The following is a 69,589-nucleotide window of genomic DNA, read 5'->3' on the forward strand; positions in this document are numbered from 1 at the left end:
GAAACGACTAGATTTGGCTGTTTTACAGCCAAAGATGCTGCCGTGAAATGGCTTTGCCGACTCACAACCAGTTATGCACCATTCCATCGACTGCCGATGGTGGTGGCTGGCTGCCAGCAGTGGCTTGGGGTGGGGGTGATTTTGCTACAAATTAAAGTTTTATATGGCTGGGGTGTTTTAGCAAAATTTCAAAAATAGGGGGTTAAAAGAAATAATTCAAAAAATAATATTATATTAATATTTAAAAAAGAGGGCAATTTAGTAATCTATATAACATATTCACCCATTTGTCCTTCCAACCAAACATATCATTCACCAATTTATTTAAACCAACTAAATACATTTTCTAAATATTCTCAGTAATCTTCAAGGTGATCTCTATCTTTCCGTTAATATAACATCTCCTATATTAAAAAATAATATATGATCCAAACGTGAAAGATTAAAAGAATCTTATATTAATTGAAAACTAAACGTAAAAATCAAGTAATATAAAATTAAATTATCTCAATAATATCATATAACTCACAACCAAACGCAACTAAGAGCCTATACTAAATATTTTTAATCAGGTTGATGTATTCTGCTTCTAGAAACTTCACTTGTATGCAATATTATAATAATAAAAGTTTCAATTTTTCAATTATTAAGAGTAAGAAATATTCATTTATTTCATAATACTGTAAATATTTACAATCTTTAAACCATACTCTCCAGGGGATAATATTATTTCCAATACTCTTTAAACTCACCCACTGTGGACTTCAAAGAAAATTGGTTTACATTTTAAGTGGGCCAACTCATTGGAAACACAACTTTATAATACAAATCCATGACCATTGATTTATGGTAATCCAATGACTTCAGCCTTCAAATATAACCAACTCTAACTTCCCACTTCATTTCTCTTCTCTTACATAAGCTATTTTTAACTAGATTTGAAGTTTAAACTATGTTTGAACCGAAATTAATTATAATTGTAGGTGGACAGGGTGCTAGATTTACTTAAGTAATCGGGCCACAAAGTGAGTTTGACCCGAAGGGATTTTAGTGCAAGTCCCTACGTTAAGGGAAGTAATTTTAGCTCCTATATAATTGATGAATATCCTCCGTTGATGAATACACATTTACTATATTTAAAAAAAGAAAAAATCTCTTTAAACCTTACTTAATACCGAAAGTAACCTTCTAAACTTGATTTAGTTTTTTGGTTTACCCCTTCCCATAATTTCAAACTTGATTAGGTTTTTTGTTTATACATTTTCTTCTCAATTTTAAATTTGAAACATACTTATCTTCTTTAAATTTAGATTCATTCCATTGTGTGAGTGCTTTTAATAACATATTTTCATCAAAACAAGAGGATTTCAAATTTCAATAATTATGAAAATTTAGATAGTTAAATGTCAGATTTAAAAGTTAAAAACTAACATGAATTTTATAATATTATTTCTAGTCAGCTTTTTAAGACTTAACTTGTTAAAAAAAATATATAATTAAAAGTGATTTCCCCATGTAAAATGTATTTTCGACTCATTCAAGATTGTTGATGCATGAATACACATTTTTTCATGATCTCTTGACAAATATACAATTAGTTATGTTGTGCATGATTTTCTTACAACCAAATTTGTGTCATCTATCTACAAACTATACCAAGATCTAATGGTCAGTATCGTCCCACATGTCATTTCCATAAGAAATGACTTCACAAACAAGCTAATCAGAGCTAAGTATAGGTGTTCAGACTTAAGCATGGGCGGGGTTGGCTCATATCCAAATTACGGGGGATTATGCGTGTAATTCATCCCGTAACACCAATCCCCAACCACTATTAGACAGTGTGTATAAAAGGGAGGCCTCATCTCCATGTTGCGGGATCGTCCAATTATTATTTATACAAGCATAGGAAAACACTAAGAGAAAGTCTTAGCTCGTTGTTAGATGTTTTCCCCCTTGTAATCACTCTGTGTATAAGCAAACATAAGCAATAATATAGTAGTGCCCGCTGAACCACTTTAAAAGTCTCTTTTGTTCTTGCATTGTGGATTCACCAATCCATTCCTAGCTAATTATTTATAATCAAACACACATCCTACTTAGTCCCGCCGTGGTCGATTGGGTATTTCTAGTTATTGCGAGTTTTCATAACAACAAATTACTAAGTTGAAGATTTTATGTTCTTCCATTGACGTGGATTTGTTATAAATAGGTAAAAAAAGAATTTGATTTAAAACGCAGAGTGAAATGTAAATCTTTATGGTGTGAGAAATTGAAAAATGGTTGATTTGGTAAAATATGTTATACTGGACAGAAAAACATCAATGCTTAAATCAAAATATTCCTTTTCTATTAAAAATAAAAAAAAAATAACTTTTTTATCAATTTCAGTAATACTAAATATTAAAGGAACAAAATATTTAAATCAACTCTTAGATGAATTTTAAATGTTTTTTAATACAACTAAATAAGATAATATTCATTTTTGGTGGAGTTAGAAATGAGTCATGTTGAAATGTATGCTCAATTTATGTCGTATCAAATTGGCCGAACGACTTACACATACCCAAGGTTTTTTGTAATAACAAATTGATACCCAAAAGGTTTGAAAACGATAAACAAGTACCTTCTAATGGTGAAAAGACTAAAATACCCTTGAAAATTTGATATTTTAGTTTTTTATAAAATTTTTTAAAAAACCTTCTAGGTTTGTTAGTTTAACTAAACACCCCAATATATAAAAATTTTGTAAAATGATAAAAACACCCCCACCACCCGCAGTGCCAGATTCCGGCCACCACCATCAGAATCTAGCCAAAAAATTACGTTACAACACAGACCCGTCGGATCTGTGTCGTAACGCGTCGATCTGGCCTTTTCCGACCAAATCTGGTCGTCGAGACCGCAAAACTCCAACGACGGCTAAAGATGTGGCCGTCGTTGTCTGTCAACGATGGCCAAGATTTGGCCGTCAAAGATGAAGTTTTGCAACCTCGACGGCCAGATCTGGCCTTTTAGGTACCAATAGTCAAACTTTCAAGGGTATTTTAGTCTTTTCACCATTAGAAGGTACCTGTTTGTCGTTTTCAAACCTTTTGGGTACTAATCATCATTACGACAAACCTTAGGTATGTGTAAGTCGTTCGGCCTATCAAATTTTTCCAGCCCCAACCAATCCTTTAACTTATTGGATTCCGTATGAAAATCCAAGCCTAAACTTTATTTAATCTGTTACATAAATCCAAACCATTAAAAGCTTAATTTTTTTTTTTTCTGATTAACCAATAATAACATGATTAAACTCTTATACATAAACAGATGAATGTTAAAATTCATAAAATATTTGTAATTATATAATAGCAAAATATAAATAAAGTAAATTAAAATTCAACTATCAAACTAATAATAATAAAAATAAAGAAAATCAATTTTAATTTAAAAAATTAAAAGTTTGAAGGCTCTAGTTTTTTTAATTTTAAAAAAGAAAAGAATATATTTCATCCTTTTTGTTCATCACAGTGTCATCATGCCGAAAGAAAAGTTACCTAATATTAGAAATTGAGAAAATGAGACTTTAAATTAAAAATAAATAAATAATAAAAATTATTATTACAAAATTAATAAAAATTAGTTTAGATAAAAATAAATGAGATTGACAAAGTGTATGAAAGAGAAGAGTACTCGTGTAACGTGATAGGTAACTGTCTATGCTTAACCATAAAGGGTTGTTGTCTAAACTGCCTTTCATCATTGTCCGGTTGCAGTGGTTTCTAGTTTATGGATAATTTGGTGGGGGCTAATAATAATTCTTTTAAATATTTATCTTATTTATAGTGTCGGTTGGAATCAAAGCTAGGTAATTCTTTCATCTTTTTTGTCTTCACTTGGATTACTTACAAATTAATGTGAAACACTCCCCACACAATATGGGCCGCCATGTGATAAATTGGGGCCCATCAACCTTTTACTTATTTTCATCAGGCCCACATCTCCATGATTGATTTGATTCTCTCTCTCTTTTATCATTTCTTCTACCTCCAATATGAAATTTTTATAAGAAATTAAAATTAAATAATGATTATTGTTTATTAAAATAAGTTTGAAGAAAAAATTAAGCCATGAATTTAGGTAAAATGATGAGTGATAGCCCGGTAATCAAGCAACGAATGAAGAAATTACATATTTAATTAAGTGGCTTGCGAAAATAGTTTAATTTAAATTTTAAACTACACTTTTAAGCAACGAAAGTCGGTAACCGATTCCATCATTGGAGATATCANCAACAGGCAATGACTATGATGGGTCTTTATGACTCTGCCTACTGGTTATCATGGCTATCATGGGAGGGAATTATTACGTTTTTTTCATCACTCTTCATAGTTCTTTTTGGAATGATGTTCCAATTTGATTTTTTCTTGAACAATAGTTTTGCAGTCTTGTTCTTTATGTTCTTCCTTTTTGAACTCAATATGGTAAGCACATTTCTGAACAATCCTTACAAACTGAGAAGACATATCCTTAACATTTTAAATTTTGATCTATTCTTTCGACCGTTGATGCTAGACTGGCTACGCCTTCATGTTTTCATCATTGATTAGCAAGTCGTCGTCGTCCACAACAGTGGGTTTCTCCCTATATATAGTTGGCTCTTTGACTCAGGCAAGGATCCCCTGCTTGATTTCTTGAATTGTAGTTTATATGTCCGTTGTGCTTACAGGTCTTCATTTGTCATTACAGGTGGTTACAATTTCCGGTTTCCCCTACTCTGAAAAATTTTCTAATTCATATAGAACCACATGGTCATTGTTCCCACCTAATCTTCTTGCCGAAGGCCTAAATCTGCTTGCTGATGCAACTTCCTCACCTGGAGATATTGGGATAAGTTGGAGTAGACGGGTAGAGTGTGCCCCAAATAATACAGAGTGTGTGATGACAATTGTATGTAAAGATTTTGAAGCTCAAAATCCTAAAATTCATGATAGTTCACTCTACATCTGCAAAGAAATCATCTCTTCTTTGATTGCTACTCCGTTAATCTTTTCAAACTTTTATCCTATATTTATTTTATCTCCTCACTTAAAAAGCTGATTAACTGACATTACATCTCAATAGTTGTGGCTTTTCATGTTCTTGACAGAATGATATCTACATGTGGCTTTTGGCAACATTTTTTGCATGGTTTTTATTGGCTATCTACTTCGATAATATAATTGCAAATTCAGCTGGTGTGAGGAAACCAATGTTTTACTTTTTAAACCCCTGGTATTGGACAGGGAAAGGTGGAAGCAAGCCTGCAGGTAACCAAGTTTAGAATTCAATCTATGCTTATCAGTTCTTGTTGGCTTGTGCTATTTATATTTAGGTCATAAAGTTGGCTAATATTATGAAATTGTTTTTGTTTTCCCTTCAAAGAGGGTGGCATTTGTAGTTGTATTGGTTCAGTCCCTCCACTGGAACATACTACTCCAGATGACGAAGATGTTCTTGAAGAGGAAAACATTGTTAAACAGCTAAGTAGGGAAGGTGTTGAGACGAATGTGGCAGTTCAAATACGTGGCCTTGTAAAGACATATCCTGGGACGAGGAAGATAGGTTGCTGTAAAAGCAAGAAGACTCCACCTTACCATGCTGTTAAGGTAAGAATGACCTTTTAAGTGATAATCTTAGCTTGAGAAGGTAGAAGAAAGACATTTATTGTAGTTGGACATACCGCTATATTGCTTCCGTGGAGCAGATTCTTCCTAATATAATCACAATATTTGTTAATGCACTTGGTTTTGTTCTTACATAAACTTCCTTCAAATTTATATTTCATTAATTGTTTTGGTGGAATTGGTTGTAAGCAGTATTCCTACAGAACAATTTGATTCATTTGGTTGTTGGCCAGTAAGGGTCCTGCTGAATCAATGGAATCCTTTAGGTGGATGGAAGGATACCTTTTTTTTTTTTCCTGATGACAGTATTTTGTTATTTTTAGATGTTATCACAATCAAATTTCCTATTTCTTAGGTCATGAGTTATCAAATGTCACTATAATGTGAAAGATGCCACTGGGGGTACAAATTTATGTTATTGGTGACTTCCATGAAATAAAAACCATTGCTTATTTTCTAATTATCCATCAGGGTTTATGTGTAAACATTGCAAAGGATCAATTATTTTGTCTTCTTGGACCCAATGGTGCTGGAAAAACTACAACAATCAGCTGTTTGACTGGCATAACACCAGCGACTGGCGGAGATGGTAAAAATCTTGTTTGTATGTTGTGTTTTTGTCAATGAACTGTACAATTACTTTTACTATGACTTCAAGTGGAAGTTAACAATAAAATCTGGTTTATTATCAGCACTAATTTATGGGAATTCCATTGGAAACTCTGTTGGTATGTCAAAGATTCGGAAAATAATAGGAGTTTGTCCCCAGGTGATTCTCTGTCTTTCTCAGTAACATGCTTGTTTTCAACAACAATTGGGCATGATTTTCACTATTTGTGACTTTCAAAATCAATGTGAAACTAACCTTCGTTTGAACTTTCTGTCTTCAAAGTTTGATATTCTTTGGAATGCATTATCTGGTGAAGAGCATCTCCAACTCTTTGCCAGTATCAAAGGCCTACCTTCTGATTCAATCAAATCGGTATGTGCTTTGCAAACCTGCAAGCTACTTTTCTGGTCATTATTAATGAAGACTCCAAACGTGCCTTGAGATCCCTAAGTAACTGTCTATCTACATTTACCCTTGAAGATGTTCATAGTATCAACTAATGATGCCCCTGCTTGATGAGCTCATTTATGTATAAATGACTCTTTGCTCTCTCATTTTTATCAAGACAAATGTTTCAACTCAAATATAGGTTACTGAGAATTCATTAGCAGAAGTGAGGCTCACTAAGGCAGCCAAAGTAAGAGCTGGGAGTTACAGTGGAGGAATGAAGCGTCGCCTGAGTGTTGCAATAGCTCTTGTTGGTGATCCGAAGTTAGTCATTCTGGATGAGCCGGTAAGCAGATTAGAATAACTTTTCATCATGAGTAATGCATCTATTTATGTGGAGGGCTTTCTTAATTTTCAATTATTTTGATCTGCAGACTTCTGGAATGGATCCAATAACAAGGAGGCATGTGTGGGACATAATACAAGATGCAAAGAAAGGTCGTGCCATTATCCTGACAACACACTCGATGGAAGAAGCTGATATTCTAAGTGACCGCATAGGAATCATGGCAAAGGGTAGGCTCCGCTGTATTGGAACCTCAATCAGATTAAAATCGCGGTTTGGTACTGGTTTTGTTGCTAATGTCAGTTTCACTGAAAGCAAAAGTGAACAAAGTCCTTCTAACAGGCCAGAAACAGTTGCAACACCTCATCATGATGCAGTGAAGCAGTTCTTCAAAAATGTAAGCAGAAGAAATAAAAAGATTTATAGTTTTCTTTAACACTGAAAGATTTGGCATCTGACTTGGGCAATATATTGACAGCATCTAGATGTAGTACCGAAAGAGGAGAACAAAGCATTCCTGACATATATCATCCCTCATGATAGAGAGGAGCTTTTGACGGTAAGCATTTCTCACAGTTTGAATCATTTCCTTTACATAGAATTGTCCTCCTTTCATTGTTGCAACTTTGGTTCCGATGCCAATTTTGGATTTGCATCATAGCCTAGAAATACAGTTCTTGAAACAATATGGTTACTATAATAAACTCTCTTTGAGAAGAGAAATAAGAAATTATGAAACCACTTATCTTGTCCAGCTTAATGCTTCTTGCAATGGAGTTTATCGACGCATAACAATTAAGGGATGTTCTGAAATTAAAATCTTAATTTTTTTTTTTTTTTTTCTCTTTTCCTCTCATTTTATAAACTTGAGCAGAATTTTTTTAAGGAGCTGCAAGGTAGAGAAAGAGAATTTGGTATAGCCGATATTCAATTAGGTCTTTCAACACTGGAGGAAGTTTTCTTAAATATCGCGAAACAAGCAGAACTAGACAATGCTGCAGCTGAGGGGAGGTTGGTCACTCTAAACTTGTCATCAGGGGCCTCAGTTGAGGTATGTGCTATTCTTTTCATATTGAAATTTTTGAATATCATAATGCAATGGAGTGTAGAAAAGATTCCAGTGATTATTTGATGCATATCCTTTTCATTTTCTTAAATGATAATGCAGATACCTCCGGGAGCAAGGTTTGTGGGGATCCCAGGAACAGAAACTGCAGAGAATCCTAGAGGCATAATGGTTGAAGTATACTGGCAGCAAGATGATTATGGTGCCCTCTGCATTTCTGGTCACTCTACCGAAACTCCTGTACCTCCTAATGTGCAGTCACTAGCTCTGTCAGTATCAACTTCCCAAAGAAGTTTCTTAGGGCAAAGAAGGCCAGTTCATGGAGTTGTGCTTGATCCCAGTCAGATTGATGCTATAACGTCTTCGTAATGTCAACTCAAATTTTTTTTTTTTTTTTTTTTCTGTATAATTAATTTATATATGTGTGCTTCATACAATAGGTAAAAGTTATTTACATAATTTTGTCACAATTTGTAGTTCTTTTTTTCAAATGTTACAAATAATAAGACAGTGAGATGGAAAATAATACAGCCACTGATGGTAGTACACCGAATGACGTGACAAAATCCTGACCGTTGATTAATTTTAATTTAATATTAATCAACGGTCAGGATTTTGTCACGTCATTCGGTGCATAAATTCGGTGTACTACCGTTGGTAGTTGTAGCATTATTCCAGTGAGATTTATGTTACAGTAGCAACATTGAGGAAATATATTGTGATTCTAAACTTCATGCTTTTCAATTCTAAACTTCATGCTTTTCAATTCATTCATTTTTTTTTCTCTCTCTCTCTAGGGATTGGGCATTGTTTTAGCCTTATGGTAAAATGCCATATAATTTCTTCAATAATGTATTTTGATCCAAACTTAGTTACTAAGAAACAATCACTAAAAATATCTGATGGTTCTCAGCCAGAGAATGCAAAAGAAAGATAAAAGAGAACTCAAAACATGTATGCAAAAAGTCTTAGTTGCAGACATTTACAAATTTAAATTTAAATCTTAACAACTAATACTTCATACATAAAACACACCATAGTACTAACTTAATTACACTTAAGCCATTCAACTACAATACACCAAAATGTTACAGCCATGCACGTTGGACCACTGCAGCAAACTAACTTCAACGGGTTCCAAAAAATAATTCAAACTGAAACTTGCAATGTTAATGCATTTCCAGCAAGGTATCGCTGCATCAACACTCCTCCTTGATACCTTTGCTGGAAACACCAAGTTTGAGTCTAAATTCCTCAAACTTGGCTTTAGGCAATGCTTTGGTCATAATGTCTGCAGTTTGGTCCTCACCCCGGCGGTGAATTAAAGTAACTTCTCCATTGTTTTCAGCCTCCCTTACAGCATGAAACTTTATCTTAATGTGCTTGGTCCTGTTGTGAAGAACTGGATTTTTGGCCATGGCAACAGCTAACTGGTTGTCACACAAAATTGGAGTTGGACTTCCCTAATTCTGCTTCAAATCTGCCAACACTTTCCTAAGCCAAACAGCTTGGTTTATGGCTACTGCAGTAGAAATATATTCTACCTTTATTGTGGACTGTGCCACAGTATCTTGCTTCTTTGACAGCTAGCTAATTGCACCAGAATTGATATAAAATACATAACCTGATGTGCTTTTCATGTCATCAAGTGATCCTCCCCAATCACTGTTAGTATAGCCCAACAACACCAGATTTTCAGCCCTCCTGAACCAAATGCCAAGACTGGAGGTCCCTTTCACATATCTTAACACCCTCTTGGCTGCCCTATAATGCAATTCACTTGGACAACTCATGAACCTGGAGAGATAACTCGCTGCAAACATAAGGTCTAGTCTTGTGGCTGTTAAATACAGCAAACATCCAACCAGACTTCTAAATAGTCCCTCGTCCACTCTTTTCTCACCATCATTCTTACTCAAGTTCAAATTGGAAACCAGTGGAGTGTCTGTAGGTTTGGAATTTTCCATGCCAAACTTTATAAGCACCTCATTTGCATACCTTTCTTGGCACACAAAGATTTCATTTCTAAACTGAACAATCTCCATAACGAGAAAGTATGCCATCTCCCCCAAATTTGTCATCTCAAATTCAGATTGCATGGACTTTTTAAACTGACTCAACTGGTCTGGATTGCTCCCTATAATCAACAGATCATCCACATACAATGATACCACAATCAAGTCACCTTTAGCTTCCTCGACATAAAGAGTATGTTCATTAGGACTTCTAACATATCTTATACTACTTAGGTGATCATTTATGTGGCTGTACCAGGCTCTAGGTGCTTGCTTTAGGCCATACAAAGCCTTCTCTAGCAAATACACTTTGCCTTCTTCACCCTTCACTTGATAACCTCTAGGTTGTTCTACAAAAATTTCCTCACTCAAGCAAGCATTTAGAAATGCTGACTTAACATCTAGTTGCAAGATTTTCCAACCAAATTGGGTTGCCATAGCAAGGATCAATCTAATATGTCATGTCTAGCCACCGGAGCAAATGTGTTAGAGTAATCCATCCCTTGCTGCTGTGCAAAGCCTTTAGCCGCCTTGTGTTTATGGACTGTACCATCAGGATTAACCTTCAGCTTGTAAATCCACTTTACCTAAATTATTTTTCTGTTTTCAAGTCTGTCAACAAGCTTCTAGGTATTGTTTTTCTCAATCATAGATATCTTCTCCTACATTGCATTCCTCCAAGCTTTTGATTCAGTAGCTTCAGCATAATTTCTTGGTTCAAGCACTACCACATTACACCTTGCATATATAGCAACCAAGGTTCTGGTCCTTCTAACTGGTGGTTCTTCATCCTTTTCAGTTTCAGCTTCTTCAAATAAGTTTCTGGTTGGCTGTTGCACTTTGTAGTCAACATCAATCTTCTTATTCTCCCAATTCCACGCTGTATTTTCATCCACCTTTACATCCCTTATTATCACAATTCTCTTTGACTTAGGGATTTATACTTTGTACCCTTTTGATTGACTGCTATAGCCAATGAATATACCAATCTTAGCTTTATCATCAAGCTTTGTTCTCTTCCCTACTGGAACCATAACATAACACACACTCCCAAACACTTTCAAGTAGCTCATTGCTAGTTTAATTCCATTATAAGCCTCAGTTGGAGTTTGCCCCTCAATTGGCTTAGTTGGCAGTTTGTTCAGGTGATAGACTCATGTATTGACAACCTCGGCCCAAAACCTCTTAGGGAGCTGCTTCTCTACCATCATACACCTAACCGTCTCCATGATGGTTTTATTTCTTCTTTCACTGACCCCATTCTGCTGTTGGGTCTAAGGAGTAGTAAATCAGTGCCTAATTCCAGCCTCTTGACAAATTGAACTGAATTCTCTTTATGTATATTCAGTTCCATTATCACTTCTTATGGATTTGATCTTTGTTCCAGCTTTATTCTCCACCAGTAGTTTGAAATTTATGAATACAGTAGGTATCTCAGTTTTCTGCTTCAAAAAATATACTCATGTCATCCTTGTGAAGTCATATATGAAGAGCACAAAGGACCTGCTCCCACTCATTGATTCAGTCTGCATAAGGCCACAAACATCAGTATGGATCAGCTGGAGTTTTGTTGTTGCTCTCCAGGCCTGATCTGAGGGAAATGGTGGCTTGCTTAGCTTACCAAGTTGGCAAGCACTGTAGAGGGTACTTTTCTCTTCAATCTCAGGTAAGTCCTAAACCATATTCTTATTCTTTAACTCTTTGAAGCCATTGTAGTAGAAGTGGCCAAGTCTTTTGTGCCAGATTTCAGACTCTTCCAGCCTAGATGATAAAGCTAAGTTGGTGGAATTTTTCCGCTCAACCGGGAAGCTTTTTCTTAACATTTTTACACACATTAATTCAGTCCCTTCAGGATCTAATATGGTGCAAGCTTGATTTTGGAAATGTAGAGAATAACCCTTCTCTAACATTTGCCCAACACTTAATAAGTTTTGGCTAATCTTAGGCACATACAATACATGAGAAATGATTTTGATACCCGACAAGGTTTGGACAGCAACATCTCCTATGCTTTTGACCTCCATGAAATCACCATTTCCTATTTTAACTTTGGAATAATATGAGTTGTCCAAGTTGATGAAACTTTGCAGGTCTGCAGCCATATGGTTGGTGCAGCCACTGTCAATTAGCCGAGCTTCATTACTGGTTTGTGTCATGTAACAGGTGGCCACAAAAAGTTGTTCAGCCTCTTGACATTGTTGTTGGTCTTCTCCAACCCGAGATTGCTGTGTTGGCTGGCTTCCTTTGCTCTTACAAACCTTTTCTATGTGCCCAAATTGTTTGCAACTTCTGCATTGTATCCTCGGTCTGAACCAGCACCTCCTCTCCGAATGTCCCTTCTTTTTACAATGAGTGCAAGTTGGATACTCCTTCACTCCACCTGACTTCTCCCACTGATTGCTACTCTTTTCTTTCCCTTTTTTATCCCCATCATACCTCTTATTTTGTCCTTGTGCAGGCTTGCCTTTTTGGTTTGCTACCATTACTCCCTTACTTATGTGTTCTTGCCTCAAAAGTCTTCTTTGCTCTTGAGCTTGGAGATCATGAACAAGCTCATTCAAAGTGATCTAAGTCATGTCTTTAGAGTCCTCAAGGGAATAAATTTCGGACTCAAATCTCTCTAACAAGCTCACCAAAACCTTTTCCACCACTCTTCTATCTGTCAACTCCACTCCCATCAGCTTATTTTGTTGATAACACTCATTAATCTGTCAACATAATCCTTGACTTTTTCTAATTCCTACATCCCTTGTATCTCAAATTCTCTCCTTAGATTAAGCACCTGCATGTTCCTTGTTGTGGTGCTGCTCATGTACTCTTCTCTTAGCTTGTTCCATGCTTCCTTTGGAGTCTCACATACCATGATCCTTGTGAATACAAGGTCAGTCACTATTGCATGAATGTGAGAGAGAACTCTCGGTGCTTTAGCTATTTCTTCCTCATGCAATCTCACTTGATTTAGAGTGGGATTATGTCCTAATGGAGGTGGCTACTTGTTTTCTTCCACGTACTGCCACAGTCCCTGACCCCGGAGGAAGGCCTTCATTTTAACAATCCATATGTGGTAGTGTTCCCCATTGAACACCAATGGTGCCATCAAAGCAGATTGGGTTGCCATGTCTCTGTTTTTGTGTCTATCGCAGAGAGGAAAAATGAGTAGAAGCAGACTGGTCTTTTTGCTGAAACTAGAGGGTGTTCTTGAGTTGTAATTGATGATTGGTTGCAATAGGTTTTAGATTTTTGTAAGTGGCTTTGATACCATTTGATGGTTCTTAGCTAGAGAATGCAAAAGAAAGATAAAAGAGAACTCAAAACATGTATGCAAAAAATCTTAGTTTTTCATTCAACTTGATCACTATATACATCAACTTAACAACTATCTATTGTTTTCAACAACTATAGCAGACATTTACAAATTTAAATTTAAATCTTAACAACTAATACTTTATACACAAAACACACCATAATACTGACTTAATTACACTTAAGCCATTCAACTACAATACACCAAAATGTTACATGCATGCATGTTGGACCACTATAGCAAACTAACTTCAACAAGTTCCAAAAACAATTCCAATTGAAACTTGCAATGTTATTTCCAACAAGGTATCACTATATCAACAATGCCATATGATTTCTTTCTTCACCATAAAAAACTTTAGCCATAAACATGCTTCAAACTTGAAACTAATACAATGGATTTCAACATGCAGATCTCTCAATCGTACTTCACAACAGGAAAAAACCGATGCCAATATTTTGCTGTAACGAAAATTTCAGGAGCCACTTCCCATGTAAAACAACACTACAACTATGTGTTTCTTTTGTTGAAGTAGATACAAATGGTCTAGTTTGAGATATCCTAATAATCGACTTGGTACGCCATCAACGTTTCGTATTATGTTTGTCATTGTACATGTATGGCGATGCCAAAACCTATGTATTCGATTTGCTCAAAGAAAAGAATTGAAGAAAAGTAAAGTTTCTTTATTTTGCATTCAACTCACTAAGCACAAAGAATCTTACACTTTTTCTATTGACTCTGTTAACCATGGTTTACTTAACCATAGTTCTATTAACTACATCTAACTAAACTAACAACTTGCTTTAACAAATTACAAAACTATCCAACTATTCAAGTAAGAAATCTTATACAACCTTAATAATCCAAGACCCAAGACCCACCCCCAACCCACCTGGCCTCCCTAAAGTTGGTAGGTGATGAATGTCAATCACACACAACTTGGACAATAAATGATGAAGTGGACTAGAAACAGCTTTGGTAAACGAATCCGCAGGCTACTCATGAGTAGGAACATAAGTGGGATGTATCAAACATTCTGACTTTCATCTTGACTAACTATAGAACATGCCGCTTCACCAAGGGTAGAGGAACCATTAATAAAATCTAATTCGTACTAAAGCATAAGAGTCATTGAGTCCAAATAAAAACTAAAACAGCTTCAGTTGATTTAAATGAGCCAAATAAGTCTCGGCTGAATCACTGTCTAGTGTCGGCAAACTTACCAATGAACTCAATTCATCCCACAGAGTCTTATTTTGTTGTAATATACCATAATCGAGTTGGCTTCTTGCACCAAATTCACAATCTCTCTGTGAATTTCAAAGACTCCTGTGTCATTTACCTTGTTAAACTATTCCTATAGATCCTACCACACTTGATGTACATTACTTGAATGAACAATATTATTGAATATGTCATTTAAAACCGTATTAAAAATCCATGCCAAAACCAAGGAATTACATCACTCCAATTGTGCATGCAAAAATTGACTAAATTTTGACTTCTCAAAGAAGCATCAACAAACCCTGGCTTGTTCTTTACTCTCAAAGACATTGTCATAGCTCGACTCCATATCTCGTAGTTCTCTGTTCCAGTGAGTTGTTCTGAAATCAAGATTGAACCGAGAGTATCTGAATGATGTATATAAAGAGTTGAGCTAGAATCTGTCGCCATTTCACTGATTCTGAATCACAAATTCTTACTTGATGCAAGTAGATCTAGCTTAACCGATCAACAAAATCAACAATGAAGTTCAATTGATGCTTGAACGAAAATTACAAGAACACACCTTTTAATGTCGATTGATTTCTTCAAAAGAAAAAATGATTTCACAACTTCAATTGATGCTCTGATACCATATTCGATTTGTTCAGAGAAGAGAATTGAAGAAAAGTAAAGTTTCTTTATTTCGTATTGAGCTTACTAAGCACAAAGAATCTTACAATTTTTATATAGAAAGAAAACATAGGCATATACTAAACATAGCTAGAGCCTTTAAATTTCAGTCTAGCATCCCAAATTACTTGCTGGGTTATGCAGTCAAGGCTACTATTTATATCATTAACAGGCTGCCTACTAGAGTTTTGATGGTCTTTCACCATATGAAAAGTTATTTGGAACAAAACCTAAGTTGGATAATTTGAAGGTCTTTGGCTGCTTCGCATATGTGTAAGAACCTAGAATTGGAATGGCAAGAGAAGGTTGTAAGGCTACCAAAGTATGCCAAGGAAAGGTTGGATAGGTAGGAGAAGCAACTTAGTTGTTGAGTAAGCCGAGAGAAAAGGACTTGAAAATAGAGAGAAAGAATACTTTTGTATTTGATATATATATTCTTGTACAATGTATCACAATTTATACAAGTATAGATGTAACATGTAAGGAAAGCAAATAATGTAAATAAATACAGGGTCATTATACAGAAGGTAAATAACACGATTTCAACTAACATGATTTCAGCTAACCATATTTGAATCATATCAATTATCTCCACTAATTGTGCATTCATTTAATACCGAATTACCAATACTCCCCCTCAAACTCATGGTTTATAAATGTCATAAACTCCGAACTTGCCTAATAAAAATGAATGTTGTCTTTGACATAGTGGTTTGGTGAAGATATCTAATGGCTGATCTGTGGTTCAGATGTGTTCTGTTTTAATTATACCCTCTTGTATCTTGTCTCTGACAAAGTGACAGTCAATCTCTATGTGCTTCGTTCTTTCATGAAAGACCAGATTGGTTGCGATGTCGTTTGCTGTCTTGTTGTCACAACATAATCTTGTTGGTGTTTTCACTTGTATGTTTAGATCTTTTAATAACCAAGGATCCATGTGATTTCACAAGTGGTTTTAGCCATGGCTTTGTATTATGCTTCTGTTAATGATAGTGACATTGTGGTTTGCTTCTTTGTCTTCTAGAAGATAAGAGATACTCCAAGCTTAATATAGAATCTAGTGAGGGATCTTCTCGTCATTAGACGCGAGCCCTAATTTGAGTTACAGTATGTCGTGATGCTTAAGTCTCATTTTCTTGCTAAGAGAAGTCTTAAACCTGGACAACCTATAGATATTTAAGCACCTAAACTGCTGCACCCATGTGGGATAGTTTTGTGACATGCATGAATTGGCTGAGAATTTGTACGACGTAGCTAATGTTTGGTTAAGTCATTGTCAAATATATGAGTCTTCCGACGAGTCATTGATAGCTAGAGTTGTCTTCTAATAAGGGATCTGTGTTAGAAGTTTGATTTTTTTCATTGTATTCTTGTGTGGTGAGCTTGATATTCTGTTCTATAAGAATGATGGTTTGCACACTGCAAACCTTAAATCTGATATGAGTTCAAGTACATATTTTAGCTGGCTAAGAGATATTTCTTCTGAAGAATGAGCAATTTCGATTCCCAAGAAAAACTTTTGTGCCCCTAGATCTTTGATGTGGAAAGTTTTGTGTAGATAACTCTTTCAATTCTTTGATTCCATTCTCATCATTCCTTGTAATGAGAATGTCATCAACATAAACAATAAAATTGAGGAAAGACTCACCCTGATGTCTGGAGAATCGGGTGTAATCATGTTTGAATTGACAAAATTCAATAACAGTGAGAGCTTCTGTGAACTTTGCATTCCACTGTCGAGATGTCTATTTCAACCAAATAAAGATTTTTGCAATTGACATACCAAATTCCCCCCCTAATTGTGAAGACTGGGTGAAAGATCTATATAAATCTCCTCATCAAGATCCCTATAGAGGAAGGCATTGTGGACGTCCATCTGATATAGCTGTTAATCATGATGAGAGGCAATGGATAGAAAAGCTCGAAAGGTAACATGTTTTGCCACTAAGGAGAAGGTTTCTTGATAATTGAAGCCTTCCCATTGGATGAAACCTTTAGCAACAAGGCAGGCTTTGTACCTTTCAATGGAGCCATCAACACGATGTTTGATATTGTAAACCCACTTACAACCAATTGGTTTTCGATGTGAAGGACGAGGAACCAGATCCCAAGTATTATTACTGACAAGAGCATTTAGTTCTGCTTCCATAGCCTGACGCCAACAGTGGTGTTGGATGGCATAAGGGAATGAGGAATGTTCTAGATCACTGGAAATGTTGCCCATACATGATCTATGGGCAGGAGATAATCGATCAAAATTGACATAATCAGAGATGGGATAGAGGATACCTTCCACATTAAAACATTTATAGTTAGTTGTTCATACAAGAGGCTGAGAAATGTGGGTGGACCAGCGTAGTGGAGCAATGTCTGATAATAGTATATAGAAGACAAGATCTAGAGAATCAACTTAAGGAGGAACTACAATGGATGGATCTGTGGTGATTGGAGACTATGGAGGATTATTGGACATTGTAGATTCAGTATGTTGAGTGTTTGAAGACTGTGGAGTGTCAGATTAGGTTTGATCAGGTGGAATGGGAATGAGTGTGATGGGAGTCTCTAGTGGTGACCAATGATCCGATGTTGCCAGTGGTGATGAAGTGGAGGAAGGCTCATTATCTAAAAAGGGAAAGTTGTATCTTCATGAAAACTACATCTCTACTAACAAAAAAACTTGTTATTTTGGGGATCATATAAACAGTACCCTAACAAAGGCAACCAAAAACTCATAAGTGTTATTAGGTTTCTTACCAAAAAATAATTCAAAAAGATTTTTACCTCCAATAACCCGTGTAGGCATGCGATTAATGAGATAGGTAACAGTAATCATACATTCGCCCCAAAAGGTGGTTGGTATTTGGGCTTGGAGTTTAAGAGCTTTAGCGACTTCTAAGAGGTGACAATGTTTGCATTCAACAATCCCATTTTGTTAAGGATATAAGTACAAGAACTTTCGTGGAGAATTCCATGGGAAAGGAACAAAGAGGAACACTGTTTGTTGAAAAAATCTAAAGCATTATCAGTTCAAACCCTTTGAACCCGTTTGTGGAATTATGTTTGGACCATGGAAAGGAAATTGAGGATGTGGGAAAAGGCTTGGGCTTAGTTTTGCATAAGAAAAATCCAAGTCCCACGAGAGAAGTCATCCACAATGGTCAAGAAGAAACGAGAGCCATCATCATTGGGAATAGAATATGGGCCCTAGATATCAAGAAGGATAAGGGCAAAAGGGGCATCTATCGATGAAGTGCTGGTGGGAAAGCGGATTCTGGTTTGTTTAGCAATTGGACAAATTGGACAATTTAAATGAGGAATTGAAGCACTATGATCCAATCGTTGATGATAAATAATAGAATTATTTTTGATATTGGCATTACAATAATTCAATTTATTCTTGTTAGAAAAAGAAAATGAAAAAGGCTCTCAATAGTTAAAAAAAACCCATGATGGGCTTTACCCAAGCCCATCTGTTTGCCAGTCGAAGGGTCCTAAAAGGTACACATATTAAGAAGAAATTTTAATGTGTAATTATTATTAGTGTAGAATTTTGACACATATATGAGGTTAAAAGTGAGATCAAGGACAAAAAGGACATTTCTAAGAGTTATGACATCATTGAGTTTGATTGTTCCTGTATGGGTTGCCGAGGTGATGTTACCATTAGACATCCTAACGGAAATGGAAGTAATAGGTTTTATGTGTGTCTGGAAATATTTAGGATCACAAATTATGTGATCATTAGCCCCTGAATCAATAATTCATAAATCATGGAAAATTAAATTGCTAAAACAAAAAGAAATACCTACATAACTGGCGAAAGCGGTGGTGGTTGGTAGTTGATTCAACATGTGGATGAGTTGGCTAATTTGTTTAGTTTGATCAGATTTTATTGAGCACCAGATCCTGTGGATATGGTCATAATCACACTATTTGTCATCGGATTACCATTTTTAGGATGGCCATGTAATTTCCAACAAGTTTCCCGATTATGATTTCTCCTCTTACAATAGTCACTATACATTTTCTTACCAGATCAGGATGATAGTAAGTCATTAGATCCTTAATGGAAATTCCCCATATATGGAACGTTGTATGGATTTCCATTTTGTTGACTGTTGACCATGTTGACTATCTGCTGGCCATTGGATTGCTTGGGTTGATCCTAGTCGTTGATCTTTTGATATAAAAGGGAATCTTTTTCATTAGAAAACCCTAGCAGTCAACTTTCCCCATTCTTAGTCTCTCATTTCTCAGCGACAAAGACCAATGAATCACCCTGTTGTGATGATTCTATGGAGGCTGAGCATTGGTTCTCATCTTGAATGGCGAGCTGGTACAGCCGATGAAGAGATGGAAGGGATGTCTTGGCGAGTATCTGAGTTCTAAAGGAGAGAAAGCTCTCGTTTAGGCCGAGAAGAAAGTGGATCAACCTCTCTTGGTCCTTGATCCTCTGAAACAAGTGAAGAGTTTTCGATGGGCCTTGCAGTGACTCTGTGATGGCATCAAGCTCGTTCTAGATGGCTGACAATCGATTGTAATACATGGTGATCGTGTTGTTGTTTTGTTTCCCTTCGGCAAGGCTTTACCGGAGAGTGACGATCTTCGCCAAATCCAATTGCCTATACATCTTTATAAATCACCACAGTTCTTCGGTGATTTCCATTGGTGGTAAGCCAACGGCAACCTCCTAGGTCAAGGAGTTACTGATCCAAGAATAGACCAACATATTGCATCTTGTCCAGTGTTTTTGAATATGTGCTTGGCCAATGGTGCTACTGTGCCATTGATGAAGTCATCTTTTTCTTTGGTGATCAATGCCCGACGGAAATTGCGAACCCAAGTCACGTAGTTTTCAGATTTGGTGAGGACTTGTTTGATTAGAACAAATTTGGCCCATCAGACAGTGAAGAAAACAGAGCATCGCTAGGCTTTGGTTGGCGATGTAGAGGTTGGACAAGCTATAATTGGAAGGGCTGCAGGTTTGGGCCAAAATCCGTATACCCAAATGGGAATTGGTTTGGGTCAGTTTGGTTGGATTGATGCGTTTGGGCTTATGGGCTGTTTTGACCATCTTGATGGTGTTGTGTGTTTGGGCCGAGTTGGATGTTGGGCTCGATTTAGTTATTAGGGCATGTTTGTGTGTTGGGGCCTAGTTGGGTGCATGGGTTCGTTTGTGTGTTTGGGCTGGATTGAGTGTTTGGTGGAATGTGGGTTGAGTTGAGGCCCATGTTTGGTGTGTTGGGTTCCATTTGTGTGTTTTGGCAAAAAAATCTAATCTTGGTATTCTGTTTTGCAAGGGAAGCAATACCAAGGAGTTGAGTTTGAGCGGCAAGGGAGGGAAGCAAGGGAAAGGTTTGCTAGAAGGCTTGCTCTGATACCATGTAAGAACCTGGAATTGGAGTGGCAAGATAGGGTAGTAAGGCTACTGAAGTATGCCAAGGAGCGGCTGGATACGTAGGAGAAGCAACATAGTTGCTGAGTATGCCGAGAGAAAGGGACAACAAGAAAATAGAGAGAAAGAATATTTTTGTATTTTATATATATTTTCATGTACAATGTGTCACAATTTATACAAGTATAGATGTAACATGTAAGGAAAGCAAATAATACAAATAAATACAGGTTCATTATATAGAAGGTAAATAAAACAATTTCAGCTAACCATATTTGGATCATATCAATTATCTCCACTAATTGTGCATTCGTTTAATACCAGATTGTTAACAATATGCTACCAATTTGGTTCTTCATGATAAGTTTACTCCAAGGTCCACTCCTTGTGTTTTTCTTGGCTACTCCTTTAGAAAGAAAGGTTATCTTTTGTATGATTTGCATACAAAATCAATATGTGTTAACCGAGATGTAGTCTTTCATGAACAAATTTTTCCCTTTACTTGGCATTCATCCAGCAAACCACTTTTCCTGGACACTTTCATGGAATAGGATTTAGATAATCCCACTCTTGAATTTCATTCCTACCTTGAGAATGCAAATGAATTGCAAGACACAGAACCAACAGATCTTAGGTCCTTACCTAATACCATTTTATCACCTTTCAACATTGAACCTGTCCATCACTCTACTACACAACTTAGAAGATCAAATAGAACCATCAAACCACCCATTTGGACTACAAATTTTGTATGTCCAACCTTGCCTAAATCCAACTTGTTGTCCACTGTTCAATACCGTATTCAGAATTACATATCTTATACACATCTTTCCCCTACCTATAAAAAATGTCTATCTAGTATCTCTGACCTTACTGAGGCTACCTCGTTCACCCAAGCATCCAAAGATCCTCATTGGGTTGTTGCTATGCAACAAAAAATTCAAGCTTTGGAAAGAAATAAGACTTGGTCTTTAGTTACCCTACCTCCTAGCAAAAATCCAATCAAGTGCAAATGGGTTTATAAGCTAAAATATAATGATTGAATGTACTTTTGCTAACCAATCACCCATAGCAAGCTATGTAGATCTCCCAAGTGGCACAAAAACCCTTACTAGACATGTTGGTTCTGTGAAATTACAAGAAAATTTGTGTCTTGATAAGGTCTTATATTTGCCAGACTTCAAATTGATGTCAGTGTCCAAATTAGGGATGGGCATAATACCCGCCCTGTTCCAACTCATCCCGAATGGGGCGGAGTTTCCCCGAATTATTTAGGGTTTGGGTCAAGCTTGAGTTGAAAATTGGCCCCCGAATTCAAGGATAAACCGGGGACGAGATTGGCATCACCCCGGCCCGTACAATATATATATATATATATAGTAAGGTTTAATTTTAACCATTTAATCCTATATTAATTTTAATTGTTGAAAATCAATCAATGAAGCCATAAATTATACAAGAACAAATTATAATTGTGTTAGTATTTTATGAAACCATATATAAATATGTAATAAATAAAACTAGATTAAATATAATAAATCATTATAAATATTTGTAATACATAATAAATATGATATATATGAATAATATATATATATATATATATGTGTGTGTGTCTCTCTCTGTGTGTATACACACACACACACACACACACACACACACACATATATATATGTATGTATGTACATTATACATAATATGTTAATGCTATGAAACAAAAGTTATACATTATATATGTTATATATGTATAATGTATCATTTGATATTTTGATTGATTATAATAAATAAATAAATCATTTTAATTTTTTTTTGTCCCTCATTGAATCATTATTTCAATTCCATAACCTAATTGCCCTTGTTATATTATGGTAGCTATTTATTTAGAATTTATTATAATATATATGTATAATGTATCATATGTAATACATTATGTATTATTTAAAATATTAATGAGAAATTATAATATATATGGTATAATTTATTTAGAATTTATTATAATATATTATACATTATACATTATACATAATATGCTACAAAACAAAAATTGTATATTATACATAATATGCTATTATCCGTAATCATAATATCATAATATCATATGTTAATACTTGTTACTTAATACAGTAATACATAATACTATACCATTAATATATAATATATTTACATATATGTATAGTACATCATGATTATAATTTTGATATTTTGATTCATTATAATTTTTTTTAATCATTATAAATTAAAAAGAATTATAATACAAAACCCCTAAACGGGGATGTTGGGGATTCCCTTAATTCCCTGTGCCCATCCCTAGTCCAAATTAACTTTGTTAGGTCATTGTTCCATTACATTTTACCCTGATTTTTGTGTTATCTAGGATCTTTAGAGTGGCAAACTAAGGGGGATTGGTAAGCAATGCCAATGGTTATATCATTTTGTGTCTAATTCACAAGTAAGTTTGCATTCTTCTAATTTAGGAACAAAAAGTGATATTTGTAAGACTCCAATTGTACCTAGTAATCCATTAATAAAGATTCATTGTTTGTCTTCAGCTTTGTCTACTAAATTGCATATTAAAGATGTTGCACTTTGGCACAAAAGATTAGGGCATGTACCAATTCCCATCCTTAGGAAAATACATCATAATTTACTTGAATAGCATGATTTTCACTGTGACATTTGCCCATTAGCTAAACAAACTAGACTACCCTTTGCATTAAGTGACACAAATTCCTCACATGCCTTTGATTTATTGCACTTAGATATTTGGGAGCCTTATAAGATACCCACCCAAGGGAATGTTAGATTTTTTTTCTCACCATAGTAGGTGATTTCACTAGGATAACCTAGCTATTTCTTGTGCAATATAAGTCTCATGTTTATCAAACATTGAAAGACTTTATTCATATGGTTCAAAATCACGTAAATGCATTAGAACCGACAATGGATTGGAGTTCTTTAATCACTAATGTAGTGATCTACTAGCTGGTTTAGGCATCATACATCAAAGTACATGTGTCTGCACTCCACAACAAAACGAAGTGATAGAAAGAAAACATAGGCATATACTAAACATGTCTAAAGACTTTAAATTTCAATCTAGCATCCCAAATTACTTGTGGGGTTATGCAGTCGAGGATGTTGTTTATATCGTTAACAGACTGCCTACGAGAGTTTTAGATGGTCATTCACCATATGAAAAGTTCTTTAGAACAAAACCTAAGTTGGATCATTTAAAGGTCTTTGGCTGCTTGGAATATGCTACCAATTTGGTTCTTCATGATAAGTTTACTCCAAGGTCCATTCCTTGTGTTTTTCTTGGCTACTCCCTTACAAGGAAAGGCATGTTTTGTATTATTTGCATACAAAATCAATGTGTATTAACCGAGATGTAGTCTTTCATGAACAAATTTTTCCCTTTACTTGGCATTCAGCTAGTAAACCACTTTTCCTGGACACTTTCATGGAATAGGATTTAGATAATCCCTCTCCTAAATTTCATTCCTACCTTGAGAATGCAAATCAATTGCATGACACAGAACCAACAAATCTTAAGTCCTCACCTAATACCATTTCATCACCTTTCAACATTGAACCTGTCCATCACTCAACTACACAACTTAGAAGATCAAATAGAACCATCAAACCACACATTTGGACTACATATTTTGTATGTCCAACCTTGCCTAAATTCAACTTTTTGTCTACTGTTTAGTACCCTATTTAGAATTACATATCTTATACACATCTTTCCCCTACCTATCAAAAATGCCTATCTAGTATCTCTAACCTTATTGAACCCACCTCATTCACCCAAGCATCAAAAGATCCCCACTAGGTTGTTGCTATGCAACAGGAAATTCAAGCTTTGGAAAGAAATGGGACTTTGTCTTTAGTTACCTTGCCTCCTGGCAAAAACCAATCGAGTGCAAATAGGTTTATAAGCTAAAATATAAGGCAGATGGCACTTTGGAAAGGTACAAGGCAAAGTTAGTTGTCAAGGAGTTTACCCAACAAGCTGGGATTGATTATGAGGAGACATTCTCTCGGGTAGTTAAGATAGTGATTGTAAGGCTTGTTTTGGCTATTGCTTCCATGAGAAATTGGTCACTTTATCATCTGGATGTAGATAATGCTTTTCTCCAAGGAGATCTCCAAGAGGAGATTTACATGCATTTACCCCAAGGTTTTCCTAATCAACATGACAAGTCCCTAATTTGTAAACTTCATAAGTCTTTGTATGGCTTGAAACAGGCTTCCATAGCTTAGAATACTAAATTTATTGCTGCATTATTGCTGGACGGCTTCCAATAGTCACCTTCACACCACTCATTTTTCTTTAAGAAGGATCAAGCTTATCCTACTCATCTATGAAGATGATTTAGTCATTACTGGGAATGATTCTACTCTTATTCAAGCTACTAAAGACTTGCTACATTCTCATTTTAAGTTAAAAGATTTGGGAGCTCTTAGGTATTTTTTAGGCTTTGAAGTTGCAAGGTCTTCCAAAGGGATTAGCTTGTGTCAAAGGAAGTATGTTTTGGAGTTGATAGCTGAATCAGGGCTGGCTACTGCCAAGCCAGCATTGGTCCCTTTTGATCCACATTTGAAGTTTACGACTGTGGAATATGATCAACATTTGTGTCGGTGTTTGAAACTAGAATACGATCCGACGTATGGCGCAACCACTTTAGGTGCACAAATATGTCACGACGCAATAGCCCTATCGTTTCTCACAAAATGACTCTGCAAGTTGCAAAGAGAGGCCACGACGTGGCAAACCCATCGTTTTTCAAAGAATGACACCAAATGTGGGGTTGTTTTCATCAGGCTATACAACTCTCTGTGAATGGTATATGCAACCCAATCTGGCATAGTTTCTCATATGTAGCACAGGTTCAACGTCGTTTGGGAGATGCGACAGAGACAAATTAGTATAAGCACAATTGATAGACTGGAAAATGAAGACTGCATTTTGTGAGGTTTATTATAAATCTCCTCTTTTCTTCTTCTAAGTAAAATTAAAAAATAAATAAATCTTTTTATGATTTGTGCAAAGCCAGTCGTCAACAACAAACAAGACCAAGTTCCCTAGTTGGAAAAACAAATAGGAGGTAAAAACTTGCCCTATTTATACAAGGGCAAAAAGAGTTATAATAGAAATTTTATTTACAATGATTAAATCATGTGATGAGTTGGTGCCATGTTAGCTTTGCAATCATGGAGAATTTATTTGGAAGGTAGGGAATTTCTTGACTGGTACAAAATTTTGGATCTGGTGGTATCAAATAAAAATATTTCAACCTAATAAAGAATTTCTCGATCATATAGAGAATTGCACAGTTGAGAAAAGATCAGGTTGAAGGATGCAATTCTTTTAGACATTGGCATTTTGAACCATAACCAAAGTGGATTGAGTTTAAGGCATTGTTTTAAAAATCGAACTGCTCGTTGACCCAGTCAAGGGACCGGTTTGTTGGTTGACCAGTCCAACCGATTGAACCAGTCGGTCTGACAGTATATAGGAATCACATCTTTAAACAATTCCATTAATTGTTATAAGTTTGAAAACCAGCAAATACATCCCTAAAATTTACTTTTAAACCCCTATAAGTTTAAAATAAAGCAAATGTACCCTACAGATTTTATTATTAATTATTTTTTTCTCTCTCCCCGTTACTTCCATCTTTTTCCTTTTTTTCTCTCTACCCATCTGGCCATCACTCCCCATCACTTTCTTCTTTCTCCTTTTTTCTCTCTCTCAATCACTCCCCATCACTTTCTTCTTTCTTTCTTCTAACACATTCACGTCTCTCTACTGTATTTTTTCTATCCTCTTCTCTTTCTTCTTTCTTCTTTCTTCTTCCTTCTCTTTCTCTTCATCTCCTCTTTTCTTTCTTCTAATCTTCTTCCTTACTCTTTCTCTTGTCTCCTCTTCTCTTTCTTCTTCTTTCCCCTCCCCTCCCCTTACTTCTTCTTCTTTACACTTCTCTTGTCTCATCTTCTCTTCCTTCTTCCTTCCCCTCCCCTTACTTCTTTTTTACACTAAATTTTAGAGTAAATGAAGAAGAATAGAATATGAAAATGAAAGATGCAATTTGGTTTTTTATTCAAATGAAATAGAGAATGAAACAGTGCTACAAATTGGTTTACGAATTAGGAAGATGAATTTTTTAAGATCAAATACCCAAAAATAGCAAACAATTTTAAGCCCCGGGCCAGTCGGACCAATGGTTTTGTACTGTTTCACCAGTCCATTGCTAGTCTAAAGTGGATTTAATGACATTCTCGATTTTTAAGTTAACTCGGACCAGAGTAAAGGCCAACTCCCGATCAAACCGGTTGGACCGAACAATCCGATCCAGTCCGGGTTTTAAAACAGAGGTTTAAGGTCGACTGAGTGTAAATATAAGGTGTTGAAACTATATACGTACTTGGATTTTCATCTTTATTACATAGAGGCATTTAAGGAATATCATTGTGTTGGTGCTAATATTTACAAGCTATCAATAAAATTAGGATAAACTAATATGAATAAATTCAGCTCTGCCAAAGGGGAAAACAAGAACAAATGTGAAATTGGAAGTGGAAGTAGTATACAATCACACTATGAACAACCAAATACCAAGTCAACCAACCACAGTTCATGAATTGATGTATAGTTGCAAGCAGGAAATAACTTCAAAACCTATGATGTACAAAAATCAAAAACACCCCAAATCACAATTTTTTTTAAGTCTCTCTCGGCCACCACACACACCTCCAGTTATAGACTCAATCTCACTTTTACAGTATAATCGTACACGACAGATAATTAATGAAAAACTGCAGGTCAATTGTAGCCCCTTACACTAAATCCTGGAAATCAGATTTTTCCAGAAACTCACCTTTTCCACTCCTGGCTTACTTTTGCTGCAAAACCCAACCACCAAGGAGTATGATTAGTAAAATCTTGAAAAAAAAAAAAAAAAAGGGAAAGAGAATAGTCTTGAGATTATAATGGAAACAAATATATGCAGGTTTCAAGCCAATCCTTGACCAAAAAACCACCAGTAATTCTACTGAACGCTAAAATTTCATACCATTTCCATCTTTCGATGATGAGTGATTTTTGTCGCCTTTATGACCACCTTTGCTGCCAGCATTAACAGGTCTCTGCGTCCTTGGTGACTGTGAGCTGATTTTGCTATTAGTTGAAGATGGCAGTGATTGCCGTCGAGTGGCACTAATTCTGTCAGCTCCATCTTGGCCAGACCTAGGGGAGCCTTGTAGTCTCAGCTTTGCCTTTGCAGATTCAGTTGCCGCCATATAGCTTGGCAGTGTTGGACTGTTTTGCAACCCATTCTCGGCACGTTCTTGCTTTGCCGGAGTAGAAGCTTTCCTGCTTGGTTTGTGATTCTCATTGTTTACCAAATCATCCTTTAAATTAAGCTCACCATTTGGTACAGGAATAATCTCATCTTTTCCACCATTGTCTATCAAAGGCTTTGACTCAACCACAATTTGATCACCAGAAGGTAAATCAGATGTCTCCTTCATTTCAACTGGTTCTGGAGTAGATTCTACATCAGGTAGTTTGGATGGTGTCAAAGGCGTCTCTTTCTTCATCTTCTCACCTGAAGAACCCATGCTCTGTTCTAAAATTTCATGACTTAAAGTACCTGATACCTTTTCCATACTTACCTTTGGCTTCTCAAATTCAAACTCTGACTGCACAGAAACAGAAGTCTCCACAACAGGGCTATGAACCTTTCTCAAGCTACGCTTAACCTTTTCAAGTTCATTTTGTGGATTTTCATGCACTGGATCTGCTTGATGACTTGTAACTTTCTTCAGACTACGTTTGGATTTCTCAAATTCAGGGGTTGACTGCAATGAGATATTCTCAGCGTTTGTAGCAGGAACCCTTCGGACACTTCGTTTTGGTCGGCCTGTTTCAGCATCAATGGTTTGAGAATTAACCTGCTTCTTCTGAGTTTTTGACCCTGATGCTTTCTTTGGTTGGGGAGCTGGTTTCCAGAACTGAGATGCTGACCAGCGTTTTAACCAGTTTGAGACTGAATTTGGCTCCTCAGGCTCATATTGGAGGCGCAAAGGCATCACGGTAGGTGATGGAGCGAGCAGCTAAATCAACAAATTCAGCAATCATTTTTCCAGTATAAAAAAATGAACGTGGGTGAAGATTAAATAAAAAATAGCAAATAAATCCCCTGAATAGCTAACACTGGAGTATTAGTGATCACCAATACAGTGGATGCGGAATTCAAACTAGAAGTTAGTTTTTCTTTATTTAGTTTAAAAAGACCTACTTGCACATCAATATGCTGGAGGCACCCATTTAGGTCGCCTTAAATGATACGGCACAAAGACATGGTAACCCAAACTATTGCTTATTCGAAATAAATAAATATTATAGCAACACAGAGAGGTATGACATGACTATAAGCATACCTTAGAGACAAAAGCATTTGTTGAAAGCTTTCTCATTCGTATAGACAAATTAACTCCAACAGACTTCACAGGCTTGCCTTCCTGATGGATAAAACATAAAAAAGAAAAAGACAATAAATAATTAGAGATAAACCAGGGCATGTAGAAATTCAGGAAGTTTAATAATGTCTTGAATCTGTATACGTGAGATGTCTTCCAAATGTACACTACCAATACTTTTTGAGATTGGAAATGGCATCATAATAGAGGAAATCTAGAAGTTAACTACCCTAAAAAGATCAGAAAATTACACCATATCTCAAAGTAGTATATGTACCCAAGGTCCCAAACTCATGGTATCTTAAAACATTATGTCCAGCATAGGGTGACTCTTGAAGAGAAGATTCACAACCAAATAATGAACAGGTTCAATCATAGACATTTGTGGGGCAGACATTAGGTACTGAGATGATACTGAAACACTGGACTTTGGGTGACGTTGATCAATGGTCTTATAAACCAATTACAATGATTGCAGCAAGTCTATTTGTATAAACCATCTAACTGTGGGCTCCCACTATCCTGAATGTGCTGCAACCCCAACCACATTGCAAAAGAATAATAATAAAAGAGCAATTACACAATACAAATCAATTAAACTCAGACAAATATGTATTTAATTGATTAAATGAATCTCTTCATCAAGTTAAATAAGAGAAGATGAACTATGATTAAAAGTTTCCAATTTACTGTGGACTTAAGAAATTACCAAAAGCTTCACTAGATTGCACTTTCTGTTCACTTCAAGTCCACTATCGGAATGCCTAACCTTTCTGCCACGAGCAAGTGCCTGTAACTTCACAATCCCTAGCATAGAGCACAAAGTAGCAACTGCTTGTCTCCTAACCAGGTGTCCCCGAATGAGAGCCTGCAACCTTATTATGCCTTTGAGAGCCCGAAATGCTCGGCGGGCCTTCATAGCATAAGCTTATGTTAGTATAGACATAATATCAAAAACATAATTATGTCCATAAAACAAAATCTAACATACTTAATAAGATCAAAGCTATACATTGTCAAGAGTCTATTCAGTGTACAAAGACAGAAAATCAAAGCCAGTTTGTGAGAGTGTACTAGCCCCTGAATACATTCACAAAGTAAGAAGATTACCAAATAACCCCTGAAAGCAGCCTGCGTCTTTGTTGCAGCTTGCTCTAGCCTGATTTTCTCAGGATCATATGGTTCATCTTGTGGTGTGAAATCTTGTGAATCTGCAGCTTGACTCCCAGGCAACGATATTGCCCCATCATGTGGCATATCTGCAGCTTCCTTGTTTTCCAAAACTAAATTCCTTTCATTTTGATGAGTGGTATATGTGGTTGGATGAGAAGCCAAAGGAAGATTCAAATTATCATCAGTGTCTGTTGCCTTGACAGAAACCAAAACCTCTTTTTCATTCGCAACTTTCTGTTAGAAATAAATAAATAAACCCATATTACCAAAGTTAATGATAATGATAACGATAACATATGTATCTAAAATATAAACTTGTCTAATTCAAGCAAGTGCTTCAAAGCAGATGACTAATACTGACCATATGATAAATGTGTTTGAGTTGGGCCTAACTCCTCACCCAATAGGCCTTATTGAATAGGAGGATTGTCCACTCTTATAAACCCATTGGCTTGAGTGTGTCTAATCGATATGGGATCTCCAACAAAATGAAAACGTACTAAATTTGCTAGTATGAGCACATGCAGCAATTTCCTAGTGATGAAGGTGTGGCCACAAAAATTAAGTGTGTTCTAAATTACCCAAAAGCAATTATGTAATTTAAGCTATAACTAATTCCTAGCATCCTAAAACCATAGGTAAATGAATCTTGTATAGCTGGTTTTAGGTACATCTAAGTAATGATTTTAGGACTCAGGCAACATCAACTTCATACCATCAAAGCATAATACAGTGATGTTAGGACCAATATAATAGCTGACCTTATTCAAGCTGCAATCTACTGTGAAAATTTAACTGTCTAGTTTTATTCCAAAAAAGTACCATACCAATAGTCTGGTGGAAGTTTAAAATTATGAAGACTAGAGCGAAAATACTCATGTCACAAGTAATAATCTTTAAATAGAAACTCGTTGTTGCATTAATAATTTAAAATGCTGTTTTAGAAAGTTTCAAGCATATTTGCAGCTTCATATTTACCTCCCTTCCTTTTGAAGTATGAGATTTAGAAGATCTCTTGCCAAAAAGTATAGTCTTGATCCATTTTCCAGGTGATTTTCCCATAGCTGGAAGACAAGAACTTTTAGTAGCTCAAACTTCAATCCCACTTCCTGCATCATTCAAGGTATGTTAGCTTGTCCATCCATCAATGTAATTCTAAGAAATCATGTACAACCAAAACGGTATCATGCAATACAGGAAACAGAAATCCATCAGAAGTATTTGAACCATGTATGAATACAACATTTACTCTTTTCAGTTGTTCTTCCTAAACTCAAAGGGGCATGTGGAAGTAATTTTGGTTCATGTTGTTTTTTTATCAAAGATCATCTCTCAGTATAAATGTCAGAAACTACTGGCTCCAATACTACATTTTCAGTAAAGTAATTCAAATTCAACATTACTAATGAGATAAATTTTGGGTAAGGAAGCCAAGTTCAATTACTACAAGTTGCAAACCTTCTTGCAATGCCAACAACACAAAAGTTTGATACTTATTTGGTCCATATACTTCTATGCGTATAATAATGCACTATTTCTGGTTATTACTAACAATCTAACAGTACAGTGCACTACTAATCATTACAATTAAATTTTAAAATATAAATGCAATACAGTGTATTTTATCTTAATTTTGACTAAAATTATTAATTATTACATGTTATAAACAGTTTAAGTAAAGTAAGTCAAAATCTCAATTCCAATATTTTACAGCTAATGCTTTGAAAAATTAATCTATGTTTTAAAGTGGCGGCAACATGATTGCAGTGAAGCAACGTTAGATTTGAAAAAGAAATTAAGTAAAACACAGTGATCTAGTTTATTCAAGACCATAATATTCAAAGATAACGAACAAGCAATCAAAGAGAAAGCAAAATCTGAGAATTCAAGCACAAATTACTTACTTTAGAAAGCTTAACTTCGTGATCTGCCACGGAGAAAGAACCACAAAATGCTACACGAGAACAAAAGCAAAATAATCACTAAATTAACACGTATAAGCTGGATTTGCACTAGATCTGAAAGTTACCAGACAAATGTGGCTCTTCCAACTTTCAAATCTACCATTCCTGTGCTAAAAAATAAAACCCCCAGAAAAGCATACTCAGATATTTTTCGAAAAGATAAATAAATAAATAAATTAGTTCAGGCGTGAGAAGAAGAGAATGAAAAAAGATTTATAGAAAAATAAAAGGAAATGTACCATGAGTGTGCGAATCACTGAGCTTGGGAATCAAGGAAATAAGAAATAAAGCTTCATCGATTTTTTTCTGCTTTGCTTTGCTTGCTCTGTGTTCTGTGCACTGATAGTGCAAAAAATGACTGAATTTGAAAAATTTAGATAAAATAAACAGTTGTGTTATGCTAGAAGTGATTCCATTATAAGAGACGCCACTTATAAGTTATAGCCGTGTGATAATTGGTCAATGAAGTTTTGACCTTTGGATTAAAAGGTTCTATCATGAGGTCGAGTGCATGGAATAATAGCTGTGTTTTAAAGAGGTGGTGTTGGGTGTCCCAATGGCAGTTACTTTGTGTACAAGTGTCCAGCTTCTTTATTTTAAGCAGAAGCATTGTTGAATTACTCTTGTGTCCTCTTACCAGAAACCAGAAGGAGAGTTGCGAGTGAGAGTGTGTGAGAAATTTAGCGGCTGATTTGTGGCGGTAGAGTCACGGACATGGGTATCAGGAGCGCGTGGAAATAAAGGATAGTATTGGAAAGTGGGAGACGTTGTCAGATGGTGCATGAGTGACACGCTGGAATTACTGGTGCCGTGACCGTGAGACAAAACAAGAGTAAAATTGTAAAAAGACTGCTGTCAAACTGCCACACGGCTACGAGTCTGTGAACCCAGTCATCATGACTCCTGTAGTATCAACGAATATCAAAGCTGCAACTGCAAAAGCTAATTAAGAGTAGGTATTAATTAGCCATATAACTCATTTATTATTATTATTCTTATTATTATTATTATTATTATTATATTTACTGATGGTGTTGGACAGCTTATTTACAGTACCAAAGTTACCGTAAGAATAAATTTATCTGATAATTTAATGGTATTTCTATTAACAATTCAAATTAATCGAATTTAAAACCTTTTGGATAATACATTCAAAAGTCTTAATTGATCGCTGAACCTTTAGTTATGCTTCCTCATTATTATTATTTCATTATAATTTAAACAAATATATTAAACCATAATGATAATATACAAACTTATTACAACCAATCCTTAAGTGATCCATTGTTCAATAAAGATTTTTCGTTGATCACTAAAGTTTTATCCAATTGATAATTTAAAAATTTCGATAGATTAGTTGAAGTTTACATTAGTTGGTCTATGTACCCAATCATACAAAAATTAAAAAAAAAAAAATCTTGAGGGGATTGGTTTGGCCGCTAACCGTTTTGGAATTACCATGATGGATGGGAAATCCCACCAAACATTTCATTGATGCTTTGGAGAGTGTTGAGATATAAGATAAATTCCAAGACATTGACACTTTATAAAGTTTAAGAATGAAGTTCTTCACACCTACCCATTACTTTATTTTCAAACAAACACATTTTGTGTATATGGAAACAAATATGTAAACATCACCATACCATGCCCTTTAATATGACATCAAACAGTCAACTGATAATTTCTTTCCTTTTCTATTATATATGTAATGCTTTTTATTTATTTACCAAATTATTCTGTTATCATTTATTTAAACATCTTAAACTTGACAACTGGAAATTTTTATTATTTATTTTAAATACCTCTAGGGTTAAGTTATTAACTCATCCTCATTAAAAGTAACCAAATGATGTCTTATATTCCACTCACTATTATACCTTCCAAATAATCACATCAAATCCATCAAGAAAAGACAATCCGGGACACTTTTTCTTTGCATTTCATTTTAATTAATCATGCTTTAAAGTTGTCCATTTGTACCAGAATAATTATGGGTTGTTTGTTTTATTATTTCAATCCATTTTTTAAAATACCTGTTTGTTTAATTATTTAAAAAATATTATTCTTTTTTTTAATTACTTTTAGACTCTTTAAGTTTATTAACTTAATTAACACCCTTAGAAAAAAAAGTTTAAAAATTAAAAACAACCTCACATACCCATAGTTTGCTAGATTCTGCGCACCATAGTCGATGGTGGCCGGAATCTGTCATAATGGCTTAAAAACGATCGAAACTGGTCGTTTATTCACCGATATAGCCGTCAGCGACGACTAAAGAAATGACCGTTGTTGACGTCAAGACGACCAGAGTTGGTTGTCGTTGACTGTTGCTAGATTCTGGCAACCATAGTCGATGGTGGCCAAAATCTGTCCATAATGGCTTAAAAACGATCGAAACTGGTCGTTTATTCACCGATATGGCCGTCAGCGACGACCAAAGAAATGACCGTTGTTGACGATCAGAGACGACCAAGAGTTGGTTGTTGTTGACTGTCAATGACGGCCATATCTTTGGCCATCTTTGATGGCCAAATCTGGTCTTTTGTGACCGTCGACGGCTAGATCTGACCGTCGAAAAAGGCCAGATCGACACACCACCAGCCACATGCGATCGACCTGTGTCATAACGGCAGATTTCGATCAGATTCCGATGGTGGTGGCCATAATCTAGCACTGTGGTGGATGGGGGTGTTTTTGTTATTTTACAAAATTTTTATATATTGGGATGTTTAGTTAAATTAACAAACCTAGACGGTTTTTTTGTTAAATTTTAAATTTTACCTTGTAATATTCACCCTATTCAACTACCCAATGTTATTCTCAAAATCCTATTCAAAATAACAAAACAAACGCACCAATGAGATTTATTCTTCACTATTTACATATTCTCGAAGAATTATTTTAGGATGGAGCCCAAACTGCTTGGCTGTATGGGCCTTAGAACCCATCACGTGGGGGCCCAAGGGCTAGTGAAGCACGTGTTTGGTCCACTCAAGCAAGTAGACAAAGACAATGTCCCATCTTAACCGTAAAGCAGTTTCAACGGCTCAAGATTTGAAATTCAAAATTTAAATCATCGAGCGTTTACAGGTCATGAAGTAGGTCCCATGCAGCGCCCAGCCGTTCAAAAGTTCGCCTCAATCATCATCCAGACCCGTTTGTTTATTCCACCCGTTTGGAGGACCAAGTCCGACATCTCAAAACCATAGAAAACAATTCACAAACCAATGAAATTATTACACGTCAACAGAAACCATGAACCTAACTTAGAGGAACACAAATATGAAACGTGTCAACTAAATGAAGCGAGTAAAACAATTCAGTACGGGAAGGGAAGTGGTGAGAATATGTTTTGAGTTTGACAAAGATGAGGTGGTTCCTAAATTTTCCCGCCCAATGGACAAACGGCAAAAGAACAGCTTCTCTCTCCTTTTATAAATTCCAGTCTGTTATCAGTTCTGCCATAGTCATCAAAACGGTCACAAGTTTCACGAGAAATTCTGAAATTAAAGTATATTGAAATCATGGCCGAAACCTTGAGAGAAGAACTTACCGTTGTTAGTGGTAAGAATCTTTATATATTAGATATAATTTTCTAGGTATTTATTTTAATTTTCTTCATGAAATTTTATGTTATTGAAATGTTACAGTGAATACAACGAAGTCGAAGCTGAGGTATCCGCTCCGATCGGCGGCCAAATCGAAGGAGGAGAAGGCGCCAGTGGTTGAATCTTCGAATTCTTCTGTCACCAGGAGGTTTATTTCATTTACTTCCTAGTTTCTTTTGGTTTGTTTAGATGCAGATATTATTATGGAGACGAAATATATAGTTGAGTATTGTTTTATAACGAATTTAACAAAGTTGGCTTAGAAAAATAGTTGGGCAGCTTGTATGTGATTTTTACATGTTTTCAGAGAAATTATAGTGTTATTTTCTGGGAATTTAATTATCCTCTGAAATTCTTTGTCAATAGTAAACTTTGGTGATCAAAATTGTAAGAAGATTGACCATTCTTTTGCTTCAACTGAAATGATAACCGAGTTTTGAATAAATCTTAGATTCTTATATCTGATTTAAAACCTAAAATTTGGTATCGTAATACTCTTCGGCCAGAATTTTACTATTCATTGCTAACTTTGAATCTGTATTGAACTTAATGTTTTTTCAGGGGAAGAACTGCATCAACCATAAGTAAAAGTGTGAGTGTTCTTGATCTGTCTGGCAAAGAAAAGTCTGCTAAGCCACCTAGAAGGCTTTCTATTCCTGCCAAGTCGACAGTGGGTTCAGTTCCAAAATCAGTTGGCAACATCACTCCAATTTCCGAAACTAGAACTAAGAGATCGGTTAATACTCAGGGGAGAAGCGAAACACCTCTATCTGATGTTTCCAGAGCATCAAGCAGAAAGAAGTTTAGTCTTCTGTCATCAGCGTCATATTGGCTTAGACAGATTAAGCAATCTGAATCTGAGGCTAGGCACTCAATTTCACTTGGGTTTTTCAAACTTGCCTTGGAAGCTGGATGTGAGGTATGCCAATTTAGATGTATAATTTGTTGTCTAAATCATGAGGTTTAGTTGGATTATTGCCGATATCTTTCTTGCACACAATAGTTTCAATTAGTTGCTTTTGCATGTTGTTAGTAAATGAAAAGTTAGGCTAACAAAGTTTTATGTAAGAGATGATTTTCACCATTTGTTTTTCATCCCTTCTAATAGCCTCTTCAGCGAATGCGGGATGAACTCAAATCATATGCTCGTCGTCATAACCTTGGTGAACTTGAAGAACTTGTTAAAGAATTATTTGAGAGCTATAATATAACAGGAACTTCAGAGCAATTGCAAGTCTCTGAAACCTTTTCTCAGGTGCCCGAAGAGGGAAGTCGGTCATCTGATGATGAGGTTCTCAGCTCTTCTTCTACAATCGGAAATAGGAAACTAAAACCGAAGTCCTTGAATAATGATACTGCTCAAGTTTCCTCGGTCACTGTATCAGCCAAGAAGGAGGCTACCACAAAGAACTATCCTTCAACCAGGACCAGGGCATCTTTGAGTAGGAATTCTGCTAATACAAGATCAGTTCCAGAGACAGGAAATGGTAAGATACAGAAGAAGCCGCAGAAGCCAACTAAACCAGAGACCAATAAAGGGAAGGACAGTATTAAACAAGGAAAGAAATCTACTGGGGAAGAAGGCAAGTATACAATGTTATTTCCTGTACAGTATTTGTAATTACTTTGAGGGTGACCTAACATTTTGAAGATATAATTTTTATTTACAGGTCCGGTTAGTCCTTCACTTTCAGGGGACAAAGTTGAAGAGAACAAAGAAAACATGGTAAGTACTAAGCTTCCACGAGTTAACTTGTTATGTTTTGATATTTACTTGCTAGATTTTGATAATTTTCGTCACTGTGTCTAGTGCAGGATTCGACGCCAGTGGAAGATATCCGTGTCTGAGTGAGTGATATCGGCAGACATTTTAATCCAGAAACGCCGGATCATATCATTGCATACAATTTTAGAGTTTCTTCAGTGTTTGGTTGTCGGTGTTTTCTATTGTATAGGGAGTGTTAAAGGTTGTGGTGTGAAGTAATTGAAAATTTTATTTATTTGTGTTTGGATGATTAAACTGACATTGTGTCTAGTATTATGGAGTAAAATTGTTTTTGAATTTTTAGACTTTGTTTGTATTGTGATGGATAAATTTTGATTTTGATATCTGATTTTAATTTGAATTTGTTGAATAGGCTATTCTTAAGAACATATATCTCTGCCAGACTTACCATGCACTCAAAATAAAGTATCTTAAAACTTGAATGAAATGTAGCTGAGAAGGCAATCTAGCTTTTAGACAACAATAATGTTACAGGACTGTTCACCAAATTATGTGTCCCATGACTCACATCAGTCACGTTTCACATTCATAAATATTTTGTTAGTAAACAATCATTCATCAATTATGGACAGCCGTTCACTTACGATGAACTTCCGTTCATATAATATGGATGAGAGTCTACATTTAGAAGACCCCTATTCATTAGTAAATAAAAAAAACCATATATAATAAACGTTTGGCCAAACTTTAAATAATAAAATTTATGGCTGAAATTAATGGACGGACGTTCATCTTCGGTTAATGTTTCACAGCATCTCGTCAAATACTCACAATCCACCTCAGTTTGCTTCAATTTAGTCCCGAACAAACCAATCATTTTATTAAAATCAACCCATCCAGTTTTAAACCATTTCTATTGCCTTCACAGCTTAATCAAAATTATTAATGAATGCCTTGCTCTTCTATTCTGAAACCAAACTTCTACTTGGCGTGGACGAAGATTAAGTTGCTTTGCAAGGGCAAGCTTTTGTTTCTGCATCGTCATCCAACAAATTAAATATATATCATCAAAACCTCATAAAAGATTATGAATAGTTGAAACTTTACTTACAGGATTAAAAGTATTGTGTTCTTTAAAGCTTTCTTCGAGAAAAGCAGATTGCTCTTTAGAAAGCCTGAGTTTCTTTCTAGTGCAACCATTCTCATCTTCATCACTAAATCTTGAAGAACCTCTCTCACCCTCCGTTTCATTACCATTACCAAAATCTTTCTTATGCCCTCCACTGTACATACAAAAATCCATCTGGAACGAAGATGCCGCGCTGTTGTTAGGTGAAGAAGATAAAGCACCACCGTCTTCTGCTTCTTCAACTAAAGGGAATTTGTTCACATCAAATCCTCTTGCCATTTGCCCTGAAGAACCCGCCTCAGAGCTTCCTAAAAGAAAAAAGAGAAAAGAAAAATTCCCAAAAGTGATTAAAAATAAAACACAAGAAGATTGGATATAGAGTGTTAGGTTGGTAGTTTTACCGTTATCAGATGACCAAGGAAAGGCAAGAAGAGAAGGCGTATTACTTGAAAAGCTGATGCCTTTTCCCAAACTAATGGAGAAGCGTCCACTGTCCATACTTGAAATAATATACCGCAAAGTAGGGACGGCGTTCCGGCATTTCGGTATTTTATTTCAAGTATGGACGGATGTCCATTGTATGTGGACGCCCGTCTATTATTTAGGGACGATGGTCCATAACATATGAACGATCGTCCATTATTTTTGTTAATATGTTTTTTTCATTTATTGATGAATGGGTGTCTATATTATGTGGACTCCTGTCTATAGTAAATGGACTCTTGTCCATATGATATGGACGAGAGTCCATCGTAAGTAAACAACCGTCTATAGTTGATGAACGGTCGTTCACTCGAAAATATTTGGTAAATTTATATGTGGTTGGTTTGAGTCATGAGACACGTAATTCGGTAAAAGAATTCGGTGTATAGTCCCGGTGCCCGTAGCATTGTGTTTGGATGATTAAACTGACATTGTGTCTAGTATTATGGAGTAAAATTGTTTTTGAATTTTTTAAACTTTGTTTGTATTATGATGGATAAATTTTGATTTTGATATCTGATTTTAATTTGAATTTGTTGAATAGGCCATTCTTAAGAGCATATGTCTCCGCCAGACTTACCATGCACTCAAAATAAAGTATCTTAAAACTTGGATGAACTGTAGCTGAGAAGGCATTCTAGCTTTTAGACAATTGTAGTTTGGTATAAAAAGGTGTATCGACCTAAGCCAAGCCGAGTTTTGGTGAGCTCGAGCTCGGCTCAACATGAATAGGAAGAGCTCAAGCTTGAGATCAATAGAAAAAGGAAAATAATATAGGGTCTGTTTATTTTATTATTTTAGATATGATTTTAGGAATAATATTGGGTAGTTGAATAGGGGAGTATTACAAGGTAAAATTTAAAAATTTATAAAAAAAACCCCTAGGTTTGCTAATTTAACTAAATACTCCAATAAATAAAAAAATTTGTAAAATAACAAAAACACCCCCACCACCCACAGTGCCAGATTCCAGCCACCACCGCCAGAATCTGGCCGAAAAATTGCGTAACGATACATACCGGTCGGATCTAGCTGGTATGGCGTCGATATGGCCTTTTCCAACCAGATCCACCACGGATCTAGCCAAAAAAGGCTAGATCTACGGCCAGATGTGGCCGTCAATGGCCGCAAAAGTCCATCTTTAGCCGTTAGTGATGGCCAAAGATATGGCCGTCGTTTCGGTCAACAATGGCCAAGATTTGGTCGTCGTTGACGGCCAGACTTACTGTGGATCTGGCCAGAAAAGGCCAGATCGATGAATTACCAGCCAGTTCCGGTTGTGGTGTAGGCAGTTGTGATAGATTCCGGCTACCACCAACGGTGGTTGCCAGAATCTGGCAAGTATGGGTCGGTGGGGGTGTTTTTGTTAATTTTTAAACTTTTTTGGGGGTATTTATGAAATTAATAAACTTAAGGGGTCTAAAAGTAATACAAAAATATAGTAATATTTCTCAAATAATGTACCAAACAATATTTGGGAAATAGGATTGGGAATATAGGTAGAAATATGAAACCAAACGCACCCACAGTTACCGAAGAATGCGCACCGAATTCATGTACCGAATGACGTGGCGTCATCTTGACTGTCAATTAATTATGAATTTCTTTTTTCAAGAAAACAGGATGGTGCCACGTCATTCGGTGCATGAATTCAGTGCGTATTCTTGGGTAACTGTAGTATTGTTCATATAAAAAACAGGGTTTGAGCTTGAGCTCGAGCTCGATCTTGATAAAATACTTGTGCCTCTAGGATCTTTCTCTGGTGATAGGTCTTTATTGGAGGAAAATGGAGAAGAAAAAGGAAAGGTGAAGAAGGAAAAAGAAGAAGAGAGGAGGAGTATGTAAGTCGACTTGAAGCGGGAGAGAAAGTGAAGAAGAAGAAAAGAGAAGTGAATTGGAGGATGAAGTTAGGGTTTCTGGAATTTTTTTAATTTTATATGCAAAATAGTAAATTACATAAACCTCTCTCATACTTTCAAAACATGCATATCCTTTCGAGCTCAAGGAGGTTCGTGAGTAGCTCAAGCTGAGTACTGGGTGGCTTGGGCTCGACTAGAGTCGACCCAAACTGCTTGAGCTTTAGCTCGACTCGAACTGAGCCCAACCTAAACTTCTTGTGAGCGGCTCAGTTCGGTTAACAACCCTAGGTAAAATAATCTCACCCAATAGCCCAAACGATGTTACTAATTAGATCTAATCCATGAATTTGAAATATTTGAAACGCCATAATGTGAAAATTAAGTTATAATGAGCTCCTGATCTTCGTACTCAATCCAAAAGATCACTCAAATAATAAGTTATACTGAGTTCATCAACTTCATACTCAATCCAGAGATCACTTAGACATAAGATAGATTTCAATACGAGAAAAGTTATTTATAACAGTAACCCACTTAATGTGGGACTTAAAAAACACTAGAACAATGAAATATTAACATATATGAATTAAGGTTGTCTTATCATATGCCCTTAGGACACGTAATAATATCACAGACAAAATATTTGATTATTTTAATGCACTTTATCAACACACATTAAGACAACCCCATGAATGATGGTAAGCCAAGAAAGCATTTTTTGTTGGATTCTCAAAATTCTATGAAAATTTTGTTAAACGTCTAAGATCTTACATAAACATAATAATCAAAATCTTAATATCCTTATCACTTGTTACAAGTGAGAGATTGATTCATAAAACAGCAATTCAAAAATTTTGAATCAACAATGAGGAACAAGTAAATGTCGAAGACTTCTTAAGAAACCCAGGTTAAGTTATGCTTGTAACCAAATAGCAGGAACCAGGTAAGAGCAGACATTTGAATTCCAGAACTCGTAGGATGATCACGGACAATCCGAATACAAGAATTTAGCATACCACAGTAAGTTCATGTCTCTGAATACAAAATGCAACTATGCTCTGATGATGAATAGCTTGTTGAACATCTTATTAATCTCTCCTTCAAGATGTGGCAATTCCTCTAATTCGCAATAAATCAGACCACTTGTATATGAATGCATGACATTTCATGAAAACTAAACGCAAATTGAAGCATAAAATACTATTTTACACAAGCACAGATACACACCACACACAACAGTCATAGTATAATACCGATCAAATAGTTCTAACATTCATATTATGAAAAGATGACATGAGAGATTCAGGAGAAGTTCAACAGCTCCAGACATTAGGTAACGAATTGGCAATGTTCACTAAAACATGCCTTTGAAAATTTCACATGGGGCTAGTCTGCTGTCCAGCTCTGCTCCACTATTTCCCTTACTCTCCGGTTGTACTCGCGCTTGTTCTCACTAAACATCCGAGCAGCTTCTGAATTTGCAGGAGAGTTTGGATTGGGATCACAGAGCAATGACTACAAAAAAAAAAAAAAAAAAAATCCTTGATTGGAAAATCATCAAATAGATATAACTTGAATGGAAACATATTCAAATACTATATACATATCAAGAAGCTTGCGACTAGTAAAAATATCTTTGACACCTTAAGTTGCTATGTTCATTTCACTAGTCTATCATTAGAAATGTTGCGTCTTAAGAGGAATTTTTAGGTATATCCTTCTTGAATACTACTGTGTAATAACCTAGTAGTAAAGGCTTCATGGAGCAATTAATGCCTAACAAAAGAATATTAAAGATTAATATTCTCTTTGATAAAGCATAATATTTGGAAGGGTACTAATCCAATATCTTTCCCTAAAACGAAAGGCAAAAACCGTTATATAATGCACCATAAAAGTGACATATATAGCATATGTGACTGCTCGGCTACTTATATACAGTAAACAAAAAGCATTATCAAACACATTGCAACAAATTATTCAACAGACCTGGATAGACGTGAGTATAGCAGCTACATCATATATAGGACTCCATTGGTTTTGTAAAATATCCAAACATATACTTCCATCAGCATAAACTGATCAAATGAACAGCTCAGTTAGAATTATTAAAGAAAATCTTATGGGAAGTAAAGAGTAATAATAACATAAATTTCACAGTGACTTACTATTTGGATGAAACATTCGAGAAACAAATCGCACTGTTGGGGGCTTGTTTGGATAATCCTCTGTAAACTGAAGAGTCAGCTTGAATGTGCCTGAAGAACTCAAAAAAACAAATCCATTTTATGTAGATGTAAACATCATTATTAGTATGCTATGATCAATTAACATACAATTTCATATTGAAAATTGAACAACAAAATTAAACACAATTTTTTGAAGCCAAATAAAGCAATAATGTGTTTTTTTTTTTTCCTTTTTTTTCCTTTTTTTTCTTATCCTATTAAAAGTCAAACTGATTCCAAATAGCTCATAAAAAGACATCACTTGCTAAGCAAAATAAGCTGGTATGAGCAGACAATCAATATTATATTTCAATCTGACAGTAGATTTCTGGATTAGCATTTCTCAAGAATCAATAAACTCCAAGGGGGCACTACCCAAGCAGCAATAACAAGAACAGAGGCAATATCAATCCTACTATCCTTAAATTATACCTGCTCCCAGCTAATGCCTTGCTTCATCAATCCTAGACGTAGAAAATGACAAGCAAGATTAAAATTTTCTCTAGTTTGCAGTTTTCATTCTTCTGAGGTGTGGAATGTTCTCTAGTTGGGGATAAAATAAAAAAACACTTCATGTCACATAGTTTATGTAGTAGCATATCCACAATACACATACTACCATCTAGTCAAGGACAATGCTTAAAGTAGCTGACTGATCCCAAAAATATGTTTCAGAAACCTATAACATCGACGATAATATATTAATTCATGCCTTTTAACAATGAAGATCACAGATAAGATGAAACAGTCACCTGAAAATACCAATTTCATAAAGAATGAACAGAAAGTAGAGTTATGCTCTCCTTTCAGTAATCAGTATCAAAAACAGTAAAAAAAGAAAGCGCAAAAGTGCAAATTATGTGGAATGCTGAAAATTTCAAAGATTATGCAACTTTTATAAGAAAAAAGCAACTAAGTGAATAATGTAAAAAGTGATTATGAAACTCAATGAAGATTAAGTTGTCCCTCTGTGTTTTAATTACAGGTTTTGTCATATAACAATAATTCACTAAATAGTAAATACCACTATAGAGTAACAGAAATGGAGCTATCATTGAGATCCTGAAATCATCCGAAATGAAATACTGTAATGGAATAGCCTTAATTACAAGCACAACATAACTGTTTAAAAAAATTATCAAGAATATGATACAAAGTCACCCTGGAATTTTCAAATCTTTCAATCCTCATGAGCAGATGCAGACACTACAAAGTAAAATGGAATAAACTATTCAACACTTTCCCTTCCAGTAAAAGCTTCAGTAGCAGGATTACTCACCTCCGTCCCATGGAGTATCATCAGGGCTGCAAACCAAATCAGGCAAGAAACCAGAAACTGCTTATCCAACCATACTCAAATATAATGATAAATGAACTGAATTAAAATGAAAAACTTAGAAAACACAAAACGAGATTGGTTTCACATATTGTTCTACACTCACCCAAATATGACAGCATTCCAGAGCATAATATTGTTGTCTTGGGGTGCCCCACTGATGCCAGCGGGTGGATCCTGCTGCAACCTCTTAAAATCTCTCATTAGCCTCTTCCTCGCAGGAGTAGACATCAGCACCACCTACAAACTTCATTACAGTCAACAATTAAAACAAATCCAATTCATCTTTTCACACAATTTTTTTCAGATAACTCTTAAGAGCATATTCAATTCATACAGCTTACCCAGAATCATGAAACAAAGACCAAAATTAACCAGTTATACATTAAGAGATCATATCATATAGCTCAATTAAGCAAAGTTTCCACTCTATTTGCAAGAGAAAACAAAATCCTTAGCCTTCTGTCCATTTCACAGTCTATATTTAGGATTTCAGCCAGCGATCAAACAAAATATATATATATATGCTTAATCTTTCCATAGCGTTAAATGGTGGCAAGTAATTCCCAGTGCATACAATCGAGATTTTATGCATCTAAGCAGTCCACAAAATCCATATTTTTTTTTTTTTTAAATTAGCTTAACAAGCAAAAATTAGATCTTTCCATTGTCTAATCCGATCTAACCGAACAAGCTAAAAGTTAAGAAGCAAAAAAATAAAATGAAATACACAGAGAAACTAACCTGTACGTAGATGATGACAGAAGTTGGGATAGCTGAAAGAGGAAGCTAGGTAAATTGAAGCAGAGGGAGAGACTGTGAGTGGAGAGAAAATAAAGAAAGAGAGAATCTAGAGAAAATAAAGAAAGAGAGAATCTATGGAGAAAGAGAAAGAAGAAGAAGAAGAAGAAGAATGAAGCTAATATTTTGTGGTTGGTTTTTTGTGTTTTGAGAGGCCGCCCCCACTCTCTCTGTGTGTTTAATCACACACGTAATAATAATTTGACATGCCAAGATTATGATATGTTAGATATTAAATAAAAAAAATAATTAAATTTATTTTGATCTAAAATGTAAAATCTAATACAAGATAGATATTGGAAAAGGGAAGATGATAGGTGGGATACGAGAATCTTTTACTACTGCAACAAAACATGGGTTTGAAAAGGAATAGGAATAAGGTGGTGTGTCGTGATATGAGTAATGGAATAATTCATCTTTTTAGAAGAAGCAGAATATCCCAATCCCTGAACCTAAAAAAAATCTACAGTTGAGAGATGATAGCATTACTGGTGTTAATAGGAATAGGAGGAGATTGTCTTTGTCTTTTATTCCTTCCTGCTTACTTTATTGAAAGAAATACTGGTGCGAGTGGAAGGAAGTGCAAGCCAGTTAATAACAGCAAGCAATTTTATATGTTGAGCAATTGACCTTACGCGTTTTGAATTGAAGTCACTGTCAACATTCCCATTTGACAAATGCATAGTGGATTAAAATATGCATTTAGGGTTCAAATAATCAAAGTTTATCTCACCAGTCTCCACCCCCATTCAAAAGGGTTTCAACTTTGATAGTTGCAGACAAGTTCTATCGTTTTAACTGTGGCCCTTGAAAATTAAAACAAATGAAACTTTGATTGCCGCCATTGCGCGCCACATACCTCTACCTGGCCTTGTATCGATTCGATTCACTATGTCTCTTACATTTTGGATGCTTTAATGAGTAGACAGTTTCAAGAGAAGAGTTCGGGAAAATTCGGTCTTCGTGTATATTGAGTAATCAATTCTGAGTTTTACAGTATTTTATACCTATACAGTAACTAACCCAACAGAATTAACTCTGGTTAACATCTAACCAAAGTTTAACTCAACTGTAAACTAACTTCCAACTAACTCTACTGCAGAATTACATTAAACATTACAAACATTATATTTATATAACTATCATTAACACCCCCCCTTAAGTTGGAGAGTGAAAGAGGTCAAGAACACACAACTTGCATAGTAACTTTGAATGAAGAGGACTTGCAAGAGCTTTAGTTAAAAGATCAGCGGGTTGTTCTAAGGATGGAACATAAGTAGTTTTGATCAGGCCTAGCTTGAGTTGTTCCCTCACAATGTGGCAATCAATGTAGATGTGTTTGGTCATTTCATGAAAGATGGGATTGGATGTAATGTAGTTGGCAGCTTGGTTATCACAATAAAGGGGAACCTGAGGTAGACTAGTGAATCCAAGTTCAGTAAAAAGTTGTATGAGCCAAAGAATTTCACACACAGTAGAGGCCATGACCCTATACTTAGCTTCAAAGGAGGATTTGGAAATAGTAGCCTACCTTTTAGATTTCCATGAAATTAAGGACTTACTAAGGAAAATGTAATAACCTGTAACCAATTACCTTGTCAGGAGACAAGATGCCCAATCAGAGTCACAAAAGGCATATAAATCTATATGATTATGAGCTGGGAAAAATAGACACAAACCTAAACCAAGAGCTGCCTTGATATATTTAACTACCTTAAGAGAGTTGCATACATGTGTGATTGCTTGGGGCTATGCATGAACTGACTTAATAGATTGATAGAAAAACTCAAATTTGGTCTTGTCATGCATAAGTATAACAACTTACCTACTAACCTTTGATAGATGTTGGGATCATCAAGTAATGGATCATTGTCAGTAGGAAAAAAGTTCATCATAAGTAGTAGATGTTAACTTCAAAGTGGACTCCATTGGAATTGTAGAAGGTTTAAAGCCAGATAACCCAGATTCGGATATGAACTCAAGAGCATATTTTCTTTGACACAAATTGATCCCTTTACATGATCTAGCCACCTCAAAACCCCAAAAATACTTTAGCATCCCAAAATCCTTCAGCTTAAAATTAGACTGCAGAAGCTTCTTGGTATGATGGATCGTATCAATGCCAGCCTTTTGAGTGTATCCCTTAACGACAAGCCGAGCTTTATATCTTTCCAAAGAACCATCAGCTCTATACTTGAGCTTATCAACCCACTTACAACCAATTGGGGTCTTAACAAGGGGTAAAGGGACTAAAGACGAGGTTTTATTGAGCTTTAAAGCCTGTATTTCTTTTTGCATTGTAACCACCCAATTAGGATCTTGAGATGCTAAAGAAAAGGTGGAAGGTTCTACCAAATGCTTATTTGTTAAGTAAGCTTTGTAAGCAGGGGAAATATGATCATATGACACATAATTGGAAATAGGATATGATGTAAAACTGGTAGTAGATGAAGGTTTGATAGAGGGACACACGAAATTTGTGGTCCAAATAGGGGTCTTGTAGGTCTACTAGATCTTCTAATAGGTGTCAAATGCTGGTAAGGAATAGGGGAATAATGCTGGTCATTTAAAGAGGCAGTATGAGGTGCTGTAGGGTTTGAATTTTGTTGATGAATAGGGGAATTATTCTAGTCTATAGGTTTTGAATTCTGGACAACAGGTAAAGAATCATAAGAAATGGGTATAACAGAAGCAGTGGACTCAGTATCAAAGAAATCTGTATCAATGGGAAAAAGTGGCTATGTAGATTTGGACCAAGTGAAAGGAAACATTGTTTCATAAAAAATAACATCTCTTGCAACTATAACACTATGAGATGAAAGGTTATAGAGCAAGTATCCTTTTTGAGTCAAGGAATGACCCAAAAACACACAAGGATTAGATATAGGTGATAACTTGTCTTTAGAGGTGAGGATAGTAGCATAAGCCAAACAACCAAATACTTTCATTGATCCAATGAAGGAGGTTTACCAAAAAATTTCTCAAAAGGAGATAACCCTTTTAGAATAGAAGAAGGAAACCTATTAATAAGATACACCGTTGTTTGCACACAATATCCCTAAAATTGACTTGGCATGTTAGATTGAAGCTTTAAAGCTCTAGCTACTTCAAGAATATGTCTATGTTTCCTCTCAACAATCCCATTTTGTTGAGGGGAATAGGCACATGAACTCTGGTGTATAATCCCTTTGCTAGCAAATAGATCATGACATGCTTTATAGAAGAATTCAAGACCATTATCACTCCTAATACATTTGGGAGTGAAATGGTATTGGGTATGCACCATTTGAAGAAAATGTTTGATGGTACTAAACACATCAGTTTGTACTGCATTAAAAATAACCACGTTACTCTAGAATAATCATCCACTAGGGTAAGAAAATACCAAGCATTTCCATGTGTTGGTATCCTATATAGACCCCAAACATCAACATGTAATAGGTCAAATATGCAGCTGGAATTTGGGTGAGTGTGAGGAAAAGGAACCCTGGTTTGTTTGGCTAATGGGCAAATATGGCAGTCGGGAGGCCTAGACACATTTAATTGTCAATTCATATGATGCAAAATTGTTTAAGGAACATGCCCTAACCTTTGGTGCCATAATTCAATATTAGTAGAACAATTGGTAAACATAAAAGGACCAGGTGAATCAACACTTTTATTCAACTATAAATCGAAAGGTACATTATTGTTTGAAGAAGACACTGCTGAAAATTTGTTTAAAACACTACAAACAACCTTATTTGATATATCTACGTTTGACAATATAGAGTTTTGTGACATTGGATCAAGAAAATACAGGCATTGGTTATGCTTACTAATCCCCTTCAATTTGCGACTGTAAAGATCTTGAATTAGACAAAAATCAACGTTAAAATTGATAACATAGTTATTAGAAACTGTAAATTTCGAGACTGAAAGTAGGTTGTGTTTAAAGGTTGGTATATGTAAGACCTTTGAAAGATGTATACCATTATCCAAAATAACAGAACCTATATGTGCAATGTGAATTTTAGTTCCATCGAGTAATCCTACAAGTGATTTTGAGGAAGGCATTATGGTAATAGGGGATTATAATATGGAGTAATTACAAGCCTGTTTGGCTGAACTTATGAAACTTAGCTTATAAGCAGCTAGTGTTTATAAGCTAATTTGAGCTTAAAAGCATTTGAAATTTTAAGCAGTTACGTATTTGGTTAAAGTACTTATAAGTGATTGATAAATAGTTACGTGTTTGATGAAATGTGGCTTATAAGTACATTTTATTAATAAAATGACTAAAAAAATACTATATTATTTTATCAATTAATAAATTATACGATGGAATTTTAAAATTTAATAAAGATAATGTGGAAATATACTTAGTCAAACTAGCTTATAAGCAGAGTGTTTATAAGTTACAAAAAAAAAAAAGTATCTGCCCCCAAACTTTTTTTTTTCAGCTTAATTTTAGACCTTATAAGCTAGTTTGACCAAGTTATAAACTCAGACAAACACCATCTACATGTCATATGATCAGTAAACTCTGTATCTATAATCCAAGCATTACTATTTAAACAGGAAAATAGAGCATTATGAGTACTATTGAAAGTAACTGCCAGATTTGCAACCAAGGAATCCAAAGGATTAACATTCTCCTTTCCTAGCAACTGCAAAATGTGGTTATACTGCTCCGATGTCAAAACAGGACCAACTAATGTATTGACAGGTTTTGCATCTACACCTTCCATAGCCGAGTTCTATGCTTGCACCTAATTAGCAAAAAATTTAGCTTTTGAACCATTTTTTCCTTTCGTAAATTGATAATCGACTGAATAGCCATTCAATTTTTAATAATTTTCACGTTTATGCCCACCAAGGTGATAGTACTCGCACTCAATATAGGGTTTCTTTCCTTTATACCTCTGCCCTTGATTCCAATTCTTACCATTATTTTGAGCATAAAGTGCTATAGTAACCTCCGAATTAGTGTTCAATCCAACGAAAACCCTCTGGCTTTCATCTTGGTTAACTACGGAGTAAGCTTGCTTAACACTTGGCAAGTGATTCATCAATAAAATCTGACTTCTAACCACTGAGTATGAATCATTCAAACCCATTAGAAATTGTAGCAATTTCTGTTGGTTGAGATGTTCAAGATATGGCTTAGCCAAAGTGCTATCTGGAGTGGGTAGACTTACTAAAGAATCCAACTCGTCCCATAACAACTTGAGTTTGTTGAAATAGATTGCTATAGTGTTAGTTCCTTGTGTAAGATTCACAATTTCTTTGTGAATTCCATAAACTCTAGTCCCATTGACTTTATGATACTGCTCTTTCAAGTCCTGCCAAACTTGGGCGGCATTGGACGAATAGACAATCCCGTTAAAGATCCAAGCTAGATCTAGAGAGTTGCATCTTTCCCACTGTGGTACCAAATTAGGATGCACAGAAGACTTCGTATAAACTCCATTAACAAACCCTAGCTTGTTCTTGGCACATAAAGAAACAATCATCACTCTGCTCCAAATTCCATAGTTGGCCGTTCCGACGAGTTGTTCATATACAAGAACAGATCCAAGCGTATCTGGGGGTGAACATAGAGAGGTGATTCAAGTCCATCATAGCCACAACTAATTCCTCTACCATAGTTGACTATACTTAATCTTGTTGGGATTCGAGCTGAAATTGAAGGAATTACTGAAATTTGAGCTCCTTCGAGCTAGATTAGAAGAAGATTAAGAGTTTAATTGATCGAATTTTGATCAAATTGCTGAAAAAAATCCTGCTCAAGAGTAAAATAGACAGTTTCAAGAGAAGAGTTTGGGAAAATTCTGTCTTCGTGTATATTGAGTAATCAATTCTATGTTGTACAGTGTTTTATACTTACACAGTGACTAACCCAACAGAATTAACTCTGGTTAACATCTAACCAAAGTTTGACTCAACAGTAAACAAACTTCCAAGTTCCAACTAACTATACTGCAGAATTCCATTAAACATTACATTTATATAACTATCATTAACAATACCACTTTATCTGCCAATGACTTCTCAACCACCTGTAGTTGAGCAGATAAATATTTGTGACAGCGCAAAGAATCATTTGGGGTTTTAAGAGGGGCAGCTCTAATCAACTACTAATTAACATACATATAGTCAATCATCTAACCGAAATATTAATATGCCAAGTTGGAAGCTGCACGTTATCCATGACTGGAGCTTGATTCTGAAAAAACAAATTCGAACATTTTTGTTAAGAACAGAGTAAGAAAAAAACCCTCCTTTAAGAATTAAGATCTGGCTGGACCTTTACAGCAGGAGCCCAAGAATAGCAGACGATGTGAATTTCAGATTGACTGTGGAAAACAGGAATGCTACAACGCAGCCAAAAAGCTAACATCCTACCATCCGGAGTTCATGCTTGAAAGCGGATAATATGCAATCACGCACAAAATCGAATTAGCTTGTTGAGAGTCATACTACTCTCCCATAGAAGAAATGTCAAAGACAACTTGTTTATCAAACGATGGCAGTTCATAGAAATTCATTGCAAATTGATTCATAAAATTCTATTTTACAAAAGATCAAAGACACAACACACTGAAAAGTCATACTATAATATGGATCAAATAGCTCTCCCATCATATATGAAAGGTTGACATGAGAAATACAGGATAAATTCAACAACTCCTGATATTGGATAATGAAATGGCAATGTCAATAAAACATGCCCCAAAACCTTCAGACTTGAATTACTCCACCCAAGGAAGAGCTAGTCTGCTGTCCAGCTCTGCTCCACTATTTCCCTTACTCTTCGGTTGTACTCACGCTTGTTCTCACTAAACATCCGAGCAGCTTCAGAATTTGCAGGGGAATTCGGATTGGGATCGCAGAGCAATGACTGCATTCAGAAATAGACAGACAGTCATCAAATAAATTCTCTTGCTCAATGAGGATATCTTGAATGAAATACACTCAAAAGCTAGATATCTGCTAACAGCTTGGTGAATGTAGCTGCGTTTATATCAGTTCACTGCAAAAATGGAAGTGACTTCATCATACTAAATATCTATCTTCTGCTTAAATAGATTTTTGCATTATGCAGGAATTTGATCATGAAACCTGATGTTTGTCCTACTTCCATCTTTCTATGCACCACAAGTTCACTAAAAAATACTACTAGAGAGAGATTAAAAACTAATGTAGTGTGGAGATCCAAAACTTTGTATCACTAAAAGTCTTGTACTGTCAAGCAGTTTCAATAATCACCTATCCACTGACAAATGATTAAACTTAATGTACAAGTACAAATATTATTCAGATCATTTCCATAGTCTATCCAGATGGATTGGGCATTAAAGAAAATGGCATAACTATTGCCAAAATGTATATAAAGTAATATGTAACAAAATGGAGATGTACGTATAAACTACAACCAACAAGTAACGATCAACCACAATTAGTAGCAAAATAATACATAATGAAGTAGACTGAAACTTGAAAATAATCCTTTGAGACCCTAAGTTCCTCTGTTCTCATTTACTACACTATTAGTGGAAATGTCGCAAGGCCAAGATACAAAAGAAAAAAGGAGAAAAAGGACTTTCTATTGGGTACATCCTCCCAAGTCAGTGTACCAGAGTAAGTGATAAGTTAGGATCCTGTAGTGTACAAATAACGAGGCACAAAGAAGCAGATCAAAGCTTAATATTCTCTTTGATAAGTAGATGAGAGATTAATATTTGGACAGTACAGCTACATTCTCTCTTTAACACCAAAGAGCAAAAACTGTAACCTATATAGCATATGTGCCTGCTCTACTAGTAAATATACAAACAAAAAGCAATATTAAACACATAGCAAAAAGATATTCCACAAACCTGGATAGATGTGAGTATAGCAGCTACGTCATATATAGGGCTCCATTGATTTTGTAAAATATCCAAACAAATACTTCCATCAGCATAAACTGACCAGAGTGAACAGGATTGTTAGAAATGATAATGTAATAATCTAATGGGGTTTAAACAGTAACAGTAAGAACTTTACACATTAAGACAATTAGCATGTTGACTTACTATTTGGATGAAACATTCGAGAAACAAATCGAACCGTTGGGGGTTTGTTTGGATAATCCTCTGTAAACTGAAGAGTCAACTTGAATGTACCTGAAAAACTCAAAAAAAAAAAAAAAAAAAATATTTTGAATGTAGATGTAAACAACATTGAGCTAGGATAAATAAAGAAACATTTTCAGATTGAGGATTTTACTGGATTTTTTTTCCAAAGACTTACTCAATTTTTTTCCAACGACCAAATATATATAAAGATCATTTTCTATTCAATGACATAATAATTCCAAATAGGTCATGAACAGGACATCCCTGCCCTATGACAAATAACCTGTTATGAGCAGACAATCAATAATATATTTTCAACCTGGCCTCAAATTTCTGGATTAGCTTTTCAAGCTTTGTCAATAATACTGAAAGGGGGCACAACCCGAGCACTGATTGCAGGAAAATGCCATATAATTCTATCCCTCCCTAAAATGAAAACTGCTGCCACTGTCCTAGCTAATGCCTTGCTTCATCAAATTCTAATTATAGGCAATGACTAGCAAGATTGAATCTTATCTACTTTGCAGTCCTTTCGTTCTTAACAGACCTAAGTTGACTCCACTTTAATTCAGCCATTAGCTTAAGCCTAGTGTAACAAAGGGTTTCATTTTAGAAGCTTAACAGGGCAGTTGTTGAACAGCTAATGTAAGTATTCCTTTTTCCAAATACAGAGTGACCTTTAAATGGCAAAGTTGAGGTAAATTCTAGCATCCAACATGCATAAGATTGTATGCATGTATGAGTTCAAAACTACAATTCTACTTTTAGTCTCAACTGCAAATTATTGGTAGCACTACATGTGTTGCCTATGGATTAGTTTGATTGGAATTTTTACAGAAAATATAAAATAACTCTATGCCACATAATTTTTTATGTAGCTGATGCACCAACAAGCATACTACCATCCAGTCACAGACAATGCTTTAAGAAGCTAATTTATCCTGAAAAAATATATTTGAGAGAACTATAACATTTGAACTACAACATTATTTCATGCCATTTAACAATGAAGAAAGCAACCAAGATAATACTAATTTTATAAGAGTGAACAGGAGGCAGAGTATCCTTTCATTTTCAGTCTGAAAAACAGTAAAATACACAAGTGCAGAAGTGCAACTGGTATATTATGCATGATGCTGAAAATTTCAATTAATATGAAGTTTGCAGAATAAAAAGAAACCAAATTAATATGGTAAAGATGATTACAAAAGTCAATGAAAAATTAATTTGTTCCATTGTGCGCTAATTATAGCTTTTTTCATGCCAATAATCAATACTAAATAACATCATACATGAACAGAAATGCAGTCACTCATTGAGATCCTCAAATCAAAGCAACTGAAATACTATCATGGGATAGACTTAATAGTATAAGCACAAGAGAGTCATCTAAAATCAAGAATAGAACATAAAGTCTCCCTGACATTTCAAATCTTTCAATCTCCATAAGCATATGCAGAAATTGCAAAGTACAGTGGAATAACCATTTAACACATTGCCTTCCAGTAAAAGCTTCAGTAGCAGGATTACTCACCTCCATCCCAAGGAGTATCATCAGGACTGCAATCCAAATCAGACAAGAAACCAGAAACTGCTTACCCAACCATATTCAAATATACTGATAAATGGAAGGAAATAAAATAAATAACATTAGCAAACACAAAAGAGACTGGTACACATTTTGTTATGCTCTTACCCGAATATCACAGCATTCCAGAGCATAATATTGTTGTCTTGGGGTGCTCCACTGATGCCTGCAGGTGGGTCTTGTTGCAACCTCTTAAAATCCCTCATTAGCCTCTTCCTCGCAGGAGTCGACATTGGCACCACCTGTATTAATGTCAACATTGAAAAAAAAAACCCAATTTATCTTTTCACACATTTTTTTTCAGTTAAGTGACTCCCAAGAACAAATTAAATTGATTAATATCTCCCAAAATCATGATACAAAAACCGAAATTTCATCTTTCAAACTACTTTACCAAATAAGTAACTGTAAGAACAAATCCAATTCATACATCTCTCCAAAAATCATTAAACTAAAACAAAATATGACCAGTTATGTCTTTAAATATCATATCATCCATCTCAATTAAAGAAAAATAAATTCTTAGCTTTCTTTCGATTTCTCAATCAACTTTCCGGATTCCAGCCACTAATGATAACCAAAAGGAAACTTTCATTTCAATTTAACATATTGTTAATCTTACATAAACAATTAACAGGTGCAAGTAATTCCAATAGCAAACTAAAACAATCAATTCCCATGCATCAAAAAGACATAAATTAGGTCTTTTACTGGCTTAAATAACAAAATTTAGATCTTTAGTTCCTCTAATCCGATCTAACCGAAAATAAAATAAGCTTAAATAAAATAAAGAAAAAAGAAAACTGCATAAAATTAAAAAAAGAAACCAAAATGAAATGAATAAAGTGTCTAACCTATATGTGGATGAAAAGAGAAGGTGGAAAACCTCAGAGCAGAAGCTAGGGTTTCAAGTTCTAGCTCCTAATTGATGGAATTTATATAACACGAAAAAAAAGGATGGAGGAAAATGGTGAGTACAAGTGGAGAGGAAAAAAGGAAGAGTGAATCTAAGGAGAAAAAGAGAAAGAAGAAGAAGATTGGAATTATTTTAGTTTTATGTATTTGTTGGGACGTGTTTGGCTTCTTGTGTGTTGTGTTGAAGCCGTCCCCACTCTTCCTCTTGTTTTTTCAATATTTGCACAAATAATCCCTGAGGACCTTTTAATTAAATTTCAACCCATTTAATTTAATTAACCATAAAATATAATAATTTTTACAAAATTATATCCAAAATTTAAAAAAAAAAAAATACACATAAATCTAACCATTATCATATTTAATATATATATTTAAATAATTTTATTTTTTAATTAGTTAAACATTATATTTGTTTTATCTTATATCAGTTAATTTATGAAACTGTTGATGCGTGCTTTTGACACCAACTAATTGACACGTGCGTAACGTTGATTGGTTAAGAGACACACGTGATTATGGATAAAATGTAGAGTAAATGCAACAATGAAAGCTTTTTAAAGTGGTTCGGATGCTAAGGTAGCAAATCTTACGTCCACTGATAGTTGTATTATAATCGTGGGTCAGGTCGCAACAGCGGACTGACTTACAAATGATTAGGGAAAAGTAAATACAAAGATACAAGAGAGAGAGAAAGCTAGTTCAGAATGTAAAAAGGCCGAATCCCCTCAATGAAGGGGTTTTTCCTTTTTATAGTGAGATGAGTGCAGATAATCATCATTAAATCCATGGATTGGTGTGAATGTCAAGACTAAATCTGGCTTTACGTCACATTGCCCACCTTCCAAGCTGATTTCACGCGATTTGGAGCAGGGAATGGACACGTGGGAGCTCCACGGCATCTTGCAGGCCTGACGGGAGCAGGTCACCCCCCATCACGTGATTTCCCACGTCAGCGCTTGATTTCCCAAGCATAATAGAAGTCCCCTGGTTTTTAAGGTTTAAGGATCAAACCTTGGAAACTAAGTCATGCCGCGATTGGAGGCCCTGACCATTCCGACCTGAATGAAAGAAGCTCGGGATAGGACCTTTTGCGAACATGACCTCGCGCAAACCTCGTCCGAACGACCTGATAACCATCGCCCCAGCGTCCTAACTTCATCGGGCGTTCCTTACTGTGCCATAGAGATGGAGATTTAATGAGGTCATTTCTGCGCTGACAAGCGCTCTGCGCGTGTCAGGCGTCTGTCAGGCGCATTAAATGCGTTGTGTGCTGACGCGTTACTGCTTTGGCAGAGCATTAATTGCATGACACGCCCGAAACGACAACCCTCATTACAGCAATAAATGCGACGAGAGGCGCATTTAATGCTGAGAGAGAGAAACGTCGTTTTGATTCCAAGGGGCGGTAAACGCTGATTCGTAGTCCATATAAAAACCCAAATTTTCCAGATGAGGCCACCAGAATCCCATTTGCCTCGAGCGAAAACTCCTATGCAAAATAGAAGCCTTTTTTCTGATTGACATCTCTCCGAACCTGAAGCAAGAACGTCCACGGTCACGTCCCCCAAAAGGTAAGGGTTTTTTGTTCCCTTTTTTTTTTTTTTTTTTTTTTTGGGTACAATGGCGTTGCGTCATCTGATGTTTCATCAGAGGCGTGACGATGGAGTCGGGTTCCTGCCATGAATGGCGGCTTGAATTACTGTTAGGTTTTAGGGAATTTGCTCCAAGCCGCCGTACGAGGCGACGTAAGATGGCTAAAATGACCTTCTATCTGTCGGTGTTGCAGACTGCGGAATGGAACCCTCAGCGTCCAGATCCGAAGAAGGAGCCGGTTCGTCTTCGCGGGATGTTCCCGTGGACGAATCCCTTGAGGTCTTCTCGGTTCTCACCCGAGAAGAATTCGAGAGGATAAAGAGACAGTTCGGCGTCCACGCGGAGGTGTTCCTTGACGCCACCCGGTCATCGCGGTATCCTTCCGATGGCCTGGCTGCGATCTCCGAAGAGATCTTCAAGGGTGGGGGGATGATTCCTCTCCACCCTTTTATTAGGTCGGTCCTGGATCACTTCGGGATCGCACCAATGCAATTAACGCCAAAAGCGTATGTCATCGCTATTGCGATGTACATCGCATGCCGTGAGAGCGGCTTGGGCGAGCTAACAGCGGTGGAGCTCGACTGTTCGTATTACCTCAAAAGGAGTAAGGACAAAGACTTATATTACTTGTCTCGGCGATCTACCATCGCCGAAGGGATACATAGCTATCCCAGCAACGCGGGGGCCTACGAGACGAAGTTCTTCTTCTTTTGCTACAACGGCTACTGCCTCTTTCAGAAACCAAGTAGGTCTCTCTTCGCTAGATTCATTAACTGTGCGCTCGTTTTTTCTAACGATCTGCATTCTTTTGCAGTTAATAAGACGACCAGCCTAGACCTGCTCACCGACCCGGATAGGATCGTGTCTTTTGGGGTTCTCCCTGAAGAAAGCCGGGATGCGAGTAAGCTCGTGACGACCGCGAACTTGCGGAAGTACGGTTTTTTTAGAGACCAGGCATCTTTAGAGTCCCCAGAATGTAAGTTGCACACTAATTCCTTTATGGTCGTGGAATAATTTTTGTTTAGTTACTAACGCACCTGCATGCAGCGACCATGCCTCCGAAAGAGTCCGAGCAGCCCCGGCGAGCACCATTTAACTTCCCTCGATCGAGGAAAGAAAGGGCAGCCGAAGCTGCTCACCCCACAGCGGTACAACCGGTGCGAACTGTCATGCCTACCCAGTCCCGTCATGAGCAAGAAACGACCAGGACAGAATAGAACAGGTCGCTCAGCCGCCATCTGCTCGCCTTAGGCGGAAGGCTCTGGCCCAGCGGTTGAAGAAAAGGAAGCAGATTTAGGTCGACGAGTCAGAGACCGAATCTGAGGAAGAACCACTAAGGTCGCGGCGGGACGTCAGAAGGAGGTCGGGCAAGGAACCCACGGACGAGATGGTTGCTGCCGACAAGGCGAAGGACACACCAGTGCTGGATTCGTTGGAGAACTTGCCCGAATACCTGCAGCCGATAGTCTACTCTCTGCTTGAGTGTGGGCTATCGGAGTCATATGATGAGTTCGTCGATACGGGCGATGACCTGATGACCACGTCGTTCCAGCATCTAAGCAAGGTAAACGAACTGTTCTTAAAGTGTTTGTCCGCCATTTTCATTCTAACTCACTTCTTGCTCGCAAGCTTTGCTTGCCATGAGGATGTCCATGGAGAAAGCTCGACTGGGGGCCGCGAAGGGGGCAAATGATCTGAAAGAGGAGATCGCGAAGCTCAAACAGAGCCTGGAGACCGTCGAAGTGGAAAGAACGCAATCGTTTGAGGCAGCGAACAGATACTTGAACCAAAAGGAGGCCGCTATGCGGACAGTTGACTTCCAAAAGACGGAGCTTGAACGGCATGCGTAGGAAGTAAAAGAGCTTCAGAGGACAACCGCTAGGCTCTCCAAGGAGGTTGGAGAGAAGGACCAGGAGCTCCAAACGACCTTAATATGGGCTCAGCGAGCAGAACAAGAAAGGGAGGCCTCCAAAAAGGAAAGGCTAGCTCTCGAGGCCGAACTCCAGGAGAGTCGGGGAAAAATTGCTTCCCTGGCTGAAGAAATACGGATCTAGTCAGAGGAGATCGAGGATAAGGCCGCCGACTGGGCAATCGGGTCCATTTATACCCTGCGACCAAAGAACCCAGATCTGGATATTCCGACCTCCCAAAGGGGTGGCAAAAGACCTTGCAGATCTTGGCGAGGGAAGATGATCAAGCAGCAGCAGCCACCCGAGGATCCGACCAGCCAGAGGGTTCGGGTCTTGCTTCGAAGGATCCCCCTACCGACTAGGCATAGTGCGATGAGACTGACTCCATAGGAATTAATAGGGTCTTAACAATTTTTGTTGTACATAAATGAGATACGCTTTGCTTTCAATCGTTGTTCGCTTAATCATACATGAGTGCAGTTTACAGTTCAGTTTGTTTACATAGGCAATATTACATGTGAATTGTTACAAGCAAACAGGATAATATCCTACAATAAAAAGGAAACTAACAAAATCAAAACCTAATTTACAATGAGCACTGAGTTCATGATTACTAATAGTATGGCCGGAGGTGCTCGGCATTCCAAGCTCGGGGTACTTTGGAATCGTTCAGCCTTTTGAGATGGTAAGTCCCCGGTCTGATCACCTTGTCGACCTGGTAGGAACCTTCCCAGTTCGGTCCTAATACCCTTGCGCTTGGCTCTTTGGTTCCGAGGAGAACTTCTTTTAGCATAAGGTCACCGACCTGGAAGTCTCTTCGCTTGACCATTGAATTGAAGAATCTCTTCGCACGCTGCTGGTATGCTGCTATCCTTAGCGAAGCTTTGCTGCGATACTCCTCAACAAGATCCAGGCTCGCTCTCATAAGTGCTTCGTTTTCAACCTCATCGTACAAGTCTCTCTGAAGAGAACCAGTTCCTACCTCTACAGGAATCATTGCTTCGTAGCCATAGGCTAGCGAAAAAGGCGTTTTTGAGGTGGAGGTTCTCAGAGTTGTCCTGTACGCCCATAAGACTTCGGGGAGATCGTCGGCCCAATTTCCTTTGGCTGCCCCAAGTTTGGGCTTTAGAGTGTGTTTGATGGTCTTGTTGACAGCTTCAACTTGGCCATTTGCTTGCGGTCTGGCGACTGAGGCAAATTTTTTATGGATGCCCAGCTCGTCACAGAACTGCTTGAACTCCTCGTTATCGAATTGCTTTCCGTTATCCGAGATGAAAGTGTGGGGAATTCCGTAGCAGCATACTATATTCTTGAAAATGAAGTCTTTTAGCTTTCTGGTTGTGATCGCGGCCAGCGGTTCAGCTTCCACCCATTTTGTGAAATAGTCTACCGCAACCACGGTATACTTAACCCCCCCCTTTTCCAACCGGCATGGGATCGATAAGGTCGATCCCCCACATGGAAAATGGCTAGGGGCTAGACATCGTTATCAGCTCGTGGGAGGGGGCTCGCGGAATGTTCGCGAACTGCTGACACCTGTCACACCTCTTGACAAAATTGTGCGTATCTTCTTAGATCCGGGGCCAATAATACCCTTGATGAACAACCTTGTTCGCAAGAGATCGAGCAGCTGTGTGATTACCGCAGATCCCTTCATGAATTTCCCTCATGATGTAATCTGCTTCTTCACTGGTTACACATCGGAGGAGAGGGGCACTGAATCCTCTCCTGTACAGCTGGTCCCCAATTAGTGTGTAACGAGCAGATCTTACTCGCAGGACCCTTGCCTCGACCTTGTCGTCTGGCAAGGTCCTATCCTTAAGGTACTGGAAAATGAGAGTCATCCAGGAGTCCGGTTGAGTCACATTTACGGCCTGTTCGGTTGAACTGATAGTTGGAGCATCGACGAACCGAACAGGAATGCTATCTGGAGCTTTTGAATCCAACGATGAGGCTATCTTTGCTAGGGCGTCCGCTACAGAATTGCTATCTCTGGGAATCTGAGTGATTTCAAAGTGTTTGAACGACCCGAGAGCGGCCTTAGCTTCTTTCAGATAGCGGACCATGTTTTCTTCCTTGGCTTGATATTCCCCCAAAATTTGGTTGACGACCAGCATGGAGTCGCTGTAAACACTGATTGCGGTTGCACCCATTTCTTTGGCAAGTTGCAATCCGGCCAGCAGGGATTCATACTCAGCCTCATTGTTGGTCGCTTTAAACCCAAACCAGATAATACCATGAATTCGAGCCCCTTCAGGGCTTACAAGGAGAAGACCAGCACCGGCTCTTTTTTTGTTTGATGACCCGTCGACGTAAAGGTTCCAGGTCGACAGTTTCCGAATACTTTCCCGGATGGCTTCACTAGGCTGTTGCTCGCTTGGAAGATAGGAAAATTCTGAGATGAAGTCAGCAACAACTTGCCCTTTGATGGTCGACCTGGGCTTGTACTTCAGGTCGAACTGGCTTAATTCTATGGCCCATTTGAGCAGTTTACCCGAGGCTTCTGGTTTCTGGAGGACCTGCCTAGGGGGTAATTAGTCATTACGTGGATCATATGGGCGTGGAAGGAAGGTCGCAGCATTCTGGATGCGATCAGCAGAGCATAGGCCAGTCGCTCCATTTCCTGATACCGCATCTCGGCATCCGTCAGACGCTTGCTCGCATAGTACACTGGCCATTGCACCTTTTCCTCTTCCCGTACTAGAGCTGCACTGACCGCGAACTGAGAGACAGACAGGTAGAAGAGCATAATTTCTTGTGGAAGAGGCTTAGAGAGGAGAGGTGGCTTCCCAAGGTGTTCTTTTATACTCTGGAACGCCTGTTCGCATTCGGGAGTCCATTCAAATTTCTTATTGGCCTTCAGAACATTGAAAAATGGCAAGCAGCGGTCTGTTAGCCTCGATATGAAGCGACTAAGTGTTGCTATTCGCCCATTTAGACTCATGACCTGTTTTTTGCTGGTCGGGCTCTCCATATCGAGCAGAGCTTGAATCTTCTCGGGGTTTACTTCTATCCCCCGCTGATTAACCATGTACCCCAGGAACTTTCCTGATGATACCCCGAATGAACACTTGAGAGGATTCAGCTTCATTTTGTACAGTCGGAGGATGTCAAACATCTTAGCGAGATGTGCAATGTGTTTTGAGGCGACCTGGAATTTGACCAGCATATCATCCACATAGACCTCCATTGTTTTTTCGATCTGGTCGGAGAACATTTAGTTAACCAGCCGCTGGTAGGTTGCGCTAGCATTCTTGAGGCCAAAAGGCATAACGTTGTAACAATACAACCCCCAGTCTGTAATGAAGGACGTATGCTCCTCGTCTGGCCCATACATCAGGATTTGATTGTATCCCGAGTATGCATCCACGAAACTTAGCAGCTCGTGCCCCGAGGTGGCATCCATGAGCTGGTCGATTCTCGACAGAGGGAAGCTATCTTTCGGGCAAGCCTTATTGAGGTCGCTAAAATCAACGCAGGTCCGCCACTTGCCGTTTGGCTTCTTTACCAGGACTGGGTTGGCGACCCAGGTCGGGTAGAGTGTCTCTCGGATGGACCCATTTCGGAGGAGGTTTTCCACTTCTGATTTTAATGCAGCACACCACTCCGGATCTATTGCTCTTCTTTTCTGGCGAACCGGTTTGGCCTCACTGTCGACGTTTAATGCATGGCAAATAATGTCCGGGCTGATCCCGACCATATCTGCATGCGACCAGCCAAACACATCAATGTTTTCTCTTAAGAAGCTTATCAGTTCGGACGCGAGCTGAGGGTTGAGACTGCTCCCAACCCTTAGCACTCGGCTTGGCTCTTTCGGGTCGACTGACACTTTAAACAATTCCCCAACTGGGCCGCTGGAAGGGATCTCCTGAATTCGAGGATCCATATTACCTCTGCTGGGCCAGGCTATGGCTTAATCCTGCTAATCGCCATAGCCTGTCGGGGCGCACTTCAGGGAATGCCCTTTCCTTTACTTGCCATCTGCACCGCTTTTACGTAGTAGTCGCTAGATGCGCTTTGCGATCCACTTACTTCCCCTATCCCCATTGGGGTAGAGAACTTCATCTTGAGGTGGTATATGGAAGTGACTGCTTTGAAGCTTCTTAGTAGAGGTCGCCCTAGAATCTCGTTGAAGGCGGACAAGCAATCTACGACCAAGAACTCAGTTACCTTAGTTACCTCGTCATAGTCGCCCAGCGTGACCGGGAGTCGGATCGTCCCTTTGGGGATTAGGTGGTCCCTTGTAAAGCCATAGAGGGGGATCAAGGCGGGCTTCAGGTCGGCCTCGTCCAGGTTCATTCTTTCGAAAGCGGTCTGGAACAGGATGTTCACAGCTCTTTCATTGTCCACGAGCATTCTGTGGACGTTATGGTGCCCTATGAGGGGCGTGATCACCAGGGCGTCGTCGTGAGGATGGTGCAGGCGAGCTGCTTCCTTTTTGTAGAAGGTGATCGGCTCCTCCTTTCGAGCCTTTTGTGGTCGCTGTGATGTGTTCATTACCCTGATCAGGTCGTGATATGTTTCACGAGCGTACCTTTCCTGCGAACCTCGCGTGTTTCCCGCGAGGTGTGGGCCTCCAAAGATTATGTTAACACTATTGTATCCACTGCGATCACGACGCTTTTTCTTTTGCTCCTCTTGGTTCTCTTTTGGAGCAGAGTCATCAATATACTCCTTGAAGTGCCCTTTCTTGATGAGCTCTTCGATTGCCTGCTTTAGAGCTCGGCATTCATCGGTGTGATGCCCGTTGTCCTTATGGAAACGGCAGTACTTTTTGCTATTTCTGGCCGTAGCAGGGGTTTTCATGGGTTCCGGCTCACCGAGCAGGCTGGCCTCCTCGGATTTTCAAGAATTGCAGATATGGACACATTCAGCGGAGTGTATTGAATTCTATCGTGGTCGCGACGAGGAACAGAAGCATATGACTTTTTGTGCTTGCAGCGAGGTTTCTTTCCTTTTCACTGATCGTCAATGTCTCATCTGCGATCTGCTCTCCTACTTTTCCCCCGACCAGACATACTGCTCGAAGCGTCGGGATCACGATGGCGGAGTGCTGCCAATGAATTCTCTATTCAGAGATATTTTTCCTCGAGGTTGTAGAATCTGGTGAGGGAAACACCATCCTCAGCCTGTAATTCTTTCCACAGGTCGGTTTGCGGGCGAACTCCAGCTATTATGAGCGTTCGGATGGATTCTTCGCGGGCATGAGCCACCTTGTTGAGTTCCCTGTGGAAACGGTCGATGTAGGATTGTAGGGATTCATCCCTTTCTTGCCTTATGTTGCTGAGATAGCTTAAAGGCATCGAAAACTTCCGATTTTCTTGGAAATGCCGTAGGAACGTCGTGCTCATCTAAGGCCATGAACTGATCGATCCCGCTGGGAGCGACCTTAACCACCGCTTGGCATGAGAGGTTAGAGTCACGGCCAAACAACGTCATTTTGCAAGATCCGAAACCTGGTGGAGCTCCATCAAGTCGTTGAACTCATACAAATGATCTTGCGGGTCATGGTTCCCATCAAACGGCCGCATGTCGGGCATTCTGAACCCTGGTGGGAGTGGAGCAGCTAGCACTTCGGGAGAGAAGGGGGATGTAGAGGCGACCTGGGCCTGCTCGTTTTGCCGCTCTCTCAGCCTGTCCAGAGCTTGTTGCAGTTCCTCAATTTGTGGTAACGGAGCCAGTTGGGGATTGCTTTCACCCATGCGAGTATGGCCCTCGCGATTACGGTTTAGGAAAGTATGGAGGTCGGACTCCTCTTCGTCTCGTTCGTCACTTCTGGCCGCTCTTGACACACGCTGGCTAGAGGCATGTGAAGGCGACGGATGGTGAGGAGTATTTTCACGACCCTCGCGGTGGTACGAACCGCTCCGCGAGGTGTGGGGACCACCCGCATGATAGCGATCAGGATCATTCTGCTGACGGTGATAAGAATCACCCCGCCCAGAACTTTTGCTTGGGTTCATCTGCGAAGTGGCATGGGACAGCTCGGGATTCACTTTTTCGCCGAGTCTCAGCTTTGCCAGCACCCTGCTTGGGGCATGGTTTGTGTTCGCTGGCCCTTTGGAGCCCGTAGGCTTGCTTTTTGCCACTTGCTTACCCTTACGTCTACGCGCTGCAGTGCTCGGGGCACGGGCTATTTCCCTTTGCCGCGCCTTCGCGCTGCAGGCATTTTTGGCAGTTGCACCGCCCAAGCTGTTCTAGATGGCACGCCCTGGTCCAAACGGTCTAGCCTCTGGTTGACCATCTGGAGAGTATTGTCGAACCTTTCCAGGTAGCTTTTGATGGCGGGGTCAAGCTGCGAGGCTGCTGGGATATCCACAGTAGCATTTTGTGGAATTGGAAGTATTCTAGAAGAGGTATCCCCCTAGGTTAGGGGAACTCCCTCAGCGTGCTGGTTGGCTTGCTTAGGTTCAGATTGGCGGGCCATTTGTTGCTGTAAGACCAGTAGATTAGAGATTCTCCTGATGAAGGATGAACACTAAATCTGACCCTCTTTCTAGCGCCAAACTGTTGATGCGTGCTTTTGACACCAACTAATCGACACGTGTGTAACGTTGATTGGTCAAGAGACACACGTGATTATGGATAAAATGTATAGTAAATGCAACAATGAGAGCTTTTTAAAGTGGTTCGGATGCTAAGATAGCAAATCCTATATCCACTGATAGTTGTATTAGAATCGTGGGTCAGGTCGCAACAGCGGACGGACTTACAAATGATTAGGGAAAAGTAAATACAAAGATACAAGAGAGAGAGAAAGCTAGTTCAGAGTATGAAAAGGTTGAATCCCCTCAATGAAGGGGTTTTTCCTTTTTATAGTGAGATGAGTGCAGATAATGATCATTAAATTCGTGGGTTGGTGTGAATGTCAGGACTAAATATGGCTTTACGTCACATTGCCTACCTTCCAAGCTGATTTCACGCGATTTGGAGTAGGGAATGGACACGTGGGAGCTCCACGGCGTCTTGCAGGCCTGACGTGCGCTTACCGTTCTGACGGGAGCAGGTCACCCCCCATCACGTGATTTCCCACGTCAGCCCTTGATTTCCCAAGTATAACATAAACTATAAATGAGATTTTGAACCAAAAAATATGGAGATATTTAGAGAGATATAAACAGATGATATAAATAAGAAAGGTACGGGAGGAGGAGTATTTGGGCATTGAAATAAAATAGGGGACGTGGGGACTGTGTACACATAAGACATTTATTCCTTCTTATCCATTTTCTTCAAAAGAATAGAATATTGTAGACCATAATATACTTACTGGACTGTAGAATTAGATGGCCGCCAGGACCAATTGCTTTAAGGGAATTTGAAAAAAAAGTTGGAGATGCAGGGTATCGAACCCTGTACCTCTCGCATGCAAAGCGAGCGCTCTACCATCTGAGCTACATCCCCTTGTTGCCTTTGAGAATTTTAATTATAATTAATAAATATAAAAATAGTGAATTTTGCCCCCCAACAGATGAGCAATTCTAAAGGCCCCTAGGTTTTTGCGCAAGTACTCCCTACCTCCTCATATTATCATTTATGATTTATCCCCTAAAAAAGTTTCAAAAAACCCCCATAATAAGGGGATATATAATGCTTTTCAGAAAGCAAGGGCGTGTTTATAACTAACTTTCTCACCTCTCCGGGGTGGGTAAAAAACCTCTAAATTTTGTGTCTTCATCCTTGCGTTTTTGCAAGTTAATAATTACCCTATAAACATGTTTGGTATTCTGTCGTGCTGTGCGTTAAATTTCTACCTAATTGTACTGAGAGATGATCCATACGTTTATGTAAATATTTGAGTGTATTATATTCACAAATGAGACCTAACTACCTAAATAGAGATTTAGCAATGCCCAAAGAATATCAAACACATGGGAGAAGAAGGAGCATTGAAAATGTCAACTTCTTCTAATTATCAGTGTAAACATCCATGGCAGCAAATAGAATGACACAAATTAGCCTGTCAAAATTGGCTAGCTATCAAATTTTCATTGACAAAAATCACACCTTCTCTTCACCAATATTATCTGGATATATATATGTGTCAATTTTGGTTTTACCACATTAAAAGGTTTGTGTATATCGTTACATATTGGCATATTGCTTATGCTCCTTAGACTACTCCCTGTCTAAATTTTCTCTTTCAAAAATGTCTGCATGGATTTGTCTAATGACTTTCGTCTCCGTATAGCTAGCTATAATTATATGGTAGGAATTAATGCACTCTGTATTGAAGATTAACGAAATTCTTCGGGCTAATTATAATAACATGGTTAACAGTGTTTCTGAAATGCATGAATGTTCACACACAAAAGAAAAGAAAATACCATATACAAGAATATATAAACAAAAAAAAATAAAAAAAATGCAGTATATGTTGACAAGTAACGAATCACCTTATTACAGAAATACTTATATGGGAACCTTTGGACTTAGTTTAAAGGTTTTATTGAATCATCATGGTTTTAGCATGAATACAGGTTTCAAAATTATTCATACGAATAAAAATAACTAAATCAAAGAAAAAGAAATAGGTAATTAAAAGATTCAAGAGGCTTGTAACCATCAACATGAAGACAAGTGTGTCGACTTTATTTTTTGGTATTCTACTTATAACTTGAAAGAAGAGTTTTCTGATTTTTACTCTTTCATATCTTTAGATAAGATTGGATGAGAAGATTAAGAAGTTTCCAATTTTCTATTTCATACCCTTTACACTGAGTATTTGGATTTTTTTTTTTTTATTGTACCGAAATAAAATTCTTATATACAGTTCTTGGAAAGGGAGTCTCCCCGACTTACCTATCCCACTAAAATTGTCAATTGGTTCGAAAAATATCTCGAGATTCAGGCAATTGTAGATGATATAACTAGTGTATATATATGTTGAATAATGCTATATTTACACCACTCTTTTACACTATTTTCATTACATCATGATGTGGCATATGCCACAACCACACAAATTCTATTATAATATTAAAATTTTAAAATAATTAAAAATTTGTGTGGTTGTGACATATGTCTGATGTAATGAAAATGGTGTAAAAAAACGATGTAAATGTAACATTACTCATATATATTTGTGTGCATGCGCGCGTTAATAATATGGTATCAACCCATATTTTAGCAAAGATTATGACCTAATGACATAACTAACTCTAAAAATTAATAATACCAATTAAGTTCCCATCTTATGTATGCCAAATTCATGGCTTAGTAAAAATTATAATCTATTTTAGAATTCCTAAATGCTCATCAACCAGATGATTTAGAAAGCAAAACAATAAATACAAGTTAAATTATACAATTAAAAAAAAACAAAATATTAAAAGAATCCCTGCAATGTCTGTGCATGCACCATCCGTGCGTATGCACAGATTTCTTTATCTATTATACATCACAATATGAAGATTAAGTAAACGAGGCTAAACATAGGTGGAAATTCGATTGTAAAGAAGATTAATGAGTGCTTGAATCTCAATTTGTATGCTCTCTATTCTCGGCAGGAGATGCAGATGCACTTTTAGAAGAGGCAAATGGTAAAGAAGGTGGTAGAAAAATCAAACTTCCCGGCTGAGTATTTGTCGTCGTTGATGATTTGTTCAAATAGCTTGATCCGCAACCATTGCCTTTCACACTCTCTGAGTAACTAGAAGCCACTGGAAATTGTTCACCCCACTTAAGTTTCTGCATTACACCAAGATTATCTCCTCCGCCAACCTGACCTCCGCCAACCTGACTTGCACCACTCGTTCCACCGCTGTCGCCAGTTCCAATGATTGATGTGAGCGCTGCTACTAAAGCAGATTGGAAACTTGGGTCCGCAGTTATAGCTTTGGTTGCGGCAGCTATCGTATCTACAGGTATAGATTGTTGGGAAGCAGCAGGAATGTTACTCTTTTGCAAGAAGGATTGATGAATATTCTCCATAGGTTGTCTTATTCCTGGGTTTAAACTTCCAGTCTGATTTTTGATATATGGCTGAGTGCTACCATAGCTAAG

The 69,589-nt window shown here is 37.3% G+C and overlaps 7 protein-coding genes and 1 non-coding gene across 12 annotated transcripts in view; 2 read left to right on the forward strand and 6 right to left on the reverse strand.

Annotated features, from left to right (window-relative positions):
* Positions 1-4,118: 4,118 nt before the first annotated feature.
* LOC116132046 (ABC transporter A family member 2-like) lies at positions 4,119-8,432 on the forward strand. The gene is made up of 14 exons (XM_031417722.1): positions 4,119-4,151; positions 4,287-4,472; positions 4,564-4,659; positions 4,738-4,938; positions 5,138-5,297; positions 5,413-5,636; positions 6,126-6,243; positions 6,347-6,423; positions 6,547-6,636; positions 6,854-6,997; positions 7,086-7,394; positions 7,476-7,556; positions 7,872-8,048; positions 8,166-8,432. The coding sequence occupies exons 1-14, from the start codon at positions 4,119-4,121 to the stop codon at positions 8,430-8,432; spliced, it is 2,163 nt and encodes a 720-aa protein (XP_031273582.1).
* An 18,917-nt stretch (positions 8,433-27,349) lies between these two features.
* LOC116132078 (protein IQ-DOMAIN 31-like) lies at positions 27,350-32,650 on the reverse strand. 3 transcript variants are annotated; one of them, XM_031417760.1, is made up of 9 exons: positions 32,540-32,650; positions 32,366-32,405; positions 32,241-32,290; positions 31,315-31,445; positions 30,274-30,570; positions 29,873-30,076; positions 29,125-29,205; positions 27,756-28,797; positions 27,350-27,585 (listed from the first exon to the last, which is right to left on the reverse strand). In XM_031417760.1, the coding sequence occupies exons 4-9, from the start codon at positions 31,396-31,398 to the stop codon at positions 27,557-27,559; spliced, it is 1,737 nt and encodes a 578-aa protein (XP_031273620.1). In that variant the 5' UTR covers positions 31,399-31,445; positions 32,241-32,290; positions 32,366-32,405; positions 32,540-32,650; the 3' UTR covers positions 27,350-27,556. The 3 variants fall into 3 exon arrangements, with proteins under 3 accessions (XP_031273620.1, XP_031273621.1, XP_031273622.1); XM_031417761.1 differs by having other exon boundaries at positions 32,366-32,410; XM_031417762.1 differs by lacking the exon at positions 32,366-32,405 and having other exon boundaries at positions 32,540-32,649.
* Positions 32,651-35,722: 3,072 nt separating this feature from the next.
* On the forward strand, positions 35,723-37,981 carry LOC116132069. 2 transcript variants are annotated; one of them, XM_031417749.1, is made up of 6 exons: positions 35,723-35,867; positions 35,954-36,059; positions 36,473-36,830; positions 37,020-37,494; positions 37,582-37,637; positions 37,722-37,981. In XM_031417749.1, exons 1-6 carry the CDS (start codon positions 35,828-35,830, stop codon positions 37,761-37,763), a joined length of 1,077 nt encoding a protein of 358 aa, XP_031273609.1. In that variant the 5' UTR covers positions 35,723-35,827; the 3' UTR covers positions 37,764-37,981. The 2 variants fall into 2 exon arrangements, with proteins under 2 accessions (XP_031273609.1, XP_031273610.1); XM_031417750.1 differs by having other exon boundaries at positions 37,727-37,981.
* Positions 37,982-38,547: 566 nt separating this feature from the next.
* Positions 38,548-39,264, reverse strand: LOC116132048 (homeobox-leucine zipper protein HOX27-like). The gene is made up of 3 exons (XM_031417723.1): positions 39,168-39,264; positions 38,749-39,074; positions 38,548-38,670 (listed from the first exon to the last, which is right to left on the reverse strand). Exons 1-3 carry the CDS (start codon positions 39,262-39,264, stop codon positions 38,560-38,562), a joined length of 534 nt encoding a protein of 177 aa, XP_031273583.1. The 3' UTR covers positions 38,548-38,559.
* A 2,905-nt stretch (positions 39,265-42,169) lies between these two features.
* Positions 42,170-46,014, reverse strand: LOC116132074 (ubiquitin-conjugating enzyme E2 2). 2 transcript variants are annotated; one of them, XM_031417755.1, is made up of 6 exons: positions 45,417-46,014; positions 44,779-44,912; positions 44,616-44,641; positions 43,277-43,366; positions 43,098-43,186; positions 42,170-42,623 (listed from the first exon to the last, which is right to left on the reverse strand). In XM_031417755.1, the coding sequence occupies exons 2-6, from the start codon at positions 44,901-44,903 to the stop codon at positions 42,495-42,497; spliced, it is 459 nt and encodes a 152-aa protein (XP_031273615.1). In that variant the 5' UTR covers positions 44,904-44,912; positions 45,417-46,014; the 3' UTR covers positions 42,170-42,494. The 2 variants fall into 2 exon arrangements, with proteins under 2 accessions (XP_031273615.1, XP_031273614.1); XM_031417754.1 differs by having other exon boundaries at positions 44,779-44,919; positions 45,417-46,010.
* A 5,931-nt stretch (positions 46,015-51,945) lies between these two features.
* On the reverse strand, positions 51,946-56,192 carry LOC116132073 (ubiquitin-conjugating enzyme E2 2). Its single transcript, XM_031417753.1, has 6 exons — positions 56,018-56,192; positions 55,272-55,405; positions 55,110-55,135; positions 53,534-53,623; positions 53,336-53,424; positions 51,946-52,356 (listed from the first exon to the last, which is right to left on the reverse strand). The coding sequence occupies exons 2-6, from the start codon at positions 55,394-55,396 to the stop codon at positions 52,228-52,230; spliced, it is 459 nt and encodes a 152-aa protein (XP_031273613.1). The 5' UTR covers positions 55,397-55,405; positions 56,018-56,192; the 3' UTR covers positions 51,946-52,227.
* Positions 56,193-66,915: 10,723 nt separating this feature from the next.
* On the reverse strand, positions 66,916-66,988 carry TRNAA-UGC. The gene has a single exon. It is a non-coding gene; the product is annotated as a tRNA-Ala (tRNA).
* Positions 66,989-68,894: 1,906 nt separating this feature from the next.
* Positions 68,895-69,589, reverse strand: part of LOC116132063 (WRKY transcription factor 72A-like) — a 1,378-nt gene continuing 683 nt past the window's right edge. Inside the window, exon 2 of the mRNA XM_031417738.1 lies at positions 68,895-69,589. This exon is cut by the window's right edge and continues 447 nt beyond it. Coding sequence (XP_031273598.1) covers positions 69,065-69,589 — 525 coding nt within the window. The 3' untranslated portion in view covers positions 68,895-69,064.

This window comes from Pistacia vera, unplaced genomic scaffold, assembly GCF_008641045.1.
Source record: "Pistacia vera cultivar Batoury unplaced genomic scaffold, PisVer_v2 Contig248, whole genome shotgun sequence".
Lineage (NCBI taxonomy): Eukaryota > Viridiplantae > Streptophyta > Magnoliopsida > Sapindales > Anacardiaceae > Pistacia > Pistacia vera.

What these genes read in the sequence shown, in the direction of transcription:
- LOC116132046 (XM_031417722.1), top strand. Translation starts at nt 4,119, where the DNA reads ATGAATTTAGGTAAAATGATGAGTGATAGCCCG. An exon ending in TAGTTGGCTCTTTGACTCAG is followed by an intron (nt 4,660 to 4,737) that starts GCAAGGATCCCC and finishes TTGTCATTACAG; the next exon opens with GTGGTTACAATTTCCGGTTT. An exon ending in CAGAGTGTGTGATGACAATT is followed by an intron (nt 4,939 to 5,137) that starts GTATGTAAAGAT and finishes TGTTCTTGACAG; the next exon opens with AATGATATCTACATGTGGCT.
- LOC116132078 (XM_031417760.1), bottom strand. Translation starts at nt 31,398, where the DNA reads ATGGGAAAATCACCTGGAAAATGGATCAAGACTATACTTTTTGGCAAG. An exon ending in ATACTTCAAAAGGAAGGGAG is followed by an intron (nt 30,571 to 31,314) that starts GTAAATATGAAG and finishes TATTTCTAACAG; the next exon opens with AAAGTTGCGAATGAAAAAGA. An exon ending in CAAATGCTTTTGTCTCTAAG is followed by an intron (nt 28,798 to 29,124) that starts GTATGCTTATAG and finishes TTGTTGATTTAG; the next exon opens with CTGCTCGCTCCATCACCTAC.
- LOC116132069 (XM_031417749.1), top strand. Translation starts at nt 35,828, where the DNA reads ATGGCCGAAACCTTGAGAGAAGAACTTACCGTTGTTAGTG. An exon ending in GAAATCTACTGGGGAAGAAG is followed by an intron (nt 37,495 to 37,581) that starts GCAAGTATACAA and finishes TTTTATTTACAG; the next exon opens with GTCCGGTTAGTCCTTCACTT. An exon ending in AAGAGAACAAAGAAAACATG is followed by an intron (nt 37,638 to 37,721) that starts GTAAGTACTAAG and finishes CACTGTGTCTAG; the next exon opens with TGCAGGATTCGACGCCAGTG.
- LOC116132048 (XM_031417723.1), bottom strand. Translation starts at nt 39,264, where the DNA reads ATGGACAGTGGACGCTTCTCCATTAGTTTGGGAAAAGGCATCAGCTTT. An exon ending in TCCTTGGTCATCTGATAACG is followed by an intron (nt 39,075 to 39,167) that starts GTAAAACTACCA and finishes TTTTTCTTTTAG; the next exon opens with GAAGCTCTGAGGCGGGTTCT. An exon ending in AACACAATACTTTTAATCCT is followed by an intron (nt 38,671 to 38,748) that starts GTAAGTAAAGTT and finishes ATGACGATGCAG; the next exon opens with AAACAAAAGCTTGCCCTTGC.
- LOC116132074 (XM_031417755.1), bottom strand. Translation starts at nt 44,903, where the DNA reads ATGTCTACTCCTGCGAGGAAGAGGCTAATGAGAGATTTTAAGAGGTTG. An exon ending in TGATACTCCATGGGACGGAG is followed by an intron (nt 43,367 to 44,615) that starts GTGAGTAATCCT and finishes TGAGTTCTTCAG; the next exon opens with GCACATTCAAGCTGACTCTT. An exon ending in TCGAATGTTTCATCCAAATA is followed by an intron (nt 43,187 to 43,276) that starts GTAAGTCACTGT and finishes TCATTTGATCAG; the next exon opens with TTTATGCTGATGGAAGTATA.
- LOC116132073 (XM_031417753.1), bottom strand. Translation starts at nt 55,396, where the DNA reads ATGTCGACTCCTGCGAGGAAGAGGCTAATGAGGGATTTTAAGAGGTTG. An exon ending in TCGAATGTTTCATCCAAATA is followed by an intron (nt 53,425 to 53,533) that starts GTAAGTCAACAT and finishes CACTCTGGTCAG; the next exon opens with TTTATGCTGATGGAAGTATT. An exon ending in CTATACTCACATCTATCCAG is followed by an intron (nt 52,357 to 53,335) that starts GTTTGTGGAATA and finishes TTCTGAATGCAG; the next exon opens with TCATTGCTCTGCGATCCCAA.